The 72,089-nt window shown below is 38.9% G+C and overlaps 2 protein-coding genes and 4 long non-coding RNA genes across 10 annotated transcripts; 4 read left to right on the top strand and 2 right to left on the bottom strand.

The window, feature by feature from the left end:
* The first annotated feature begins 17,335 nt into the window (after positions 1 to 17,335).
* LOC126631256 (uncharacterized) lies at positions 17,336 to 20,036 on the top strand. Of its 3 annotated transcripts, XR_007626337.1 has the most exons (5): positions 17,336 to 17,446; positions 17,601 to 17,719; positions 18,563 to 18,704; positions 19,078 to 19,139; positions 19,773 to 20,036. It is a non-coding gene; the product is annotated as an uncharacterized LOC126631256 (long non-coding RNA). The 3 variants fall into 3 exon arrangements; XR_007626335.1 differs by having other exon boundaries at positions 17,601 to 18,704; XR_007626338.1 differs by lacking the exon at positions 19,078 to 19,139 and having other exon boundaries at positions 17,601 to 18,704.
* A 739-nt stretch (positions 20,037 to 20,775) lies between these two features.
* On the bottom strand, positions 20,776 to 56,913 carry LOC126631250 (cysteine-rich receptor-like protein kinase 29). Of its 3 annotated transcripts, none has more exons than XM_050301426.1 (7): positions 56,041 to 56,913; positions 55,620 to 55,742; positions 55,358 to 55,479; positions 22,090 to 22,300; positions 21,711 to 21,948; positions 21,403 to 21,553; positions 20,776 to 21,280 (listed from the first exon to the last, which is right to left on the bottom strand). In XM_050301426.1, the coding sequence occupies exons 1-7, from the start codon at positions 56,867 to 56,869 to the stop codon at positions 20,954 to 20,956; spliced, it is 2,001 nt and encodes a 666-aa protein (XP_050157383.1). In that variant the 5' UTR covers positions 56,870 to 56,913; the 3' UTR covers positions 20,776 to 20,953. The 3 variants fall into 3 exon arrangements, with proteins under 3 accessions (XP_050157383.1, XP_050157384.1, XP_050157381.1); XM_050301427.1 differs by having other exon boundaries at positions 55,358 to 55,473; XM_050301424.1 differs by lacking the exons at positions 55,358 to 55,479; positions 55,620 to 55,742; positions 56,041 to 56,913 and adding exons at positions 22,382 to 22,503; positions 22,681 to 22,803; positions 23,103 to 23,975.
* On the top strand, positions 37,429 to 38,791 carry LOC126631258 (uncharacterized). Its single transcript, XR_007626340.1, has 3 exons — positions 37,429 to 37,552; positions 37,640 to 37,738; positions 38,725 to 38,791. It is a non-coding gene; the product is annotated as an uncharacterized LOC126631258 (long non-coding RNA).
* LOC126631257 (uncharacterized) lies at positions 44,460 to 46,474 on the top strand. Its single transcript, XR_007626339.1, has 3 exons — positions 44,460 to 44,698; positions 44,786 to 44,884; positions 46,260 to 46,474. It is a non-coding gene; the product is annotated as an uncharacterized LOC126631257 (long non-coding RNA).
* LOC126631255 (uncharacterized) lies at positions 53,288 to 54,694 on the top strand. Its single transcript, XR_007626334.1, has 3 exons — positions 53,288 to 53,590; positions 53,743 to 53,855; positions 54,008 to 54,694. It is a non-coding gene; the product is annotated as an uncharacterized LOC126631255 (long non-coding RNA).
* Positions 56,914 to 68,212: 11,299 nt separating the features above from the next.
* LOC126631374 (cysteine-rich receptor-like protein kinase 29) lies at positions 68,213 to 68,786 on the bottom strand. The gene is made up of 2 exons (XM_050301521.1): positions 68,643 to 68,786; positions 68,213 to 68,524 (listed from the first exon to the last, which is right to left on the bottom strand). Exons 1-2 carry the CDS (start codon positions 68,784 to 68,786, stop codon positions 68,213 to 68,215), a joined length of 456 nt encoding a protein of 151 aa, XP_050157478.1.
* Positions 68,787 to 72,089: the final 3,303 nt, after the last annotated feature.

Raw genomic sequence — 72,089 nt, 5'->3', positions numbered from 1 at the left:
TTTTGCAGATTCTGCAATTTCTGCAGATTCTAGGCAATCCCAAGACAGATCCAAAAATACCACAAAAACTGCAGAACAAGTTTATGAGCCTCCAATGCCTTATCCTGAAAGGTTAAAGCCTAAAGCTAAAGATCAACAGTTAACATATTTTATGAAAACTTTGTCAAAAGTTCAGATTAATCTACCGTTAATTGATGCAATAAAGAACATTCCATCTTATGCCAAAGTTTTAAAGGATGTTTGCACAAAGAAAAAGAAGATTGCAGATTCTAAAAAAGTGATTCTAACAGAACAGTGCAGTGCGGTCTTATTGCATAAATTGCCTCCAAAGAAAAAAGATCCAGGGAGTTTTACTATCTTTTGTACTATTGGCAATTCTGATTTTAAAAGTGCTTTAATTGATTTAGGTGCTAGTGTAAACTTAATGCCTTATTCTGTTTTTAAACGTTTAGGTGAAGGAGAGCTGAAGCCAACCTCCAACATTATTCAATTGACTGACCATTCAATTACCTATCCTAGAGGGATCATTGAAGATTTTATTGTGAAGGTTGACAATTTGTATTTACCAGCTGATTTTATGGTGTTGGACATGAATAAGGATTTGACAACACCATCATTTTGGGCCGCCCATTTCTGGCAACAGCCCAAACTCTTATTGACGTTGAAGCCGGAACATTAACATTCCAGGTTAAAGATCAAACTGCTGTTTTCAAGTTGTTTGAAGCAAGCATACATTCAGGTGACAAGCAAGAATGCATGCGTGTTGATGCATTGGATGGTTTACCAAGTGCTGAGTTTATGAACAGATCATCAACTGACCATCTGTCCATAAAGCCCCCGAATTTGACTCGTGATTGTACAAGTCCTAAACCATAGCAGCAAAGGGTGCTACATGATGACCAGCCAATTAACACTATGAAAAAACATGAAAATTTGTCAGGTAGCCCAAATTTTAAGAAAATACAGCCTAATAAAAAAATGTGGTTATTAAGTTCCTATTTCAAATCAACTCCAGGGAAACAAGAGTATCGATGGAAATGCCCTTTTCTAGTTACTAAAGTTTTTCAAAATGGTAACGTGGACATCAAAGCTGAGGATACAGGTTTCACATTTAAGGTTACCAGACATCCATTTAAACCATGCATAGCAAAATTTGGTGTAGGCAAGTCATCAACTCTAAAGGCACCAGTGATCTAGCCACCGGATTTCTGCAACGTCTAGCTACATACTTAAAATAAAGCGCTTGTTGGGAGACAACCCAATTTTTCTAAACTCTTTCCTTATTTTATTTTTCGTTTGATTTCTTTTCTAGATGCATTTCCATACCTAAGTTTTATTAAAAAATAAAAAATAAAAATAAACGTGAAAAATCCAAATTTTTTTTTCTTTATTCACGTAGTTGATTTTAGCTCTGTTTTTAATATACGCATATTGGTTAATTGCAGGTTGCACTCATGTGGAAAATAAAGCGCGTCCTATGCTGGAATCCTGCACCAAGCAGCAAGTCTACGTTCACATCAACCACATATACACTATATTGGAAATTTAAAGAAGTCAACATAAAAAGTCATTCACAGATGCAAGTTTGGGGGAGATTGTTGCAAATCCAGCACAGAGACATAATTTTGAGCAGTTAATTTTCTGCAGCTCAGTTTTGCGATGCATGGAAGAGAAGCACAGTTAAATCATAGATCCATACACCACAGAACTGAGTACAGCTATTATTATTACCAGATCTACAACAATTCAACTTGTCGTCCTGCACAGTTCATAACAGAAAGACTAATGACATTATGGCTTTTTGATCCAGGTTATGTATCATTTAAAACACACAACATTGTGAAATTCATTTTAGGTCTGCAGGTCTTATTCATTTTGTTATTTGTTCATCAGATCTCGGGTCCTTTTCATTTTAGGGTCCATATTTTTCGTGGTCATTTAGTCTTCGTTAAGTCTAACGCATTTCCAATCCCTTTTCATCATATACATGTTAGTCCATATGTTGTTAGCTCGATGCATGCTTAAACCTGCATATACATATGGTTTTTGTTAACATTTTTCACAGATCCATGGACGAAATTAATCATGCCATTTAAATCAGAGCAGGGCTGAGTTTATACCTTCATAATCAATAGATCACGACCTTTAAGATGTGTCATGCTTTTCTGTCCAATGGATTTTTAGTCTGAGAATTCTTTCTCTCGGATCTTTCACGGATCTGAGTTTTCTGCACACATACCATACCATTATAATTACATGCACAAGTAATGAAGATATTTTCTCAGAACATGGGGTTCATTAACCTACGGAGTACAAGATTTTTACCTTTTGCAGGAACCGGATCTGCAGTGTTGAAGCTGTTGTTCCTTTTCATTGTCGTTGCAGAGCTTTCAGGTCATGGACGTTTGCACATTCATAATATACACAGACCTGAGACCAACATGCATCAGTCACAGAACCATGATGTTCAACCAGTTACTCAGAGACTATAAAAATTTAAAAAAAAATAAAAAAATAAAAAAGGGACGAGGGTGTGTTACCTGCTGATGGCTGGTTTTTGGACAATCGACCATAGATCTACCAGTATTTGGGGTGCAAGGTTGGTGCTGCTGTGCGAGAGAGGAGAGGCTCGGGTTCTCACAAATGAGAGAAATGAGAGAAAAACGAGATAAAAGGAGGCTGACTTTCTAAGAGACAGAAGGTTCTTGCGTTTTTTAGAGTAATGAAGAAGAGAGCGGACATGCATTGGGGTCTGAGAGGAAAATGAGAGAGGGCTGAAAAAAAAAAACTGGAATGGTTGTATGAATAGGGATGAAAGCACAGAGTTTCTTGTTGGTTTGAAGAGAGATGAGAGAGAGCCTTTCAAACCGAATCCTATGGAGCTCCCCTTCCTGATGCATGACACGTGGGTGCATCCTCAGCTTTTATGCTCCCTAGGACACGGTTTGAAGAGAGGGGAGAGAGCCGTTTGGGTTCTGTGTTCGATGCATGCCATATACTGAAGACTGTGATGCCTGACGCCATTTTCAAAATGGCATGCCAGCTGCATGCCTTTCTTTAAAGGGAATCCAATGTTTATATCAAAAGGGCATTGCGTGCAGCAAGTGGCCCGTGTAGATTTAAAAAAAAAACAATTTATTGGCTGCCCTCCATCATGGCTTATTGTTCAAAGCACGCCACTTTTCAAATTGCATGCCACAATGGAGTCCACTTCTCTCAGGTTTTTTCTTTTCTAAATTTTTTTTTTTAATGTCCTTTATTATGTTCCTTGTCATGCCGTTTTTTGTCCTCTTTTTGTTAATTATTCATAGGTTTAGTTAGTGTCCATTGTAATATTTAATTTTCTTTGTAAGGTTGTTGCTACATTTTCTTTTATTTTTTTCACACCTTGAGGACAAAGTGTGAAATAAGTTTGGGGGTGGGAAAGTAAATTTTTGTTTTTTTTTATTATTGTGTCAGTTTAAAAATTTTCATTCTTGTTAAGTTAATATCCATAGATTATTTTAAACGTTAGAACAAATGGACATGGTGAAGGTTAATCCCACATTAGAGTCTTTGCTATTTATCGTTACTTAGACACTAATTCATGAATTATACTTTGAACTTTGCACATCACACCAACATGGTTTGTGGGGAGTGAGATTGAAACACTTGCTTTTAGTCTAAGTTTATATTTAATTTTTGTTTTAAGTAAAGTCAGTTATTATTATGAATAAAGTAATAATTGTCTCACCCGAGGTTTTGCCTAGTAACCGGGCCAGTCCTGCCTAATCAGCAGTGATTCTCGCGTCAAACGGTAGAGTTTTGGCATGGGGCAGGGTGGTTAGTTGGTTTTGTAGCCTTTTCAGCTCGGGTTAATAAGTCCTTAGGGGTGTTCTACACCTAGTGCCCTAAAGCCCTAGTGGTTTGGGAGTCATTGACCTAAAGCTCGCTACATGGGTTGGATTGAAAGTTTAAGTGAACCGACATTGCACGACCACTACTGTTACTGAAAAAATAAAAAAATAAAAATTGAAAAGAAAAAGAAAAATAGTTATACTTAAAGTTAGTATGTGTGAAATAAAGAAGGACGAGAGGTAAGAGTTTTTGTCGAGTCTTCTTAACTATGTGGTTCACTTTACACCAAAGGAAGTTTGTGAATTCTTTTCTAATTGATTCTAAATGGTTTAGACTCTATGGTGGGATTAGTTGGAACTTTTGAAAAGATGTTCTAGTTTTTAAAATTTGCTATGGATTGCAATTTGAAGGTGGAAGTTTTGTCTTGGTTGAGTTTTAGTTAGTTGTCTAGTTTGTTAAGTTTTTATTTTTGTTTGAGTCTTGTTTTGCTTGAGGACAAGCAAAAAGCTAAGTTTGGAGGTATTTGATGAGTAGATTTTATATTATATATTTTACCCTAATCTTAGTATATTTTGGTTAATATATTGGAAGAATTTTGATACTTTGAATTGTATTTTCAATATAGGACTTTCGACTTCCTCTGGAGCAAAACAGGACCAAATAGACGAATTTTGGAGTAATTCCAGTTGGAGGACGTTCATGAGTCACTTAGGTTGATCATATCAAAATTTGGGATTTTCCACCAAGCGGTTATTTTCTGGCGATGGAATAAAGAAGCAATGCGCAGTGTTGGAAAATGACGTTTTTGGGCTTAAATGACGTTTTTGGAGCCCAAGATGACATCGGATGGGTTCGTGGCCCTCTGGAGAAGTGTTCAGAATATTCCAAACATTAAATCCAGCTATATTGGGCCAGTTTTGGAGCAGCTTATGGGTCCAAAACGTGGGTGTTCAGATTTTAGGCGAATTTCACCATTTAATTTAGGGTTATGTTTCCTATTTTATTTAATTATTATTATTAGTTTCCTAGTGGGAAGAAATGACCTGTTTTTAGGGTTTGTGAGGGGGTTTAGCAAAGATATTGTTTGGCCGTCTACAGTTTTAGACTACGCTTTCTTTTATACAATTTTGGAGACAGAGAGAATTGTTAGGGTTTTGGAGACTTTTTACTTGAAGGTGCTTTCAATCCTTTCTTGAATATATTTTCTATGATTTCAATTATGAGTATGCGGAACTAATTTCTTTTGCTAGGGTGAAGCCTTGAGTCTTAGCATGAATATGTGATTTTTATTTAATTGCTTATGATTGATTGTATGCATACTTTGAATTGTTAATCACCGGGATAAAAACTACCTAATTGTCTTAATGCCTCATCACCATTAGGGGTGGGTTGGAAAAACCGAAAACCGAAAAAAATCGGACCGAAAACCGAACCGAGGCCGAAAAAACCGAACCGAAAAAAAAAACCGAACCGAATCTGTTGAACCGAACCGAACCGAATCTGGTTGGTTCGGTTTCGGTTTCTGGGGTTCGGAAACCGAACCGAACCGAACCGAACCGAACATCTTCAAAACGACGTCGTTTTATAATATTTTATTAATTAATAACCCTAAGTCTAAAACGGCACCGTTTTATTCCTAAACTAAAACTGGTTCCCGAAAGTAAACTAACCCTAGCCGCTCTCCTCCTCTCTCGGTCTCTCTCTTGTTTTTCCCAATCCCCTGCCCAGATCGCAGATTGCAGTCGCACTTCCACTTCGCACGTAGCCTTGCAGCAGTCTCCTCCATCTGTCTCTCTCTCTCACAGCAGCAGCCCTCTCTTTGTCTCTCTCATTCCCCCTTGCAAGTTGCAGCAGCCTCACCTCTTATTAGAGATTCGCAGCAGCATCCTCTCTGTCTGTCTTAGAGATTCACAACAGCATCCTCTCAATCACAGCAAAAGGTATGGCAGCCTTCATTGTTTCGACTATGCTCATTGTGCTCTGGAAACTTCAATTGTAAAATATATGCACACACTTCTCTTCTTCTGCATGAAAAAACTTATTGTCTGGTTGTATCACTTATGAATCTATGTTCCTTTTTATATAGAAACTTTAGTTTACACAAACCTTTAAGATTCCCAGGGACTTAAAAATACAGGGAATCTACTAACCTATTGAAATGTCAATATTTGTCGAAAACCCTTTTTCACCTCATATTCGATATGAGTGAGTTTTTGTGATTTACTTAGGAACTACTAATTGAACAAATAATACAGCTTAAAGATACCTTGTTAGTGCCCTCGAATTAAGTATTAAGGTATCTTTGCATTGCTTTTGGGTCACTGCTGATCAAGTGGAGTTCCTTTTCTTTATAGATGTCTAGGGAAAGTGGTTTTAGATAGTTCGATGAACCCTACTGTTGAATCCGTGTACGCAAATTCCCCCATCTCTACATGAATTATTAGATCAAAAAAACGAAAGTATAGTTATGCACTTGAAATCACAGCAAGTGGTTTTAGAGATTTGATTTGTATTTTAGTGAATATATTGATTGAGTTGTAATAACAGATTGGGTATTTTTATGCTTCATAAAGTAATTGAATTGAGTTTCCACGATTGATTGTGCTTGAGATTGGGTATTTTTATGCTTCGGAATGTCACTGGGGCACATAGTTGAAGCATTTTGACTGAGTTTGCTGTTATGTGACTGAGTTTTTATTATATATATAATGGCTGCAGGTTCAGGTTGTGTATGTGTTGTGTGATTCAGTTTTTATTATATATATATAATAAATATAATGGCTGCAGGTTGTATGTATATAATGGCTGCAAGTTGTGTATGTGTGTGTTTGAAACAATATCCTTAATGAAGCGAGTTTGGCTGCAGGTTGTATATATATATATTGTGAAGGGAATTTGGCTGCAGGTTATATATATATTTGCAGGTTATATATATATATATATATTGTGAAGGGAATTTGGCTGCAGGTTTTATATATATATATATATATATATATATATATATATATATATATATATATATATATATATATATATTGTGAAGGGAGTTTGATTCTTGCCTTCCATATTTTATCGTGATTTTGTATCATTGGCCTTTCATATTTTAATTAACATTTACTTTTGTATAAGTTTGTAGTACTAACTACTATCCTCTTATTATTTTGTTTGAATTAGATGAAGTCAAAGGTGTCAAAGGTCTCAAGAGCCTCAAGCTCAAGTTCAAACTCAATGAGATCAAAATCAACTAGCCATCATGATCAAACGAACTCATCTTCGAGTATACCATCGGAAGTAAGTATTAAGTAGTCATATCTTTCTATTACCTTAGCCCTTATGTTTAATAATTATTTCATTAATTGTAATGATAAGAGTGAGTAACCAACCATAGCAAAAACCTACCATACCCATCTTATTTGAATAATTAATTGTATGATTCTCTTATTTTAGATGGACATTGTTGGTGAATCAACTCCGCCTCAAAACGCCGTGGTGGCACCTCGACAAACCCCTACTTCTCTTGGTGGATCCGGAAATCCCTCCGATGCAACTCCAAAAGAAGGTGACGCAAGTGACCAAGTAAGTAAAGAAGAAGCTCTTTTGGAATCATTAAAAAGTCATGAAAGGTCTTCAGTTTGGGAGCACTTTGATAGAAAAATTGAGGGTGGTAGAGTTAAGGGGTTGTGCAAGTATTGTGCCCAATCATATATGGCCGATCCGGATAAAAATGGTACAACTAATTTAAGAAACCATTTAGCAAGATGTAGAAGCTACGGTCCTAATAAGGAAATATTTGCTGCAAATAGGCAAAAGATCTTAACCTTTGCTAGCACGAAAGATAAGTTGGAAGCTATAGGTTTTTCTCAAGAGGAAGTAACTAAGGCTTGTGTTGAGATGATAATTATCGATGAGTTGCCTTTTACTTTTGTTGAGGGAGAAGGTTTTCGCCGTTTTTGCATGCAAGCATGTCCTATGTGGAGAGTGCCTAGTTGTAAGACAATTGCTAAGGATGTACTTAGCTTGTTTTATTCCGAAAAGGATAAATTGAAGAGTCAATTGAAGACATTTAGGGTGTGTCTAACAACGGATACATGGACATCTATTCAACAAACCAATTACATGGTTCTCACCGCCCATTTTATTGATGATGATTGGATATTACATAAAAAGATTTTGAACTTTTGTGTCATTCCAAATCATAAAGGAGAGTCCATTGCTCAACTTTTGGAAGAATGTTTAGTGGAGTGGGGTATAGAGAAGGTGTTAACTATTACAGTTGACAATGCTTCCGCAAATGATTCCGGTTTAAGGGACTTGGTGCACCGAATAAGGGGGTGGGGGATTCCTAATGCACTCTTGCATGATGGAAAATATTTGCATATGAGGTGTGTTGCTCATATCCTCAATTTGGTTGTGAATGATGGCATAAAATTGTTGAATACGGCTATACAAAGCATTCGTAATGCGGTTAGGTATGTAAGATCTTCCCCTCAAAGGTTGGAAAGCTTTAAAAGGTGTGTTGAGAAAGTGAGAATAGATAGCAAAGGGCTTGTAATTTTGGATGTCCCTACTAGATGGAATTCCACATTTTTAATGTTGGAATCGGCTTTAAAGTTCAAGATGGCTTTTGATAGATTAAAAGTAGATGATGGTCATTACCTTCCATACTTTGTTAAAGACAATCATGATAGTACGAGGGAGGGGCCACCTTCGATGGATGATTGGAGTGAGGCGGGGATATTTGCAATCTTTTTGAGACCTTTTTATGAAGTCACTTTAAAAGTATGTTGTTCTAATACTCCAACCGTTCATACTACTTTTGGTGATTTGTTTAAGATCAAAAGTCTCTTGCATGAAAAGAAAAATGATGAACTTTTATCTATGATCTCCATGTTGATGCAAGAAAAATATGACAAGTATTGGGGTTCAATTGAGGACATGAATCAATATCTTTTTATTGCACTTGTGCTTGATCCTCGCCACAAATTAGAGAAAGTTGTTGATTATTTTGAGATACAATTTGGTGAGGACGAAGAAAAAGTTGAAAGTGCCACAAATGCGGTGAAAGACTTATTGATTGATCTTTACAAGATTCATGAAGATATGTCTTTTAGTACACAACAAAATATAAGTAGTAGTGGTAGTTCTCAAACAACAAGTGGAGACTCTTCATCAAGCATGACCGAAATAGAAAGAAAATTGAAAGAAAAAAGTGAAATGAGAAAAGCAAAGAGAGCTCGGGTTGTGTATAATGATGTCGACAAGTATCTTTCCGATCCTAATGAAGGAGAAGAAGAGGAGAACTTTGATATATTGAATTGGTGGAGGGTGAATGGGGTTTCTAAGTACCCTATTTTGGCACGTGTTGCAAGAGATATCTTAGCTATTCCCGTATCAACCATTGCTTCGGAATCTTCCTTTAGCACAAGTGGACGGATAATTGATCCATATCGTAGTTCTTTAAGTCCAAAAATGGTGGAGGCCTTGATATGTACTCAAAATTGGCTTAGGTCCATTCATGTTGCATTACATCATGAGCCAACCATTGAGGAGATGGAGTTTTGTGAAGAAGTTGAGAAAGGTAATTTTATTTATTGCATTTGATTTTGTTAGATTATTTTGAATAACATTTTAATTAGTATCATTTGTTTTATTATTTGTATGTAGAAATGGCAAGTGGAAGTTCAAAAAAAGGTGCTATGTTACCCCCTAGGCCGCCCAACCGTTAGTAAGCAAATTGTCATTCAAACTCGAAATGGTTGAGCGTTGATCTTGAGAACTTGAAGAATTATGTGCAAGGATGGAACTTTAGATGTTTATTGAATTTATAATCGTAGTTGTAATGTTTATTTAGGTGTGGAAGACTTCTTGAACTTTGAAATGTTTATTTTAGGTGTGGAAAACTTGAACTTTGATGTGTATTTTAAGTTTGGACTTTGATTTGAACTTTGATGTTTATTTAACTTGGACTTTGGAAGGCTTGATTATAATTGATTTTTGAATGGAATGTTTATTTTCATTATCTTTGTTAGTTTGTTTGATGATTCTATTAGAAATTTGGAATGCTTATGTTGAAATGAGACTTTGATTTTATTTATACTCCTTTGAAAGATGTATTACAAAATGGCTCCAAGTTGTTTTCTTAGAAACTTTTTTTTTTTTGTTGCTGAAAAAAAAAAAAAAAAAAAAAAAACCGAACCCGGCCGAAACCGAACCGAAAAAAACCGAACCGAATGCAAACCGACAGAAAACCGAACCGAACCGAACCGAACAGTAATTTCGGTTCGGTTTCCGATTTTGGCAAAAAACCGAACCGAACGGAACCGAACCCACCCCTAATCACCATTAGGATCTTTAGAAAAGTAATTTGATGCAATTTTGGTCGGAAGGTTCCCTGAAATTGACGTTGGCTTATTGTGATTAATAATTGTAATTTCACTTGGGATGAATATCACGTCTTAAGGATTGCATGGTTTTTCAAAGGATTTTCATAAAGCATAATGAGTCTTTCATGTTCAGATTTGATCCGAACGTCCGGACGGGTTGCATGTTAGATATACGTTCTATGTTGGAGGTTCCAAGTAGAATATGAATTAGGAAAATCTAACCTTCAAAGTGGCATGTGTAGATCATAAGTAATTGGTAAAAATTCATAGGATTGCTATGTGATGGTGGAACCCTAGTGCTTTCTTAATTTTATTCTCCCAAAACTGTTTTCTTTTCTCTCTAGCTCTAATATTGCAGATTGTTTATTTTAATTCATTAATTTCGTTTTTATTTTAATTAGGTTATAAAATCAATCACCTAAACTTCTACTTTACAATAATTAAATGAAATCTGATTAGTTTCGAATTATTTAATAGTCCCTGTGGAGACGACCTTGCGAGTTCCGTTTATGCTACAATAACCTTGTGATTCTTGCAAGTAAAATAGGAAATTTAATCCCATTCACATGAGTAGTAAAAATCCTATCAATCGCTTTCCGAAATTTATAATGTCCTTGTACTTAGGTCTTCAAAAAACAAATTTTTTCATGAATTAAACATCCCATTAGCCATAGAATATGTTCTTCTCATGTTGTTGATTAAACATCCCATTAGCCATAGAATATGTTCTTCTCATGTTGTTGAAGTGTTCAATCAGTTTCCTTCACAATGTTGGGAGAAGGAAAGGTCATTGCTTCAAACACTCCTCAATGCTTAGATTAATTTATGACTTATTTTTAACTACGCTTTCTAGATATCAATTTTCATTTTACTTTGCCCAATGTAATTTAAAAGCCATTAATTAGTTTGCTCTCTGAAACTCAAAATTCATTCTATTTTGTCACTTGAAACTCAATTTTGATCTCATTTGCCCCCTGAAACTCAAAAGTTATCATTTTACTTTATCAACTCAAAATTCGCTTCACATTTGTCTTAATTCTATTAATTCCATTAAGTGGCTTTGATTTGGTCTACTAGATTAATCATTTCTTTTTTATTTCTTTTTTCCATCTCTACAACTCAAGAACAGCAACCCAAAAAAATATACTTCATAGTTTCTTCTTGTATATTTTATGATTATTGAATGTTAACGCATATAGTGACGAAGCCATGAATGTCACATCCCGCCCCGGGTCCACCACATCCTAGGCCCGTTCCACCACCATAGCACGATATTGTCCTCTTTAGGCCCTGATCACGCCCTCACGATTTTGTTTCTGGGAACTCACGAGCAACTTCCTAGTGGGTCACCCAGCATGGGAGTGCTCTGGCCACCTTCTCGCTTAACTTCGGAGTTCCGACGGAACCCGAAACCAATGAGCTCCCAAAAGGCCTCGTGCTAGGTAGGGATGTGAATATACATTTAAGGATCACTCCCCTGGGCGATGTGGGATGTTACAATCCACCCCCTTAGGGGCCCGATGTCCTTGTCGGCACACCACGGCCAGGGTTAGGCTCTGATACCATTTCTCACATACGACTCATCAGCTTCCAAGGGCATTCTAGCCTTTTCACACCTTCGATAAAAAAAATATTTCCGAACGAGTCGTGACAATCTCCCCACCTTATAAAATTTCATCCTCGAAATTATACATAACAAATACATCCACTAATAATCATAAAACAAGCGTGGATACATCTCTCTAATCTGATCCTCTGTCTCCCAAGTAGATTCTTCTACTGAATGATTTCTCCATAATACCTTCACCAGGCGTATGGTCTTGTTCTTTAATTCCTTATCCTTCCAATCTAATAAAGTCACTGGTTCCTCATCATAAGTCAAATCCGGATTAATTTCCAAAGGTTGAGGAGGAATCACATGTGAAGGATCTGAAACATAATGTCAAAGCATTGAAACATGAAATACATCGTGCACCTTGGACAACTCTGGAGGCAACTCAAGCCTATAAGCAACCTTACCGACTCGTTCAGTGATCATATATGGTCCAATGTATCTAGGACTCAATTTTCCTTTCTTTCCAAATCATACAACACCTTTCCAAGGTGATAGCTTCAGAAATACCCAATCACCTACATTATACTTCCGATCAGTGACATGCTTGTCTGCTAAGCTCTTTTGTCGATCCTGGGCCGCTTTCAGGTTAGACTTAATTACCTGAACATTTTGAGTAGTCACATCCACAATCTCAGGGCCCACTAAAACTCTTTCGCCAACCTTTGACCAACATAGAGGCATACAACAAGATTTCTCATAAAGTGCCTCAAATGGTGCCATACCAATGCTCGAATGATAACTATTGTTGTAGGCAAACTCCATCAAATCCAAACAATCATGCCAACTATCTCCAAACTGCAACACTAAAGATCTCAACATATCCTCTAATGTATGAATAGTTCTCTCAGATTGTCCATCTGTTTGAGGGTGATATGCCATACTATAAAGCAATCTTGTACCAAGAGCTTTCTGGAATGCTATCCAGAACTTGGAAGTAAATCTGGGATCCTGATCCGAGATAATATTAACTGGCACACCATGATACTTCACAATCTGTGATATAAATAACTTAGCTAATCGGCTTAACGAATATCTCTCCCTCACTGGAATAAAATGCGTTGACTTCGTAAGCTGATCAACTACCACTTAAATGTCGTCTATGTGTGAGGAAGCTTGTACACAAAATCCATAGTAATATTTTCCCATTTCCACTATGGAACGGGAAGTGGTGGCATCAACCCAAATGACTTCTTTCTTTCAGCTTTAACTTGTTGGAAAATGACACACCTACTCACATATTCGGCAATTTCCCTTTTCATACCTGGCCAATAATAAAATGGCCTAATGTTATGATACATCTTAGTACCTCATGGATGCATCGCATATGCCGAAATATGTGCTTCATCCAAAATTTCTTTCTTTAATTCTGCATTATTCGGCACATACATCCTACTTTCCTGCATAAGCATGCCATCAGTTTCTCGAATCTCAAAATCTTTCTTTTTGCCTTGGTTTCTTGCTTGAATTATTTCCTGAGTCTCCTCATCAATCATCTGAGCCTCAAGCACACGATCAATTAAAAATGGCCTAGCCTAGAAATTAGCAAGCAAGGCTTCTCCTCGATTTTCCACTCCTAGCTCCACTCCAGTGGGCCTCAAATCTGCTAGAAGAGGAACATGACAATCATAAATGGCATTAAGTCTGGTTGGAGTCTTTCTACTCAGTGCATCCACCACTGCATTTGTACGACCAGGATAATACTCAATCATGCAATCATAGTCACTAAGTAACTCAATCCACCTCCGCTGTCGAAGATTAAGATCTCTCTGAGTAAACAGATATTAGAGACTCTTATGATCTGTGAAGATCTTACATTTCTCACCATAAAGATAATGTCTCCAAATCTTCAAAGCAAAGATGATAGTTGCTAACTCCAGATCATATGTAGGGTAATTCTTCTCATGAGGTTTCAACTGTCTCGAAGCATAAGCAATTACCCTACCATGTTGCATCAATACACAACCTAAACCGTTCAGAGAAACATCACTATAAACCTCATAATTAACGCCATCATCTGGAAATGCTAGAACATGAGCATGAGTGAGATAGTACTTCAACTGCTGAAAACTTTTTTCACATTTACTATTCCACTCAAACTTAACACCCTTTCGAGTCAATCTTGTCAGTGGCAAAGCAGTCGCTGAAAAATCCTTAACGAACCGTCTATAATAGCCTGCTAAGCCAAGAAAACTCTGTACCTCGTTGACGATTCGAGGTTGCTCCCAATTCTCCACAACTGCCACTTTTTGAGAATCCACTTTGATGCTTGGAGGTGTAGGATAGGGTTGTGTCACTTGAGCAAATGTATGAAAAATAACAGAATATGTAGCACCACAATCAATCAACACTTTAGCAAAATGACCAAGAATATTTAACGTACCCATGATTAAATCTGGATTATTCCGGGCATCTTGCAGTGACATGTTGTAGATACGCCCCTGGTTCTGCTGTCGTCCACCGCGACCTCTGTTGGCGTGAATACCACGTCCCTGCCTCTGCTGCCCTGACTGCCTCGAAGATCCTGCACTACTAGCGGGGCTGTCCCCCTTGGTACCACTAAGATCTTTCAGCTGAATGAGGCTGATAAGACATAGATCCTCCCTGGTACTAAGGATACCCACTCTGATACTGAGGATCCTGAGAGTATTGTTGTTGTCTTGGGGTGTAGGGAGTGGCATCACCCTGGTAATGGTAGGCACCTCCTCGTCCAGTCTGAGTATAACCACCAAATCCTGAAGCGTGCTGAGTAGGTGCAGATGGTGGGAAGGAAGACTGCTGGGGTCTCTGCTGACTCTGAGGGCATTGAGCAGCCCTATGCCCCATCTGTCTACAAGTAAACCATCCATTACTGCCTATCCTACACTCCCCAAAATGCCGATTATTACACCTACGGCATAAGGGAGCACCAGATCCACCTGAACCACTAAAATCTCTCTGTCTTTAAAGCCTCGAACCTCCAATGAATCTACCACCTCTCCTCTGCATATTAGTACTAAATCATCCGTTAGAAGAGCTGGAACTGCCACCACTCCTCTTAAAGTTCTGTGTCTTGCGGGGTCTTTAAAATGCTTGTCCCCTTTTCCTTTGTCATCTCGTTTCTGGCCCCTATTCTTTCCTTCCTCATCTCCACTTTCACTAGGCATGTTCTCTGAGACCTCAATCCTCAGTAGAATCTCATAGAACTCCTGGTAGAAGGCACATTGAGTTGATGTCGCTATCGAACGTCATTTCTTCTTAGTACCCAAACTGTAACGGCAAAGCATCTTTATTAGATTAGCAGCAACCTCCGGATCATATCTCGACAGATCAGTAAACATCCTGTAATACTGATTAGCAGACATTTTTCCTTGCCTCAGGTGAGTAAACTCCTGTTTCTTAAGATCGATATATGCATGAGGAATGAACTTTTTCCGAAACCACTCCTCAAACACTTCCCAAAAGCTAGGTGGTCGTCTCGACCCACCTATCAGGAGGAAGGTTCCCCAGACTCTGCATCACCTAAAAGGTCTTCTCCACATGATTCAACCATTTTTTCGCCCCTTCATGACCTTCATTACCCATGAAGTGAGTCAACTTCAGATTATGGACTGTCTCAAGAGGTGTCTTCTGGGAAGTACGTAATGCTGTCTGAATGGCAGAAACTATAGCTTCTCTTAATTGAGCAATATCAGGGAAACTAGATTCAACTGGTTGACGGGGTTCTCTACGAGGCGGCATAGTTCTGACATAAGACAGCATAAGGATTAGAACATTCAAGAATTATACAGGACTGCTAAACCTAGGCTCTGATACCAAACTGTCACATCCCGGCCCGGGTCCACCACATCCCGGGCCCGTTCCACCACTGTAGCACGATATTGTCCGCTTTGGGCCCTGATCACGCCCTCACGGTTTTGTTTCTGGGAATTCACGAGCAACTTCCCAGTGGGTCACCTATCATGGGAGTGCTCTGGCCATATTCTCGCTTAACTTCAAAGTTCCGATGGAACCTGAAGCCAGTGAGCTCCCAAAAAGCCTCGTGCTAGGTAAGGATGTGAATATACATTTAAGGATCACTCCCCTGGGCGATGTGGGATGTTACAATCCACTCTCCTTAGGGGCCTGACGTCATTGTCAGCACACCACGGCTAGGGTTAGGCTCTAATACCATTTGTCACATACGACTCATCAACGCCCAAGGGCATTCTAGTCTTTTCACACCTTCGATAAAAAAAAGATTTCGGAACGGGTCGTGACAATTATTTGTCACATCCCGGCCTAGGGCGAACCACTTCTCGAGCCCACTCCACCACCGTAGCATGATATTGTCTGCTTTGAGCCCCCACTACACCCTCACGGTTTTGTTTTTGGGAACTCACGAGCAGCTTCCCAATGGGTCACCCATCCTAGGAGTGCTCTAGCCTCCTTCTCGCTTAACTTCGGAGTTCCTACGGAACCCGAAGCCAGTGAGCTCCCAAAAGACCTCGTGCTAGGTAAGGATGAGAATATACATTTAAGGATCACTCCCCTGGGCGATATGAGATGTTACAATCCACCCCCCTTAGGGGCCTGATGTCCTCGTCGGCACACTTCCGGCCAGGGATTGGCTATGATACCAATTTGTCACATCCCGGCCCGGGGCGGACCACTTCCCGAGCCCGCTCCACCATCGTAGCACCATATTGTCCGCTTTGGTCCTCGACTATGCCCTCACGGTTTTGTTTTTGGGAACTCATGAGCAACTTCCCAGTGGGTCACCCATCCTAGGAGTGCTCTAGCCTCCTTCTCGCTTAACTTCGGAGTTCCTACAGAACCCGAAGTCAGTGAGCTCCCAAAAGACCTCGTGCTAGGTAAGGATGAAAATATACATTTAAGGATCACTCCCCTAGGCGATGCGGGATGTTACAATGAATTGGTGGAGGAAGGGCAAAATCTAAAAGGGAAAAATGTCCCCAAAAAATTTAGACTACCAATCTTTTTAAATAATAGATAATATTAATGTCGTCCATAGTTTATCGATATAACTCCATAGTTTGTCGATATAAACAAGTTATAATTGTGCCGGCTAGGTTTCAAGTAATGAAACGTTGCATAATAGCTTCACTATCAATAAAAGCAATTGTTGCCCGAAATGTTTGAAAAAATAAAATCCAATTAAACAAAATTTCACCCTTTTTTATATTTATAATTATCAATAAAACAAAGTTCTTATATACCACTTCTTATAGTATCAATTAACAAAAATTATACGGAAATATAATTTCAATGATGGTTATTACGAGAAGACTTTTTTTTTTTTTTTTTTATATGGAATAAGGTACTTTGTAGAAAAATTAGATAGTATGTACGTACTAAAAAGCAAATTACCCATATGCTAAAAGCCAGCAGAAAAATACTGTTCATCTTGTGAGAGTGCACTGCTTATTAACAGTAAAATGGCGGATTTGCCCCCTCATTAATTAATGTTATTTCATGTCTGCCCTTGCCTCTTTTCACGTAGTCACCGCGTCGTCATCTTCTTCGAAATTTTAGGAACTTAATTCGTTTCTGTGTTGCATGTTTAAGATTCGTCTTCGTAATGGTCATTTGAGGCTGAAAGAACTGGACTTGTTGTGTGTAGACTCGAATTTGGGTAAGAAATGTGAAACTCTAATCCTAATTTACCACTGTTTTTAGAGCGGTAATTGGACTATTTATCTATCGCTTTTTTTTTTTTTTTTTTTCAATTTTGTGTTGATTCGAAGGAATTTTGGTTTTCAATTTTGTTTATGTATCTGCAATTTCAGGGAGATCAGTTTATACCCACTAGGAGTTTGACGGATCTTGATCAAGCCCCCAATTTATTGACGAAGAGAAACCCAAAATTCGAAGAAAAATTTAAACCCAGAAAAGCTTGGGTTTGCTGGTGAGTTTTACGGCAGAATTGGGCGGGTAATTTTGTGATTAGCAATTGATTTTATGAATTGATTGATGGGTTTGATTTCTGGATTATCTTTTCTTTGTTGAATTTTCGCAGATTTTAATTTTTAAAATCTGGTTTTTGTTTATTGATTGCAGAGGTTGTATTTGTATGTTACATAGCTAGACTATGTTCAATGAGTTTGATTTCCACTAGGTACTAAATGCTGTTGCTGCTGCAATAACATTATCTAATTTCAAATTCTGTGTACTAAATGCTAGCTTTCAGGATTTAGTATTTTCTTACATTTGGGGATTGCAATTGCGGTTGTGGCTATTGGACATGGGGATGTATATATATCAGTGCACTGATTGGTAGAGACCTACAAATCAAGCCACCATTTTTTCATTCTTCTTAGGCACATTTATTCCGTCAAGAAACCAGAAATGAGAATGGCAGTTGCATGTCTTGGTAGCAGGGCATAGAATATTGCCGCCATTTTTCGGAACAAGGAGAACGGGAACTGCCGTTCGGCTTCTAGAGATGCCCCACCAATTTTGTTTGAATTATTTTGGGTATTTTACAGGAACAAATGTTTGTTGTTGGTTGTATTTAGTTTAAATTACAAGCAAACTAGGAAGTAGGAAGATCAAACAAACAACTGTGTAGGTTTGAATATTAAAAACTGTTGGTGATTTGCTGTTATGATTATGGATGTTTTGTCAAACTGTTGGGAGATTTCCTCCTGTCAATAATCATTGTGAATGCATTCTTTATGGAGTCCAGTCAACCTGTCTGATGATTGTCCACAACCAATTCCCAGTTGAGAAAATGATTTTTCTGCTCTAGGTATATATTTTCATGTTAAGATAAAAACTACCCCCAGGCGTCATGTTTTATTCGAACCTTTGGTCGATGAATGGTCAACACTTAAGAGCACTTCCATCGGAGCAGTTGACAATGCTTATTGGTGAGCAATGGAAAAGCACAGGTATCCTTACAGACTCATTTATTTCACTTTTTTAATTTTCAGTTAATTTTTTTGTCTCTAAGTTTATTGATGCTGCAATATTGTTGTAGATGATACCTCTCTTTCGAACAAGATTGTTTGTGGTTTACAAACTTTTAGAATAGGTCTGCTGTATTTAGATAGTTCTAGTACAAAGAGTGGATGCATACCTCCAAAGGAGGTTCTTTACTTTCCGAGAGAAAAGACATGACCGTCTAATTTGGTCTTTTCTCCCACACTTTCCAAATACCATCAAAATCTTACAATTTGCCATTTTCTAATAAGCTTCATAATTTTCGTGAGACTGAATATTTCGTGAATTTGATCATTGGAATTGGTTTTGAAAACCGTTCAGTAAATTCAGAGCAAGCTATGAGGGAGAAAAGACCAAAGTAGAATGAGGATATTCTTTTAGTGGTGAGTCATGACCAAAACTTGCACCGACTCTTGGGGCAATTCGTAAATTTTTCTCACAATACATTTATATTTCATTCAGCCATTTTTATTCAGGCTTGTCATTCTTTATCTTAAGTAGGTCTATGTATCAAAAAGCAAGAAAAAGATCAAGTAATGAGATACACCTGGCTAATTGAATGAAAAGCACTTTGATTTGATTTTCAATTGAACAACCTAAAATTGTTTGTTTGAGTTCGAATTTAGGAGGATTCAATTTCATAATACTATCGCTTTTATTGTCCAATTATGCATGAGCTAGGATTTAACACTGCCTAATTAGGAGCTACTTAGCTTTTATGCCTAATAGAAGGTTGGAGATTAAAGAAAGGAATATGTTTCTCCAATAGCGAACTATGTCCTATAAACATTGCATAATATGGATTTAAGCCCCATGCTAAGTTGGTTAAAAGTAATTCAATTTTGATAAATGATTAAGTGTATATGTGTGATTGTATTATGTGTTTGATGAATGATTCAGGAGTTGGAAATGGTTTCTTGCTTATGTTTTTCTTAGGTCTGTACTAAATTGGATGTTGGTTTGGTTATTTTTTGGCATTTCCACATGTTTTTAATTTCTTTTCTTTTGATTTTCAGTTCAACGTTGTCGTACAAAAAGAAGAAGACGCCATTAATGGAGTTACGGATTTGGATACTTTAGTGGAACAAAACTTTATTTTTTGAACTTTGTACATATGTAAACATAAAACACTCCCTGGGTTAAGACCATAACTTTTGAAAAGCAATACCTGAGGATGACGTACAAACATCCTCAATTTTTGTCATGTAATATATGAATCTAAGTAGCATCCTATGGCTGAGGTATACTAACATTCCCAATCTTGTTAACTTCGATTCCTCACACATGATTTTAAAGAACATCCGAAAACATGAATATAATATTATGTATATAAATATTCCTCTTTGGCGCATATATTTCAGTACTTTGTGCATCTTCAACAATGTGTCAAACTTTGTGCATCTTTGGCGCATACGTTACACTAAAAAGCATATAGTATTTCATCTTTTGAAATATAAAACTAAAAAAAATATTGTGATATTCATCTATTAGAAAATCTAATATTCAAATCGGCTAAACAGAAGATAATGTTTTATTTTTGTGTACTTCCAAATAGGAAACATAGTCATTTCAATAAAAAGAGTAAACTGTCGATCTACCTCCTAAACTTTCATTTAGCTTTTGATTTCTCTCCAGAACTTTTTTATTGGAAAATTAAGAACTCAAACTAATTTTTTTAGCTAATTTGCCCTACTGTTAGTTTTTCATATATTCCATCCATATTTCTATTAAGTGAGATCATGTGCACAATATGTGAGGGTAGTTAAGTTATTTCACTCTTAAAAATGATTAAAAAAATAAAAATAAATAAAAAAATAAAACTTTCCCTCTATTTTTTCCCGCTAATTCCTATCCTCAATTTTATTTTTTCCCCTCATTCCTATGCATGAGAAATGACATATCGTGTTATTGTCTTCATAAGTAGCTAAGTTAGTCTTTTTCTTGAAGCATGTACTACCATATTTATTTTCTGTAAAAAATTAATAATTTGACAAATGTTCATAGTGTTATTGTCTCCAAAGTAGTGCATTAATATAAGAAACATGTTCATAATACTCATAAAAAATGCTCAAAATAATTACATAATTTTCATAATGTCATAATAATCCCAATACAATTCCACAAAGTGTTACCAAACAACAACAAACATTTCATTGCATCATCCGTCAACTAGTGAGGTTGTGACTTGGAATCGAAGCTATCCATGAAGCAGATATTTGACAGAGTTGCTTTTAGACAGATCTAACCTTGTCACACCAGATTTATCCTCCCATGCCAAAGACGTGTCAGATGAGGATTCAATGCCACCATCCATAAAAAATGCTGGTTGTGAGGGTACTGGAAGATCAACAGAGTTGCTAGTAAGCATGAGAATAGCTGCAGCCATGGTTGGCCTATCAGCTATATTTTGTTGCACACATAATAATCCTATGTGGACGCATCTCATTATTTCTGGTATTGAGCCACTCTTCAACATGGGATCTATTACATTTGAAGCTGTGTCCTCCTTCCAACTTTTCCATGCCTGCATAAGTTTGCGAATAGCTAGAAATTACAAAGTGGGATATATATAGGACCTTTCTTTCGTTTGTTTAATCTTAATAAATTGCAGGGAAAATGTATAGCCCAGCTTTGTGTGTAACTTACATAGCTTAGAAGGTCCTCCACGTTCCCACCGTGACGGAAAGAACTATTTTTCTGTCCAGTAATTATCTCCAAAACTAACACACCGAAGCTATATACATCAGACTTAACAGAAAAATGTCCACGCATCACATACTCAGGTGCCATGTAACCACTGCATATCAACGAAAGCAAGGTTAGTTTTTGTTAATATATTTGAAACTTGTAATAGTTATGCCCAAATTATCTTGTTGTGTGTTCTTAATTTACTTGTATTGTTAAATGACATGAACTTTGAGATTATAAGCCGTACAAGATCTGCTAGTACTTACTAAGTCCCTACAATTCGACTGGTATCACCTTGTGTTTGATCAAGATCAAACAGTCTTGCCATGCCAAAATCTGCAATTTTGGGTTGCATTTCTGCATCTAACAAAACGTTACTTGCTTTCATATCACGATGAATTATTCTAAGACGAGAATCTTCATGAAGGTAAAGGAGTCCTCGCCCAATTCCTAATATGATCTTGCAGCGACTGTCCCAGTCCAAATGTGCACGCTTGATCGGATCTGCACATTCAAGCAAGAAGACTGTATAATAATGACAGTTATTGACGTTTGTTGCAGTGTACTCTTTTTGGGAAGCATTTACATAGAAGAATTTACAATACATTCCAAACTAAAACCAGAGATCCAAGTTCTCAACCCTACCAAATATGAAATGATCGAGGCTTGCATTAGGGACAAACTCATAGATAAGAAGCCTTTCGTTTCCTTCCAAGCAGAAACCAATGAGCCTAACTAAATTGCGATGTTGAAGTTTGGCTACTAACGTGACCTCATTTTTAAATTCTACATCTCCTTGTGCAGAATCTCTAGAAAGCCTTTTAACCGCTATATCTTCTTGGTTCAAAAGCCTACCCTGCATTCAACCACCATCTGAATGTTAACTTGTTTCTCACAATAATAATTTAACTGACATTTTAATGATACGATTCATTACCCTGTAAACAGTACCAAATCCACCTCGTCCAAGCTTATTGGCTTCAGAAAAGTTATTTGTAGCCGTTCTTATGGAGCCAAGGTCGAACTGCAAGGCTTCTGTATCAAGAATTTCATCTGCTTCTTTGCATGAGAGAGATGCAATATGAAACCAAAAACTAAATAAGGCCATTGCATGCATATTTAATTAAAAGGATACATATATGTTAATGTTTGAGTTCAAGTTCTTATATCAATAGTAGGTGTTCCATGAGGCCATTCTGTTTGATGGGAAGTAAAAACTAACTGATCTAAACTTACCTCCAAGTTTTGCCTTTATCTTCTTCACTCTCAGATAAATGCAGATCGATATAATTAGTACCAGGGAAACAACTGTTGTGACAACCGTAATGATCACTGTCCGAGAAGTATTACTCTTCTTTCCTGCAGAAATCAGAAATATAGCTTCTCTGATCATATCGGATTATATATGGGCCTTAATTTTCAGTTATCTAAATATTTTCTATCCCTAGGTATAACGAATGATAATTTATTAAACTTTGAGAACCAAGTTACAAATTAATTTGTTTCTAGTTGGTGCTACAATCCGAAGGAAAGAATCAGACATATTACTCAGAATAAGGTGGGATAGAAAAATGATGACAAGATGTCCAATTTGCAACTCAAATAATTAAACCACATTTTTTTTTTCAAAGAGTAATGGGACTTGACATATGTAATACCTCCTGGAATCGTAGTATTGGCAGGTGGTGGTGCTAATGGTGGGGATGCTGGTGGTGTCTCATTTGTATCTCCAACAAAGGGGTTAGATTCATACCTTAAGCTACAGCTTGGGGTCACAGCTCGCACGCCAATTGATCCATTACAACATGATCCAAGACCTCCCGAAGCATACTCTATGCAATCAATACAACGTTGCTCGGGCAAATCTGGTGTGCACTGAGCAAGACCATATATTGTTATATTAGCACTTGGAATGGTCGCGTTTCCTGATGCAAACTTGCGAAGATCACCACCCATTGCTGCTTTGCCTCCTAGTCCATTAAATAAGCGAGAGACCTCTTGATTGAACGCATCTAAGCCCGTGGATACAAGCTCTGTATTGTAAGCGTCGAATCCCGGATTAGTTTCCATTATGCCATATATGGAGCGGTTTGAGTAGCGTAACATACAATCGGGTAACCATCCAATTGCCTCCTTCTGATTAGGACAAGTGCTTGTGAGACCGTTTGCAGCGTCAGAAAGGCAGTTACCGCAAGCTTCCGCTTTAATATCTCCTCGACAGAGCCCGATTGCATAAACTCTGTTGCTGTTTTCGCCAAGGGAGGAATTGTAAAAGCCGTAGCCGTTGTTGAAATCGAATAAGTTGGAGAGGATGCCTTTGAGGTTTGTTTGATAGGCGCTGCCAGTGGTGTAGTTACCTTTGTCGTAAAAACAGTGGGCTGATGGAATTTCATTTCCAAGCTGGGCTTGAGTGAAATTAACGTTGATGATGAGTACCAAGATTTGTGTACAAAGGAACAATAATCTGATTAATCTTGAGGAAACCATGGCAAAAGTTAAAAGAATAATGTGATCGTCAACTGTAGGCTTATTAAAAGCCAATGGGAGGAACATTCTCACCAGTTCCTGACTACTTTAATTATTTGAAATTTTGACTGGAATGGGTCTGGTATGACTTCTGACTAAGACAACATGAAATTTTGTGGACACTTGAGGTTTCGCCGACGCGGTTGAAAAACCTTCCAATTGCCTCCTCTGATTAGGACAACCTTCCCTGATGGGTGCTGCCAGTGGTGTAGTTACCTTTGTCGTTAGTACAGTGGGATATTGGATCACCACGAGGTCCAAGCAGGGCTTGAGTGAAATTAACTTTGATGATGAGTAACAAAATTTGTGTACAAAAGAAGAATGATGTGATCGTTAACTGCATGCAGGCTAACTAATGTCAACGGGAGGAAAATTCTCACCAGTTTCTGACTATTTAAATTAATTGAAATATTAACTGGAATGCATCTGCTGTAACTTCTAACTGAGGTATCGCCTCCGCGCTTGAAATTATCCAAGTTCTTACGCGTTGAAAGTGCTAATCAGGTAGATCTAGTGTAGGTGTAGTCAGCAGGATTAAAATGCAGTAAAGAATGACAATTATAAAAAACAAAAAGCACTTTATTTTATGTGGCAAAACGACATACACAATAAAAAAGTCCATTCACTGACTGATTCCACTTAGGAAGAACTTTTACACATGACATAAACTTAATTTATCATCGTACTCAATGTGACAACGAGTCTGTAGAAATATTCAAAATACTTTTCCTGACTTTTTAATGAAAAAATTTAAAAAAAAAAACACCCGCAGCAGGCGACTAGTTCACATCCATGATCACAAACACAAAGAGCACTACATGCCGCCATGTATTTTCATTTTGTGATTATTTTCATTTTAATAAAATACTACACATCCCACATTTGTACCACCTCTTGTATAGAGATGAGACTTACATGTGTTAGTGATCCTACTTATATTAAAGAGGTAGTACAAATGTGGGATGAAAATATGACAACTGTAGCATTACCTTTTCTTTTTATCTTTTGATAATCTAAAGTACTCTTAAGGTAACAAATAATTCTTTAACACCAGTCCAGTGTCTGCATGTAGGCGCGTTGCTACATATTGCTAAATGATTGACAGCAAAGGAGATGTACAGTCTAATACACTGAGCTAAGTAAAATAAAGCATCAATTGCACTAATGTATGGAACTTTAAGCTCCAAAACTAATTCTTCATCGTGTATTTTGTGAATATCGTGTTTAACAAACTCGGAAATCAAAAACAAATAACCAAGATAAATTAACATCAAGAATTAACATGGTTCGGCTATATGTGCCTATGTCCACTGGGTAGGAATAACAATCTTTCACTATATCAATCATGACTGCAATGGAATCTTGCCAAGCCTGTAGAATTATGCTTGACGAAAAACCTGAAAGAACAAGAATAGAAATTTGTCCTTCTCTCACTTTGACTCCTTGAGTGGTGTACAATTTATTGTTTTTGCTCCAATTCAAAACTAGTACAATAGTCCATTTACATAGACATAATAAAGGTCTTCTTTAATAAGGATTACTAATCATAATTAGAATCTAGTTATGAATCCTTCTCTAGTTGAGATACTAACTCCAATTGGAAAAAAATAACTTAAATGGATAAATAATTTAAATTGCGTAAACAACTCCAATTGGGAAAACAACTCTGATTGCGTAAACAACTTCAATTGAGAAAACAACTCTTGGGTACTCAATTGGGAAAACCACTCCAATTGGGAAACGACTCTAAATGGTAAAACCACTAAATAAGTCTATAATTCCTAATAGACTTAAGACAACTCATCATGGTTTGAAAAATCCCAACAATCTCCCTCTCTGGATCATGAGGGAGGTATACCAAAATAAGATTGCTCCTCTTAATCAAACTCCCATTGATCAAACTTCTCATAATCAGGCTCCCCTTGATTGAACTACTCATGACCAGACTCCCCTTGATCAAACTACTCTTTATTAGGGTCCTCTTGATTAAACTACTCATAATCAGACTCCTAATGATCGAACATCTCTTGACCAAGTTCCTCTTGATCAGACTTCTCTTGACTAGGCTCCCCTTTATCAGAACTACACATCTTCATTAGCGAAGGCAATTATAGACTTCTTCGCCAAAAAATCTCACTAATCTTTATTTGGTCCAATCAACATCATACATACGTGCTGGCTTGTTCTAAACACCTTTAATAAAGCATATCCTCTATTCTTGATTTCCATGTAACCAGTTGGAGTGGGTGAGTTCCATCATAGTGCTAATCGCATTGTGGGGTCATGATTTTCAAGGGCTAGAAAGACTGATCGAAATGCTGTTACCTCAAAAGTCTGGTAATGGACTTAGTAGCTCTTAGCAGAGCTGTATCAGGCGGAGCAACAGTGCCACCATCACCTTGCTCCGGGGCAATAGGTGAAGTCCGAGCAACTCCGCTGGAATGACCATACTTGTTCCACAAGACAAGAGATCTGATCCGGATAAAGACTCAATCAGATTCTTCATAAGTTTTGGAGTTCCTACAATTTAGGAATTGGTGTGTGCCAGAAGTAATCATACTCTTAAAAGTATACAATCTCTACTCCTAGGTATCCTTACTCTTAGGTATCCTCTAGGATTCTTCTGGTTTAGTACAAGGATTATATCCTAAAAAACATATATCTCTTTGTCGGTCCATATAGGGTTCATCTTTGTTAATGCAATGTTAACCCTATCAATGGGGACAATCCATTATCTGATGCATTCGTTTAAGAATAAATAACCTCTACCTAATGACTTCGCCACTCCTGGAGCGAGTAATGAACTATAAAGAGTAGCAGCTGCACCTGGGAACAACGAGGAGTAGATCAACAAACCCCTCACCTTCCATGGACTAGATTTGGAGAGCTTAATGAAGATTCACACCTCTGTCAACAAGTTGTAGAAGAACCAAATAGCGGCTCAAGCTGAAAGCCACTACAATTTCATGGATATAAAAAAACAAATGAAAAACTTAGAGAATTAAGGTGGAACTACCCCCCCCCCCCCAAAAAAAACTCAATTTTCTATTTTCAGTTACGGGAACATAAGTACCATAACCTCTTAAGGAGAACCAATAATGTCACCCGCTGTCCAAAACATCACTAATCCAAACAATGGTGCCTTGCGTGATAGACAAATTGCCAATGTGTCTTCTGCGAGCAGGCTCTGAGCCCTGTAAGATTATTTTCCCTTGAAAGCGATAGGGGCACCTAGAGCGGAGCCCTGTGGCCTGAGATTAACAAGCCCAAATCCTCTGAAGAGTAAGAGACGACATCCCTTAGATAGGGAAAACCCAAAGGGCTTGGTCAGAGATGACCCATCATCGCATCCATAACAGGCCAATAGTCTGGCTCAGGAGCCCACTTTCAATGGCGATCGAAGCTATGTCTCTACCAGAAAAGTTCTCCCAGTTACGATTCAAGTCATTTCGCTACGGTTCCGACCTAGACTACGATATTATGCACTATCAGAATGCCATAGCATTGTATAACAACGATGGTTAGATGTGCAAGATGTTTTTGTCCACCTTGAAAGGACCAACGATAAGGTGGTACTCAGAGTTACTAGTTAGGTCCATTGATTGCTTTGAAATCTGGCTAACATCTTCACCAACACTTACTCTGTGTACCTTAATGTGCGCAAATGCCACGAAGCTATGTTCATGATGGCTCATTCCTACCAGCTCTAGTCTCCATTGCCACCCGCTGCTCTACCTAACCATTGTTACTGCCTACTATCCATCTCTAGCTCTAGTCTCCATCGATATTTAACTTTTATTTTCCCAGAATTCTAAGGAATCCATGGATCCAAGCAGCCCTGCCAAATTACCAAGCTGAAACTACTCATTTTGTTTTTATTCTTCTAAATGTCGACACTCACACCAAATTGAGTCGTAGCAACCAACGGAGATCACTCGTTATGCGGTACTGTTCATTCTCCAAAAGAAGGCAACGACCAAAATTAGAGGCGAAGACGCGTAGAAAACACTAAGGAAGGTGTATTCAATTGCGAAGTTAAGAGATTTTAATGGATTTATAAATTCATGGATTTTTATGGAGTTTAACTGATTTGTAGAGATTCCATGTAAAATTATGATTCAATTCCCTCGAAATCTCATGGGGAGAGGTCAGATTTGTGGATGCTTAAAATACACTACAAAATCTCTCCAATTCCCTCTAATTCCTCAACTTTTCCAAATTCTTTAAATTCAAATTCTAATTGAATACACCTGGAATGTTATAAACTCCTTTAAAATTCTAATTGAATACACCCGGATTTCTAAGGATTTTAATAAATTATCTTAAAATCCTGATTGAATACACATTGAATTTCAGAGAATCACTTAAAATCTAGATTGAATACCTTTGGATTCATTAAAAGAATTAAAATCCCTCAAAATCCCAATTGAATACACCCCCTAAATCCGACGTAAATCGTGTCCATAACCTTGAACTCCGTAGCCTTAATCAGCTTTTGCACGGTCTTTGGGTCGGGTCCCAAACAATCTGCAGATCCAAAAACCAAATTCGGATCATTTTTCTTCTTTGCATTCGGCTTACGATCGTCGTTGGCAACGACTCCAAGCTTTTGGTTTCTCTTCTCTGAGTTCAAAGCCTCGATTTCTCTTTTATGAGTTCAAAGCCTATGAAGAATCTGAAGTTTTTTTTTCTTCAGATGGGGGTTAAGGAGAGAGACAGGTCAGATAGATTGAAGGCAGATCAAAGAAGGGGAGGAAAAAAATATTAGACAGAAAAAACAAAGCTCTTAGCTTGATAATCTCAATGACTGATATAAAGGAGAAGATTAAGATTATAAATAAAAATTAAAAAAAAAACTATTCACATTCAACAACATACCCTTTTAGTCATTTAACATAATCACAGCAGTTTTATATAAAAGTTTACAAACACTGGACACTGCTTTTTTGTTAAGAGCACTTTTAGAAAAAAATTAGCAAACACTCAACTGCTTTATATACAGTTGTTTATTCTCAAAGCACAGTAGAATATTTAAAAAAAAAAAAAAAACAGAGTAATACCAAACTAGCTATGAGTTCATGACGGGACTTCTGAGGCATATGTATTCCGATCCACTTTACTCTGATCTTGGAAAATCATGTTCCCATATTTACAATGGAATATATACACAATTATATTTTGAAATACTTGAGGTTGTTTATGGAGCATGAGAACTTTAGTGTTGTATTATTTTGAGTGATAAATATAAAGACGTTAGGGCAGAAAGGCCATTAAGGATCACTTGATGAGTTACATTTGATGAAGCATATAATGAACATATAAAAGGATGAATGAAATCATCAAATATCCTTTTTCTGCAATGATGATATTGGCGATTATTATTAAGAGAGAAAAGAGTGACGAACCATACATTTCAATCTTAGTGTGTTACAGTATCATATGCGTTCATGCTTTATGTCTAATTTTTTAATTACTTAATGAATATATTATGTGTTGTAAAATTGACAGTGTGTGCAATGGAATAAATACACAAGATACAAAATTTACAAGGTTCCTTTACAGTCATTGTAATTGGAGTACGTCCTCGGAGCAGCAGTGATGCTTACATTTATAATCTGAAGTAATAAGATTACAAAGATAACTCTCTCTATTCTCTCCTCTCATTTTCTTCTCTCTGCCATGAGCCTTGTGGCTTCTTTCTTCTTCCTCTCTTCTTCCTTCTTTCTTTTCTCTTTTCAGCCATGAGGTTTTATGTCTTTTGTGTGTGAATTTATATGGAAGGATGAGGTAGCAAGTGGATTAGTGGACAAACATGTAGAGTTGTAGTGGGTTGGCCATCCACACATTGAATGGCTTGTAAGATTACAACATTTCCCCTTGGATGGCCATAAGATAGGACGTCGTTGTTGGCTACCATTCTAATCATTTTCACTTGCCTTATCTATCTCCCGTAGAAGTGGTATGTCTTCTAGTTTTCCCTAGGCAGATGTGGCATCTTCTCTGGAAAGCTTTAAAATCTGAATCTATTTTTGGGTGCTCCTCTTGATGAATTTCTCCCCTGATTTCAAATTCCTTAGCCTGATGTTTTCCCCCAAAATGACGTATCATTTTCACTTGCCTTACTTGTTGTTGACTTTCCACAGCTTGATCTTGAACTGGGTTGGAGGGCATTCTAGTTTCCTCCAAAGGTCTGAATTTACTTCATTTATCTGGAGCTAAATTTGATTCAAAGGTGGTGGAAACTTGATATTGAATCGGACTTGTGATTTCTCCAAGGGCCGTCGAGGCTTGATCTTGAATGAAATTGGACCACGAGGAGCTTCACGTGGCAAGTGATATTTGACTTTGTCGGGGATGAATCGGCACGTGTTTGTTGCGGTTATTGATTCTTTACGAGCTTCAATGTATCATTTTCACTTGCCTTATATGTTCCCTTTGCAATATTTGTCCCCTGATGCAGGAGTGAAATGCAACCCTTGCATTTGAATGGTCTTTCAGAACATCACTTCTCAGTGACCTCATCATGCTCGACTGCTTCAGTGTAATAGCCAACATCATATCAATAGTTGAAGATGAGTACTCGAGAGCAATGCAAGGTAAGTAACCAAGCAAAGGTTCTGGGCAATCAATTCCAAATCGGGAGCTTGATTCCAAGTGGTGACTGATTGCTCTCTTTCTATTTGTCTTGCATATAAGAACAAGGACAAAGGAAATGCCAGGGAGAAAGCATGATATGAGATACCCTTCTTTTCGACCCTTATGATATGAGATACTCTTGCTCTAGTGTGACTTGTTTTGAAGAGGTATTCTTGGAGAAAAAGAAAACTGGGTATTTCGAGATGCTTTGTTAAAGATGCATTCTCAGAGAGGAGGAAGAGTTTAGGCATTTTTGTAAGTCTGTCTTGCCATGGAGGACAAAGGTCGACATATATAGAGTTCTATCAATAGCAAATGGTGGTGCTGTGCATTTACTCTTGTCATCAACTATGGTGTAATTAGAATAGTAAGATTCATGCATTTTCAACTTTGTTAGAGATTTTTGATAAAGTTGCACGTGATATCCAAAAAAGCTGCGATTGTGTGTGGAAGGTACCGACAAACTTTCATCTAGGAAATTCGACTTTTGAAATTCGGAGAGCGGTGTCTCTTCGATTTTTTGAACAAGTGGCCATATTGCTTCTTCTTTTATAGAGGCGTCAATTGTGTTTAAAACGTATGCTTGGAAAAACTGTTGCCTGTAGAATTTTCTATTTCTTGCACTTTTGAGATTTTATCTGACCTCATTTTTCTTTCATCATTTTTGAAAATGGCTTGCCTATCTAACCTTTGTTTAGATTTGAGTCTCGGGAGGGATACAGAAGAGCAGCGTCAGGATAATATATGGCGCCCATCCTTCTTATCTTTTAATGGCCCTCTTACAGTTGGAGACTCTGTGATAAAGAATAACATAACCGCTATAGTAGTGGCTAGAAATCTTCTCACTCCAAAGGATAACAGAATCCTTTTAGAATGATCTGATGAGTTGGCCGTTTAGAGCACTTCTACCGGAGGTGAAATGTGCCAGTACCCAGTCAAAAAACCAGGCTGGGGGTCAGTGCATCCACTCCAGCCCGTGGAATAGACTGGCACCCAGCCCAAGCCAGTCCACAAGCCAACCTAAAATCGACAGAGGAAGGAGACGGCTTATCTGACGCCATGCTAACGTCATGGTTACCGTCTCTCTTATCTGGAACCCCATCAGACGCCTGGAACCCCATCCCGATCCCTGGAACCCATCCTGATCCCTGGAACCCTATCAACCCCTTTCCCTTGATAAATCCATATATTCAACACCATGTCCCCCTTCCAAAACGTGATCTTCCTGCAACTCGGATTGTCGTGCTGGCACAAAGCCTTTAGGGGTGGAATTGCTCTTAAGACTCATTGGCTCTTAATGTTCAGTGTGCTAGCTCCGTTTCTAATATGAGCCAATGCCTACTTACTCGAACTCACCAAGTTGAATCATTGACGGCTGAGGTGGCAAGTCTTAAACAAGAGATTAGATAGCTCAAGCACGAGAATAGAGTGTTATACGTGCTTGGCAAATAATTACTCGACGAGCATGAAAAGAAAGCTCGACCAACTACTGGAATCCGAAAGTCGGACTCAAAGTGACAATGAGAGGTTTGTGGCTTTATTCCAAAGGCACCTATTGTCTTCGCCATCTGAAGTTTTACCAAGTATTGAGATTCCAAATAATCAACCTTCGGTGCCTCCCCCATCTAGGGTACTTCCAAGTACTGAGGCTTCACGTGAGCAACCTTTGTGAAGGCTCCCTCCTGTTTGTTTATTTTAACTCATGTGTATATACATGTCTGTAATTTCTCAGAGATATTAATAGATAAGCTTTATTTCATTCAATGTATTATTTAAATACAATAAAGCATATACTTCACTAAGATGTAGTACTTCTGGACCAAACATCCATTAATCTTTTCCTCACGAGGATGAATAATTTTTCTTAGTGTCTAAATATTAATTAACCACTTGAGTGTTCAACTCATGATCTTCAATCCATATGGTTCCTTAATACCATAAACATCATGGATAAGATTCGTGTTGGCTTATTGTTCGATCTGCAGTTCGAGACAATATTCCTTTCAACAGCTTATAATCTTTCTAGACTCTTCAGGAGTTCCATTCTAATATTATTAACTCTTGCAAGAGATTTAGTATGCTGCAACAACATCATAATGATAGTACTTACTAAGGCAATTTATACCAACCATTGGTATTGAGTACATAATGTTTTTCCCTTTCAGGCATTTCTTCAAGCAGTTTGAATCCTTCAGGGATTTTCAACACTTCATGACACATTCTCTTTTGGAATTTATACAAAGCAACTTGCTTACATATACTTGAGGGATTTACTTGTGGAGATACGCTTCAGGCATCTCATAAAGTTTCATGTAATATATAATTTTCCATTTAAATGGACAAGCTACATAATGAGAAATCATGTTTCTAAGAGTGTATTACAATTTCAGATTTCAACTAAGAACCTTGTGTCATATCATTTGAGTGTAGTTCACTGTATTACAAATGCCCTATGTAACCTTCTAGGTTCAACATCAGTTGGCGATTTGTACAATAGGTCCATTTTTCATGTTCTTGGTAAATTGATATGGAGTTGCCTTTCTCCCTTTTGGCCAATAATTTTTCCTTTTGTCGACAAACAAAAGAACGCAGCTTAATATCAACATAGCTCATTGATGAATTTAGTAGCTACTTGTAAAAACCAAAATTACCATTGGTTATCATTAATCCGAGATCCCATATTCTCATGCACATGCGCATGCATAAAATCTTTTCATTTCTTTGGATATCCAATGCCTCTTCAAGGGCATTATACTATCTCTTTCAGGATAGTCATAGTTTAGAGAATGCCGATCATAACCTCTTCTTGAGTGTTATAGAGCATGGATTTTAATCTCCACTTCGAGAGTTGAGTCATTGGAACCTATACGTCTATCATGCTTCATGCATTAGACATCAACATTCCCATGTCCGTGGATTGTCCTTTCTAGGACGTGTATCCATATGGCAACTGTCATGCTTTCGGCATGCAACAGTTATGCTTCGGGAATGCAATAGTTCAATAGTGTCATATTCTTCTTCTTTTGAATGACCGAACCTTTTGAGTTTTAAGGTCTGCCATGCTTCAGCCGTGCAAATAAGTATATGTGATTTTATCACTTTTGTTGCATGATTAAATGCATCTAGCATTTGATTGACACATCGTTGCATCATTTAATTATTCTCACTTCATTTTCACATTGATTGCTTCCTGAATCAAAATAAGACAAAATGGGTAAATCCCACGATAATTTTCATTGTTCTTCTGGAATGGTATTTTCTACCCTTAATGGCGGGAAAACTATCTTATCAAAATGATAGTCCACAAACTGCACGGTAAACATATCCCCAGTCAAGGGTTCCAAATGTTGAATGATAGACGGTGAATCAAATTCAACATAAATTCCCAGTTTGCCTTCAGGTCTCATTTTAGTACGTTATGGTAGTGTAATAGGCACATAGATAACATAACAAAGAAACTCATAAATGTGTGATGTTTGGCTGGTGCTCAAACATGAGTTATACTGAGAAATATTGATGGTTGGCAACTGGTCTCAACTGAACTAATAATGCATCATGTAACATGGTATGTCCCCATCTTGCAATTTCTTTTTCATGAGCAAAGCGCGGGTAATCAATTTCATCCGTTTAATAAATGCTTCTACTAAACCATTTATGGGTATGGACATGAGGAACATGGCGTTCAACATCAATGCCCAGTGACATGAATCATCAAAACTTTGAGATGTAAACTCTACAGCAAATATGCATTATATCATCATTTGCATACATCAAGGAACTTATGGTCCTTATTTAATAGTTGTGGCACTTCCGCTCTTCAAACTTAAGGTACTCATCAAGGAACTTTATGTCCGATCTTGATGATCTAGGGACTTCATGCCTGATCTTTTTGCATGATAGAACTTCGGGTCTAATCATTTTATGTGATGAGGATCAAGAAACTTCAAGTTTTGATCTGATCAAGGAACTTTGGGTATAGTATGTACTCATCGTAACAAAAAGAAGTACAATAAATAAATTAAAGCAATAGGCAGTAATTCTAGCCATGGTAAATAAATTGCTTTTAAGTAAATAAAACTTGTGACAAGGGCTTTGATTCAACATCATTCACATAAATATCAAAGCTTTAAAGCAAATGGTAATAATTCTACCCACTATAAATAAATAGAACTTGTGATAGGGCTTTAAACCAACATCATGCACATAAATATGCCAAAACATAAAATGCAATCATTAAATCCCCATCTTTTGCTTCTTTTTTTTTTCTTGGTCTGCCACTCTCTTTTGTTTCATCCCTTTTATTTTTATTATTGTTTCACAGTTCGAAGTCATTTTAGTTCCCAAGAAATAATAGTAACGCTAAGTTCCAATTGGTGTTCCTCCTCCGGTAAGTTTCGAAAAAGTCGAAATGATTCCCATAAGTTTTGGAGTCAAGAGTGTCTAAATGGAGTTTTGGTACTCATAAGGTGCCTGTCTAATTTTCTACGGAAATTGGAAACTGGTTTGGTATTTCAGGCATCTGCGATGATAGCAACATTGGAATTTTTTGAAAATTTGGTATGTTGTAGGTACTGGGTGGACGAACAACTTTAAGAAGAAAGCATTTCAATTCGAGGTCTACAAGTTAGAGTTCCAAGGCTGTTTACAAGGCAGTCAGATTCTCTACGAATTTTGAGTCTGTACTCTTTTGCTTCTGCAAATGATGATATACAGTCATACAACAACATATATATATTTGTTCAAGGAAAATTAGTAGTACAAAGATTTTAAGATGAAATGAAAAGATTTTCTTATCTGTGAGATTCCAGGCAACAGAGATGAACATGATTTATGGCGTTGTGCTTTCCACTAACACGAGAGCGTCTTGTGTTGATAACATGTTGTAAAATTGATGGTTTGTGCAGTGGAATAAATAAACAAGACACAAAATTTATGAGGTTGCTCTACAGTTAGTTCAACTGGAGTACGTCCTCGAAGCAGCAGTGACGCTTTCATTTAATCTGAAGTAATAAGATTACAAAGATAACTCTCTCTAGGAGTGGGTTCAAAAAACCGAAAACCGAAAACCAAACCGAACCAAAGCCGAAAAAAATCGAACCGAACTAAAGTTTTTATAATTAATTATAAATTAATATCTTTATTATTAAACGGTGTCATTCTTTCAGTCTGAAACCCTACCCCCTTACCCTTCGCCACCTTCGGGCCTTCCCTTCCCTCTGTACTCTAGTCAGAAACCCTTCCCTTCCCTTAGCCTTCCCAAATCCCAAGTTCCCAGTTCCCATTCGCAGCCTCCGCAGGTCCTCACACATGCTACCTGTCTTCGTATTCTTCCTTGCGACCTGCGACGGTGCTACTTTTCTCACTCTCAGTCAGTGTCGCCATCTCACTCTCAATCTCTCACCCCCGTGACTCGTGACGGCGTGACCCGCGACCTCCTCTGGCTCTGAGTCCTCTCGTCGTTTCTAGTCTCGAGTCTCTCTACCCACGACTGCCTTTGCAAGGTTAGTCAGTCAGTCTCTCATGTTCTACAGATTTCCTTTGATAGTAATGCTCACTATTGTTGTCAATTAGAATGCTTACTATTGTTGTTAATTAGAAGAATATGATGGGTGAGGAAGGGGTTGTCAATTAGAAAAAATAGGTTGTGCATCTGAAGTCTGAACATTCATACCCTTGTGGTGAAAATTGGGTTCGACTTTGATACTTTGTGTTCCCATACGAATATGAACCATCTTCTTCTTCAGCCATCAGTTCGATAACTGATTCAATAAATTTCTTTTTCACCGATATGTTACAGCACTGTTGTTTGATGGAAGCTGAATTATCAAAGCAATGGTGATAAAATCGATAGACGAAAATTCACAAATTGTGATGCAGGCCCTGCAGATTATGGTGTCTATGTCAATTCATAACTCGATTTTAAAAATTGTGTGTATTTGGAATGATTAATTGTAACTAGTCATTTCTGAGAGTGTTTTATAGAATAGTGATTTTGTATATGCTGGTTTTGGAAAGGATGGAAGGTACTAAAAATGGTGATGTTTGCACAGAACCATACCGACCGAGTTTCGGAAAGCTTAGTCAACCTTTATCTCCATTGGAGTTAGCTGACAAAAACCATGCCCTTATCTGCATTAATAAGATATGCATTTACAGTAGTAAATATATAGTTTCTTCTTCGTTATTATAATTTTGTTTCATACTAAAATAAAGGCTAGCTTTTGTATACATATAGATAACCCAAGCTGCAGCAAAGATCAGTTGTTTTGTAGACAATCTAAGTTCTCACGTTCTGACATGTTATCCCTTCACTGACCCATTGGATGTTATGTTATGTTCTTTAGAGCTATATATTATGTAATTGGTGTATGGGAAAGCTTTATGAATGGCTTGTAAGATTACAACATTATGATTACAACATTATGATTATTATCTTCGTTTTATACAAATTATATTTTATTATTATCTAAAATAAATTAAACTACAAACTTGGTCTAAGTGTAACACCCGCCCCCACTTATAAAATTATATGTGTGTAATATTCCCTAAATATTATAAATCTATCAATTTTACCCTTTTTGGACTACCCTATCAGGATCTAAACTTTGGATCCTTCTTTCTTTTCAAACTGCCACGTGGCAGCTCCCTAGCAATTTCCCTGTCTTCTCTCTCTGTCCCCCCCCCCGTGACTCCTTCTTTCTTCTTCTTCTTTTTCTGTTTTCTTTTCTTTCTTCTGTCTGTCTCTCTGTCCCTCCCGACTCTATCTCTTTCTCTCGTCTCTCTCTCATAGCTCCCTCATCTCTCTTCTCTGCAGCAACCCGCAAGCACGCACCCGTCTCCCCCGCGCGAAGAAGACCCATCTCCTTCTTCTCTCTCCCTCTGTCCCGTGCTGCGAGCCCAGAAACCGGAGAGGAACTCCGGCGAAACCTTTATTTTTCCCGGTTGGGTAAGCTCCAAACCTTCACTTTTTCGTCCTAAGATCTGGTGAATGAGTTTTAATGGAGGTTATTTTGTGATTTTTCGAGGTTTTTAGGACGAATCGAAGCCGGGTGTAAGCACACCCAACTCCGGCGATCCCGAGGGTGTCGGGGCTTTTTCCGGCCATCTCCGGTCGTTCCACGACGAAAGGAAGGTATAAAAACACTCCCTTCGTCTTGCTCTTCGTTTTGGTACCTAGATCGGACTTTAGGGTGGTGTGTGGTAGTTGGCCGGAGCTGTGAAGCTCCGGTGGTGGTGCTCCGGTGAGGCCAGGCCTCCCAGGCCGGTTTCGAATAGCAAGCGGGCCTTAGGCCCGTGTGGTGAGGCCAGCCCAATCCAACCCATTTCCTTTTAATTGTTTAAATTAATTTCTGTTATAAAATTAAGGCCCTTGGGCCGGTTATGTTTAGGGCATTAGGCCCGTGTGTGTAGCCCAAGCAGATTAGGCCTTGGGCCAATCTGAGTTGGGTTTTCAACCCAAAACCCTTTAAGGCCTTTCGGCCCAACCCAAATTCAAAGCCCAGTGGACTTTGACCTCTGACCAGTTGACTGTTGACTGTTGACTTGGTCAACGGTCAACGTTGACTCGGTCAACGGTCAGAGTTGACTTTGACGTTGACTTTGACCGGTCAACGGTCAACGTTGACTTTTTGAGTTGACTTTTCGGGGTTTCGTTCAGGACCTCTCCTAGGCTAATTTCGACGTCCTGGACCCGTTTTTGAAGTCCGTTTTCCCAAATTCAATCGTTTGAATAGAGTTTGACCAAAGGTACTCCTTTATGTGAATAGGTGCAATTATTAACGGTGATTCTGTTATACCTTCTTGGTATAGCTTTGCACCGTCGGTGTACGGTGAGTGGACCCCTTCAAAATCATGTTTTAACAATAGAAATGCATACATGAAAAGCATGATTTAATACTTATGTTTTACGAAGTACTTTATGAGATATATGCTTACTGAGGCTAGATTGAATTATTACTATTTTTCCTATGACCCATGTTCTTATAGAATATCCGATGGATGACGATATGATATTAGAACATGTTTAGAACACCTCTTTGTAGTATAGATGATGGATGACTTTATACTACGAAGTTGTTTTTCAATATGTTTATGCTCAATGGTTTTGTACTTACCTAGTGGTCCTTTCCGCTACGGGACGTAGGGATAGATTCCGGTCCGTCCCGGGCGACGGTTTGGTGTTGGCATAGGGCCTGGAGTGTGTTTCCTCTGGCTATTTAGCACAGAGACGGGGAGCTGGCATGGGGCCTGTAGTGTATTTTCCTCTGATTGTCTGTTCAGAGACGGGGAGCCGGCATGGGGCCTGCAGGTTATCGGACAATTCACTAGTGTTTATTACTTATACAAGTTATGAATTTGAGATACTGCACATCATGCTAGGTTTCGGAAAACCTATGTTTATCATTATATATGTGTTTTCATAAAACTTGGGGGTTAGTATGTTGATAACTGTTTTATTATATTTATATCAAATTGGTCCACTCATGTTTGTTTTGCGCCCCCTTCAGGACCTACGAACGAGGATTACGATATAAGCTACGAGGCCTTTCCCTACCAGTGATCCAGTGTTATACTTCTTCTGCTTCGACATCTTTTGTAATACAGCACATCTCTATCTTAAATTCTGTTTGTACTCTGTAATAGACGTATGCTCTGACATTATGCGTGGATCCTAATGTTATTAATTAGAAGTTGATTTGGTAGTATTATTGTGGCTAGTCTTGCTGCCTGTTTTAGCTTATTTATGAGTTTTTACTTAAATTAATGGCTTTCGTCACCCTTTGGGTGTCGGCCAGCACGTGATCATCTCGATGTCACGAGGACATCGGGATCGGGGCGTGTCAGATTGGTATCAGGGCATGATTCATTCAGAGCATACTTAGGATTCTTTTCCACCATTTGGTAATTATAATTCCCCTTATATCCTTAATTTTCTGTTGTTCTAAATCTTTCTTATTTCTTATCAGAATTATGGATCCCGCTGGGGGGCATGTACCTCGTCGAGCTCGTTCTGGTATAGGGGGAGGACTTGAGCAATTGGCTAATGTTTTGCGAACTGCCCTTACTGGTAGATCATCGAATCGCACCTATATTGAGATTGCTACCAGTCATGGTATTCCAGAGCTTAAGGTAGTGGGAGCCTGTCCGGAGGCTGAGGAATGGTTAGAGCAGGTGGAAGATACTCTGGAGGGTATGAGATGTCCACCAGGTGAGTGGGCGGAGACTGCTGGGTTTTTTCTTAAGGGTCCTGCAAAGATTTGGTGGAAAGGAGTGAAGCATTCTCGTCCACGAGGCACTTCGATGTCTTGGGTGGCATTCCGGAAAGCTTTCAGTGCACATTTTCTGAGTCCCAGTTATCAATTGAGGATGAGACAACAATTTCTGGAGTTTCGTCAAGGCGATCTGAGTATCACAGAGATGGATAATACTTTTCGACGCCTGTCGAGACACCATCCGGTGACTTATGATAACCCGAGTGAGAAGATGGTTCAGTTGCTGGTTTGTTTGAACCCTGATTATCGTGAACGAGTGGCAGCCATAAGGCACAGAAGTTATGAGGAAATGATTGAGACTTGTTTGAGGATTGAACAATCTAGGTGGGAGACTCAGCACCAGGAGGAGCAGGCGCAGTATCAGGAACCACCCAGATATCAGGAACAACCTCGGAACCAGAACCAGAGAGGTCGTGGTTTTAGATCTCGGAGTGTGAGGGAATCTGGTAGCTCTTCTAACTTTGTTGGCCCTAGACACTCTCATTCCTTCAAACGTCAGGGTCAAGGTTCAGGTTCTTCCAGCGAGGGTTCGGGTAATGAATCAGGGAGGCGATCTTTCAGTCATTTCCGATCGCAGGTTACGTGCCACAGGTGTGGAGGCATGGGACATATTGCCAGATTTTGCCCTTCAGGACAGCCTGCTGAGAGTTATGCATCGGTGCCGAGTTATGGTGGATGGAGTAATCCGAGTTCTAGCTATGGAGGTAATTACACTCAGAGCTATGGTGGAAGTGGAAGTGGAAGTCAGAATACCCAATTTTCCACTCAGAGACAGCCGCAACAGTTTGGTACAGCTTCGAGTAGCCGCTCTCAGGGGAATCGAGCAGGCCGTAATAATCAAGGTTTCAGAGCTCGTGGTAACCGTAACAGTGGTGCAGGACGTCAGTTTCATGGACGTATCAATGCCATGACACAGCAGGAGGCTGATCAGGATCCTCAAGTCATTACCGGTATGTTACTTATTTGTGGTAATTGGGCGAGAGTTCTAATTGATCCGGGTGCTACTTTTTCTTTTGTGTCTTCATCTTTTGCACCGAATTTAAATGCACCACCTACACCTCTTGGTTATGATATGCTTGTGCAAATGCCGCAAGGGGATCTGTTTTGTGCTCAGTGGGAGTATAAAAGTTGCCCAGTGGTAGTGGAAGGGGAAATGATGGAGGCTAATCTGGTCCCTTTTCATTTGGCGGAGTTCGATGTGATTTTGGGGATGGATTGGCTATCCAGGCACCGGGCCTATGTCGCATGTTGGGAGAAATCTGTGACGTTCAATCGACCTGGACGACCGTCAATCACATTTCAGGGTGAGCGACGAATCCTTCCTAGTAGTATTATTTCCGCTATTCAGGCTACTAGATTGTTGAGTAGGGGATGTGTGGGATTCTTAGCCCATGTAGTAACGAGGGATAAATCTTCGTTACGTCCTAAGGATGTGCCAGTGGTGAAGCATTACACCGATGTTTTTCCGGAGGATTTACCAGGGTTACCGCCTGCGAGGGAAATTGAATTTACCATCGATTTACTTCCAGGAACAGACCCTATCTCTTTAGCACCTTATCGAATGGCACCGGCGGAGTTGAGGGAATTGAAGGTTCAACTTCAGGAGTTGGTGGATAAAGGTTACATCCAACCCAGTATGTCTCCCTGGGGTGCTCCTGTTTTATTTGTTAAAAAGAAGGATGGATCGATGAGACTTTGCATCGACTATCGGCAGTTAAACCGGGTGACGGTGAAGAATCGATATCCTTTGCCTCGGATCGACGATCTGTTCGACCAGCTGAAGGGTGCTCAGATATTCTCTAAGATCGATCTTCGCTCAGGTTATCATCAACTGTTAATTCGGGAGGGAGATGTACCGAAGACTGCTTTCCGCACTAGGTATGGACACTTTGAATTTCGTGTCATGCCTTTCGGATTGACGAATGCACCTGCAGCATTCATGGATTTGATGAACAGAGTTTTCAGACCGTATCTGGATCGGTTTGTGATTGTGTTCATTGATGATATTCTGATCTTTTCCAAGAGTGTCAGCGAGCACAAGAAGCATTTGAGGTTGGTGTTGGAAAGGTTGAGCAGTGAGCAGTTGTATGCTAAGTTTAGCAAGTGTCAGTTCTGGCTAACCCAAATTAGCTTTCTCGGTCATGTAGTATCTGCTGAGGGGATTAGTGTGGATCCTCAGAAGGTGTCAGCAATAACTACGTGGGAGCAACCGAGGAATGTTACTGAAGTGAGGAGTTTTCTAGGTCTGGCTGGCTATTACCGAAGATTTGTTAAAGGTTTCTCAGCCATTGCCTTACCTCTGAATAAGTTGACTCGAAAGGAAGTGGAGTTTAAGTGGGATGAAGATTGTGAGCGGAGTTTTCAGGAACTGAAACGATGTCTTACTCAAGCTCCCGTTCTTACTCTTCCAGACGATAGCGGTGAGTTTGATATCTACACGGATGCATCACTATCAGGTTTGGGTTGTGTACTGATGCAGCATGATAAAGTCATTGCTTATGCTTCCAGACAGCTCAAAATTCACGAGAGAAACTATCCCACTCATGATTTGGAACTTGGTGCAGTAGTGTTTGCTTTGAAGATCTGGAGACATTACTTGTACGGTGAGAAGTGTCGCATCTTTACTGATCATAAGAGCCTCAAGTATATCTTTACTCAGAGAGATTTGAATTTGAGGCAGAGAAGATGGATGGAACTTATCACTGATTATAACTGCACGATCGAGTATCATCCCGGACATGCCAATGTAGTGGCAGATGCACTTAGTCGGAAATATCATGGACAGCTTGCATCTCTCCAAGCTATTCATGTTCCACTACTATTTTCTCTTCGAGAAACAGGCTTGTCGGTGAGACCGGGTGAGCAAGGAGCGTGGTTGGCAAATTTCCAAGTTAGACCTGTTTTGGTGGATATGGTCATAGAAGCTCAGGAGCTTGATCAGGAGAGTGCCAACATTAAGGTCTCGGTGGAAAAAGGAAAAGAGAAGCATTTTATCATCCGAAGTGATGGAGCCTTGAAGTGGGAAAACAGATTGTATGTTCCTCATGATAACGAAGCAGTGAAAAGAGCAATTCTGGATGAAGCACATTTGTCAGCTTATGCCATGCATCCGGGAAGTACTAAACTGTATCGCACTATCCGTCCGTTCTATTATTGGTTGGGAATGAAGCGGGATGTGGCGGATTATGTGAGTAGATGCATCATTTGTCAACAGGTGAAGGCAGAGAGGCAAAGACCTGGAGGATTGATGCAGAATCTTCCGATACCAGCATGGAAATGGGAAGACATCACCATGGATTTTGTGTATGGTCTGCCGAGGACGCGGTCGAGATTGGACGGCATATGGGTAATTGTTGATCGACTGACTAAGATCGCTCATTTCTTACCTGTTCGACAAACCTATTCAATGGAGAAATTATCGAAGTTGTTCATCGATAATATTGTTAGACTTCATGGTGTACCTGTCTCTATTGTTTCAGACAGAGATCCCAGATTTACTTCCAGATTTTGGAAAGCTTTTAATACTGCCATGGGTACTCAGTTGCTGTTTAGTACTGCTTATCATCCACAGACTAACGGTCAGTCCGAGAGGACAATACAAACATTGGAGGACATGTTGAGAGTGTCTGTTCTTCAGTGGAAGGGTAGTTGGGATAACTATCTGCCGTTGGTTGAATTTGCGTACAACAACAGCTACCATTCGAGTATTGGTGTGGCACCTTATGAAGCCTTGTATGGGAGAGTGTGTCGAACGCCGTTGTGTTGGGCAGAGGTCGGCGAGCGAGTATTGTTGGGACCGGAGATTGTAGACACTACCAATGAGAACATCCAGCTGATAAAGAGAAATCTCAAGGCAGCTCAAGACCGACAGAAAAGCATAGCGGACAAACATTCAAAAGATCGGGAGTACAAGGTTGGTGACTTTGTATTCTTGAAGTTGTCTCCCTGGAAGGGTGTGGTTCGTTTTGGTAAACGAGGAAAGTTGAGTCCTCGATATGTTGGTCCTTATCAGATTACGGAGAGAATTGGTGCAGTTGCCTATAGATTGGAGTTGCCACCGGAGTTATCTCAGATTCACAATGTTTTCCATATTTCTATGCTTCGGAAATATGTATCAGACCCCTCTCATGTTATTCAGTTAGAGCCGCTGGAAGTAAGTCCGGATGTTAGTTATGTAGAAGAACCAGTGGCTATTCTTGACCAGCAGAATAAAGTGTTGAGGAACAAGGTCATTCCGTTGGTGAAAGTGCTGTGGAGGAACCATGCTACTGAAGAAGCGACGTGGGAAACGGAAGACCTGATGAGGAGTCAGTATCCGTATTTATTTGCTTGAAGTTGTAATTTCGGGGATGAAATTTTTATAAGGGGGGTAGATTGTAACACCCGCCCCCACTTATAAAATTATATGTGTGTAATATTCCCTAAATATTATAAATCTATCAATTTTACCCTTTTTGGACTACCCTATCAGGATCTAAACTTTGGATCCTTCTTTCTTTTCAAACTGCCACGTGGCAGCTCCCTAGCAATTTCCCTGTCTTCTCTCTCTGTCCCCCCCCGTGACTCCTTCTTTCTTCTTCTTCTTTTTCTGTTTTCTTTTCTTTCTTCTGTCTGTCTCTCTGTCCCTCCCGACTCTATCTCTTTCTCTCGTCTCTCTCTCATAGCTCCCTCATCTCTCTTCTCTGCAGCAACCCGCACGCACGCACCCGTCTCCCCCGCGCGAAGAAGACCCATCTCCTTCTTCTCTCTCCCTCTGTCCCGTGCTGCGAGCCCAGAAACCGGAGAGGAACTCCGGCGAAACCTTTATTTTTCCCGGTTGGGTAAGCTCCAAACCTTCACTTTTTCGTCCTAAGATCTGGTGAATGAGTTTTAATGGAGGTTATTTTGTGATTTTTCGAGGTTTTTAGGACGAATCGAAGCCGGGTGTAAGCACACCCAACTCCGGCGATCCCGAGGGTGTCGGGGCTTTTTCCGGCCATCTCCGGTCGTTCCACGACGAAAGGAAGGTATAAAAACACTCCATTCGTCTTGCTCTTCGTTTTGGTACCTAGATCAGACTTTAGGGTGGTGTGTGGTAGTTGGCCGGAGCTGTGAAGCTCCGGTGGTGGTGCTCCGGTGAGGCCAGGCCTCCCAGGCCGGTTTCGAATAGCAAGCGGGCCTTAGGCCCGTGTGGTGAGGCCAGCCCAATCCAACCCATTTCCTTTTAATTGTTTAAATTAATTTCTGTTATAAAATTAAGGCCCTTGGGCCGGTTATGTTTAGGGCATTAGGCCCGTGTGTGTAGCCCAAGCAGATTAGGCCTTGGGCCAATCTGAGTTGGGTTTTCAACCCAAAACCCTTTAAGGCCTTTCGGCCCAACCCAAATTCAAAGCCCAGTGGACTTTGACCTCTGACCAGTTGACTGTTGACTGTTGACTTGGTCAACGGTCAACGTTGACTCGGTCAACGGTCAGAGTTGACTTTGACGTTGACTTTGACCGGTCAACGGTCAACGTTGACTTTTTGAGTTGACTTTTCGGGGTTTCGTTCAGGACCTCTCCTAGGCTAATTTCGACGTCCTGGACCCGTTTTTGAAGTCCGTTTTCCCAAATTCAATCGTTTGAATAGAGTTTGACCAAAGGTACTCCTTTATGTGAATAGGTGCAATTATTAACGGTGATTCTGTTATACCTTCTTGGTATAGCTTTGCACCGTCGGTGTACGGTGAGTGGACCCCTTCAAAATCATGTTTTAACAATAGAAATGCATACATGAAAAGCATGATTTAATACTTATGTTTTACGAAGTACTTTATGAGATATATGCTTACTGAGGCTAGATTGAATTATTACTATTTTTCCTATGACCCATGTTCTTATAGAATATCCGATGGATGACGATATGATATTAGAACATGTTTAGAACACCTCTTTGTAGTATAGATGATGGATGACTTTATACTACGAAGTTGTTTTTCAATATGTTTATGCTCAATGGTTTTGTACTTACCTAGTGGTCCTTTCCGCTACGGGACGTAGGGATAGATTCCGGTCCGTCCCGGGCGACGGTTTGGTGTTGGCATAGGGCCTGGAGTGTGTTTCCTCTGGCTATTTAGCACAGAGACGGGGAGCTGGCATGGGGCCTGTAGTGTATTTTCCTCTGATTGTCTGTTCAGAGACGGGGAGCCGGCATGGGGCCTGCAGGTTATCGGACAATTCACTAGTGTTTATTACTTATACAAGTTATGAATTTGAGATACTGCACATCATGCTAGGTTTCGGAAAACCTATGTTTATCATTATATATGTGTTTTCATAAAACTTGGGGGTTAGTATGTTGATAACTGTTTTATTATATTTATATCAAATTGGTCCACTCATGTTTGTTTTGCGCCCCCTTCAGGACCTACGAACGAGGATTACGATATAAGCTACGAGGCCTTTCCCTACCAGTGATCCAGTGTTATACTTCTTCTGCTTCGACATCTTTTGTAATATAGCACATCTCTATCTTAAATTCTGTTTGTACTCTGTAATAGACGTATGCTCTGACATTATGCGTGGATCCTAATGTTATTAATTAGAAGTTGATTTGGTAGTATTATTGTGGCTAGTCTTGCTGCCTGTTTTAGCTTATTTATGAGTTTTTACTTAAATTAATGGCTTTCGTCACCCTTTGGGTGTCGGCCAGCACGTGATCATCTCGATGTCACGAGGACATCGGGATCGGGGCGTGTCACTAAGATTCAAGGGGGAGTGGTTGAGGAGAGTGAGGACAGGGCAAAACTTCCAATGGTTGGGTTCTGCCATTGACCAGAGGAACATATCCACGGAGCTGCGACAATATGGAAGTTTTTCTTATTTAGTACGACAATATATTTTACACTAAAGAGATGTGTAGTTTGGCTAAACCATATAATGAGCAACCTAATTTGGTATCAAATTCACCATCCAGGAAATTCGAACGTAAGATCTCTTACTTACAAGTGAAGATGAATACTACCAAACCTATCAAACCGTAGTACTGAGTGGCGGGGCAATATGGAAGTTAAAGGAAAGGGAAGAGACAAATAAATGGAAGAACAAGACTAAGAGCCATTGACCAAAGATCGTATCCACACGGCTGCGACAATATGGAAATTAAATGAAATTTATGGAAAGAGATCCTCCCCGGATTTTTCCCTCCAAAACCCAGGGATCAAGTGATCCGGACCTTTAAAATTTGATCCAACGGCTAAAAACAGAGAAGTTAGTAAAAAACTTTTAGAAGCTATAATAATTTTTGGCCGTTGGATAAAATTTTAAAAGCCCAGATCACTTGATCCCTAAACTTTGGAGGGGCAGATCTGGAGAGGATCGTTTTCCGAAATTTATAATGTCCTTGTACTTAGGTCTTCAAAAAACAATATTTTTCATGAATTAAACATCCCATTAGCCATAGAATATGTTCTTCTCATGTTGTTGAAGTGTTGAATCAGTTTCCTTCACAATGTTGGGAGAAGGAAAGGTCATTGCTTCAAACACTCCTCAATGCTTAGATTAATTTATGACTTATTTTTAACTACGCTTTCTAGATATCAATTTTAATTGTACTTTGCCCAATGTAATTTAAAAGCCATTAATTAGTTTGCTCTCTGAAACTCAAAATTCATTCTACTTTGTCATTTGAAACTCAATTTTGATCTCATTTGCCCCTTGAAACTCAAAAGTTATCATTTTACTTTATACAACTCAAAATTTGCTTCACATTTGTCTTAATTCTATTAATTCCATTAAGTGGCTTTGATTTGGTCTACCAAATTAATCATTTCTTTTTTATTTACTTTTTCCATCTCTACAACTCAAGCACAGCAACCCAAAAAATCTACTTCATAGTTTCTTCTTGTATATTTTATGATTATTGAATGTTAACGCATATAGTGACGAAGCCATGAATTGGTGGAGGAGGGGCGAAATTTAAAAGGGTAAAATGTCCCAAAAAAAGTTAGACTACCAATCTTTTTAAATAATGGATAATATTAATGTCGTTCATTGTTTATCGATATAAACAAGTTATAATTGTGCCGGCTAGGTTCATGTAATGAAAACGTTGCATAATAGCTTCACTATCAATAAAATCAATTGTTGCTGAAATGTTCGAAAAAATAAAATCCAACTAAACAAAATTTCACCCTTTTTTATAATATCAGTTAAAGAAATTTTTTTATAATTATCAATAAAACAAAGTTCTCATATACCACTTCTTATAGTATCAATTAACAAAAATTATACGGAAATATATTTTCAATGATGGTTATTTCGAGAAGATTTATTTATTTTTATATGGAATAAGGTACTTTGTTGAAAAATTAGATAGTATGTACGTACTAAAAAGTGTTGTAAAATTGACGGTGTGTGAGGTGGAATAAATAAACAAAACACAAAATTTACGAGGTTCCTCTACAGTCAGTGTGACTGGAGTACGTCATCAGGGCAGTAGTGATGCTTTCATTTATAATCTGAAATAATAAGATTACAAAGATAACTCTCTCTATTCTCTCCTTTCTTTTTCCTTTCATTACCATGAGCCTTCTGGCTTCTCTCTTCCGTTCTTTTCTTCTCATTTATCTCTTCGTATCTCCTTTGATTTATAGGCAAAGCAGGAGCACCAAAAGCAAGTAGTGGCAACTCCTAGTGGAAGGACATGTAAAGTGGGATGAGTGGGATATAGTGGGTTGGCCATCCACAGATTGAATGGCTCATAATATTATAACATTCCCCCTTGGATGGCCATAAGTCTTCGATTGACTCGTTAAAACCTTGATCTGTTTTTGGATGCTCCCCCTGATGAGTAGTAACACATCTGTTGTACTTGTTGACTTTCCACAGGCTATTTCTTGAACTGGGTTGGAGGGCTTTTTGCTAGACTTGCATCAAAGGTCTGAATTTACTTATTTTATCTGGAGCGGAATTTGATTCAAGGGTGGTGGACACTTGATCTTGAATCAGACTTGTGATTTCTTCAAGGACCTTTAAGACTTGATCTTGAATGAAATTGGACCATGAGGAGCTTTACATGGCAAGTGATCTTCGGCTTTGTCGGGGATGAATCAGCACGTGTTTGTTGCGCTTGTCTACACATGTTTCAATGTATCATTTTTCACTTGCCTTATATGTTCCCCTTGCATAAGTGGTATTTTCCCTGGTTTTCCCCCATGCATGTGTGGCATCTTCTCTTGTAGTATTTGTCCCTTGATGCAAGAATGGAATGCAACCTTTGCATTTGGATGGTTCATCACTTCTTGGTGACTGGAGACCCAGCTCCATCAACAGTTGAAGATGGCTACTCGAGATCAATACTAGGTAAGCAATCAGGAAGGTTTCCAGGCAATCGATTCCTTACCGAAAGGTTGATTGCAGGTTCTGACTGATTGTTTTCTTTATCCTTGTCTTGCAGGTAATAACAAGGACAAAAGAAAGGACATGGAGATTGCATGATATGAGATACTCTTGCTCTCGTCCCTGATGATATGAGGTACTCTTGCTCTGGTATGACTTGTTTTGAAGAGGTATTCTCGGAGAGAAAGAAAACTGAGTATGTTGAGAGGTTTGGTTGCAGATGCATTTTCAGAGAGGAGGAAGAGTTTAGATACTTTTGCAGGTTTGCCTTGTTATGGAAGATAGAGGTTGACATATATAGGAATTTCTCAATAGCAGGTAGTGGTGTGAATGTGACTTTGTCATTCATGCTTGTCGGCAATAGTGTTGTAGTTGGCATAGTAAGATTTACGCGTTTTCAACTTTTCCCTCACAGGGATGAATGATTTTTATTAGTGTCTAAATATTAATAACCACTTGAGTGTTCAACTCATGATCTTTAATCCATAAGATTCTTTAATATCATAAACATCATGGATAAGATTCGTGTTGGCATATTGTTCGATCTGCAGTTCTAGACAATATTTCTCTCAACACTTTATAATCTTTCTAGACTTTTCAGGAGTCCCAATTTAATGTCATCGACTCTTCAGAAGTTCTAATTTAATGTTATTGACTCTTGCAAGAGATTTTAGTATGTTGCAACAATATCATAATGATAGTACTCACTAAGGTAATTTAGACCATGCATTGGTATTCAGTACATAATTCATGTTTTACCCTTCCAGGGCTTACTTCAAGAAATTTGAATCCTTTGAGGGATTTTCTACACTTCATGACACATTTTCCTTTGAAATATATACAGAGCAATTTGCTCCCATGTATACTTGAGGGATTTACTTATGAAGATATGATGTGGGCGACTCACAACCCTTCGTATATAATTCTCCATTCATATGAACTCGTTTACAAGAGTATAATTTTAGGTTTCCATTAGTAACCTTGTGTCATATCATGTGAGTTTATTTCACTGTATTACAAATGCTCATATGTAACCTTCTAGGTTCAACATCTTTTGGCTATTGGTATTGTATTCAAGTATATAGGTCTATTTTTCCATGTTCTTACAAAATTGTAATGGAATTGCCTTTCTCCATCTTTGGCCAATAATTTTTCCTTTCACGAAAAAAAAAGAATGGGACTCAATATCAATATAGCTCATTTGATGAATTTAGTAGCTACTTGTAAAAACCAAAATTATCATTAGCTATCATCAATCCGTGATCTCATATTCTCATGTGCATGCACATGCATAAAAACTTTTCATTTCTTTGGATATCCATTGCATCTTCAAGGACATTATACTATCTCTCACATGATAGTCATAATTTAGAGAATGTGGATCATAACCTCATCTGGAGCGTTATAGAGCTTGGATTTTAATCTCCACTTTTGGGGGTTGAGTCATTTGGAACCTATACATCTATCATGCTTCATGCATGAAACATCAACATTCTCATATCCATGCGGCGACTGTCATACTTCTGACATGCAACAGTTATACTTCGGGAATGCAATAATTCAGTAGTGCCATATTCTTCTTCTTTCGAATGACTGAACATTTTGAGTCTGAGAGTTTGCCACGCTTTAGGCGTGCAACAGATAACTCATTTACTGCCTCATTATTTTGTCCAACAGGGACACCAATTCTTGTAGGCAAATTTGTAGCAAGTATATGTGATGTTATCACTTTCATTGCATCATTAAATGCATATGGCATTTGACTTACATATCGTTGCATCATTTAATCATTCTCACTTCGTTTTTATATTGATTGCTTCATGAATCAAAATAAGACCAATTCTCTTCGTTCTTCTGGAACGGTCTTTTCTCATCATTCTTCTGGAATGATATTTTCTCATCGTTGTTCCAGAATGATGTTATTTTCTCCCCCTAATGGCGGGAAAACTGTCTTATCAAAATCATAGTCCGCAAATCATGCGGTAAATATATCCCCAGTCAAGGGTTCCAAATATTGAATGATAGATGGTGAATCAAATCCAACATAAATTCCCAGTTTGTATCGATGCCTTATTTTAGTACGTTATGACAGTGCAATAGGCACATAGATAATATAACAAAAAACTCGTAAATGTGTAATGTTTGGCTGATGCTTAAACATGAGTTGTACTGAGAAATATTGATGGTTGACAACTGGTCTCAACCGAACTTAATAATGAATTATGTAAAATGGTATGTCCCCATCTTGCAATTTCTTTTTCATGAGCAGGGCGCAGGTAATCAATTTCATCCGCTTAATAAATGCTTCTACTAAATCATTTTGAGTATGAACATGAGGAACATGGTGTTCAACATCAATGCCCAATGACATGCAATAATCATTAATACTTTGAGATGTAAATTCTTCAGTAAATATGCATTATATCATCATTTACATAAATCAAGGAACTTCTGATTCTTATTTAATAGCCTATGAATTGGGATTCTCATGACCTTTATTACAATTAAGTTATCGTACTTCGGCTCTTTAAACTTAAGGTACTCATCAAGGAACTTCATGTCCAATCTTGAGGATCTAGGGACTCCATTCTTGATCTTTTTGCATGATGGAACTTTGGGTCTAATCATTTTATGTGATGAGGATCAAGAAACTTCAGGTTCTAATCTAATCAAGAAACTTTGGGTCCAATATGTACTCATCGTAACAAAAAGAAGTACAATAAATAAATTAAAGTAATAGGCGGTAATTCCAGCCATGGTAAATAAATTGCTTTTAAGTAAATAAAGCTTGTGATAAGGGTTTTAATTCAGCACCATTCACATAAATATTAAAGCTTTAAAGCAAACGGTAATAATTCTATCTACTGTAAATAAACAGAACTTGTGATAAGACTTTAAACCAACACCATGCACATAAATATGCCAAAACAGAAAATGCAATGATTAAGTTCTCATCTTTTGCTTTTTCTTTTTCTTGGTCTACCACTTCTTTTGTTTGATTCCTTTTATTTTTATTTTTATTTCACAGTTCTGAAGTCATTTTGGTTACTCAGGAAATAATAGTAACAATAAGTTTCAATTGGTGTTCCTCCTCCTTGAGTTTCGAAAGAGTCGAAACAGTTCCCATAAGTTTTGGAGTTAAGAGTGTCTGCAACTTATGAGAAGATCAAACCGTTAGATTTAGCTCAAATTTTAGTATGATATGGATAGGAGGATACCGAACAACTTTCGTGAATAAACAATTTGATCTGAGTACCGACATAGAGTTTTGGTACTCATAAGGTGCCTGTCCAATTTTTTGCTGAAATTGAAAACTGGTTTAGTATTTCAGGCATCTGCGATGATAACAGGGTTGGAATTTTTTGAAAATTTGATATGTTGTAGGTACTGGGTGGACGAAGAACTTTGAAGAAGAAAGTATTTCAATCTGGTGTTTGCAAGTTGGAGTTTCGAGGCTGTTTACATGGCTGTCAGATTCTCTATGAATTTTGAGTATGTACTCTTTTACTTCTGCAAAGGATGATATACAGTCATACAACAACATATATATATTTGCTTCAGGAAAATCAGTAGTACAAAGATTTTAAGATGAAATGAAAAGATTTTCTTATCTGTGAGATTCCAGGCGACATATGTGAACATGGTTTGTGGCGTTGTGCTTTTCACTGACACGAGAGCTTCTTTTGCTGATAACGTGTTGTAAAATTGACGGTGTATGCAGTGGAATAAATAAACAAGACACAAAATTTACGAGGTTCCTCTATGATCAGTGTGACTGGAGTACATCCTCGGGACAGTAGTGATGCTTTCATTTATAATTTGAAATAATAAGATTACAAAGATAACTCTATCTCTTCTCTCCTCTCTTTTTCATTTCTCTGCCATGAGCCTTCTGGCTTCTCTCTTCCGTTATTTTCTTCTCATTTATTCTCTTCATATCTTCTTTGATTTATATGCAAAGTAGGAACACTAAAAGCAAGCAGTGTCAACTCCTAGTGAAAGGACATGTAGAGTGGGATGAGTGAGATGTAATGGGTTGGTCATCCACATATTGAATGATTCATAATATTATAACAAAAAGCAAATTATCCATATACTAAAAGCCAGCAGAAAAGTACTGTTTATCGTGTGAGAGAGTGCACTGCTTATTAACAGTAAAATGGCGGATTTGCTCCCCAATTAATTACTGTTATTTCATGTCTGCCCTTGTCTCTTTCCACGTAGTCACCGCGTCGTCATCTTCTACGAAATTTTAGGAACTTAATTCGTTTCTGTGTTGCATGTTTAAGATTCGTCTTCGTAATGGTCATTTGAGGCTGAAAGAACTGGAGTTGTTGTGGGTAGGCTCGAATTTGGGTAAGAACTGTGAAACTCTAATCCTAATTTACCACTGTTTTTAGAGCGGTAATTGGACTATTTATTTATCGCTTTTTTTTTTTTTTTTTCAATTTTGTGTTGATTCGAAGGAATTTTGGTTTTCAATTTTGTTTATGTATCTGCAATTTCAGGGAGATCGGTCTATACCCAGTAGGAGTTTGACGGATCTTGATCAAGCCCGCAGTTTATTGACGAAGAGAAACCCAAAATTCGAAGAAAAATTTAAACCCAGAAAAGCTTGCTGGTGAGTTTTACGGCAGAATTGGGCGGGTAATTTTGTGATTAGCAATTGATTTTATGAATTGATTGATGGGTTTGATTTCTGGATTCTCTTTTCTTTGTTGAATTTTCGCACATTTAAATTTTTAAAATCTGGTTTTTGTTTATTGATTGCAGAGGTTGTATTTGTATGTTACATAGCTAGACTATGTTCAATGAGTTTGACTTCCACTAGGTACTAAATGCTGTTGCTGCTGCTGCAATATTATCTAATTTCAAATTATGTGTACTAAATGCTAGCTTTCAGGATTTTGTATTTTCTTACATTTGGGGATTGCAATTGCGGTTGTGGCTATTGGACATGGAGATGTATATATATATATCAGTGCACTGATTGGTAGAGACCTACAAATCAAGCCACCATTTTTTCGTTCTTCTTAGGCATATTTATTCCGTCAAGAAACCAGAAATGAGAATGGCAGTTGCATGTCTTAGTAGCAGGGCATAGAATATTGCCGCCATTTTTCGGAACAAAGAGAACGGGAACTGCCGTTCGGCTTCTTGAGATGCCCCACCAATTTTGTTTGAATTATTTTGGGTATTTTACAGGAACAAATGTTTGTTGTTGGTTGTATTTAGTTTAAATTACAAGCAAACTAGGAAGTAGGAAGATCAAACAAAGAACTGTGTAGGTTTGAATATTAAAAACTGTTGGTGATTTGCTGTTATGATTATGGATGTTTTGTCAAACTGTTGGGAGATTTCCTATCTTGTTGTGTGTTCTTAATTTACTTGTATTGTTAAATGACATGAACTTTGAGATTATAAGCCGTACAAGATCTGCTAGTACTTACTAAGTCCCTACAACTCGACTGGTATCACCTTGTGTTTGATCAAGATCAAACAGTCTTGCCATGCCAAAATCTGCAATTTTGGGTTGCATTTCTGCATTTAACAAAACGTTACTTGCTTTCATATCACGATGAATTATTCTAAGACGAGAATCTTCATGAAGGTAAAGGAGTCCTTGCCCAATTCCTAATATGATCTTGTAGCGACTGTCCCAGTCCAAATGTGCACGCTTGATCGGATCTGCACATTCAAGCAAGAAGATTGTATAATAATGACAGTTATTGACGTTTGTTGCAGTGTACACTTTTTGGGAAGCATTTACATAGAAGAATTTACAATGCATTCCAAACTAAAACCAGAGATCCAAGTTCTCAACCCTACCAAATATGAAATGATCGAGGCTTGCATTAGGGACAAACTCATAGATAAGAAGCCTTTCGTTTCCTTCCAAGCAGAAACCAAGGAGCCTAACTAAATTGCGATGTTGAAGCTTGGCTACTAACGTGACCTCATTTTTAAATTCTACATCTCCTTGTGCAGAATCTCTAGAAAGCCTTTTAACCGCTATATCTTCTTGGTTCAAAAGTCTACCCTGCATTCAACCACCATCTAGAATGTTAACTTATTTCTCACAATAATAATTTAACTGACATCTTTAATGATACGATTCATTACCCTGTAAACAGTACCAAATCCACCTCGTCCAAGCTTATTGGCTTCAGAAAAGTTATTTGTAGCCGTTCTTATGGAGCCAAGGTCGAACTGCAAGGCTTCTGTATCAAGAATTTCATCTGCTTCTTTGCACGAGAGAGATGCAACATGAAACCAAAAACTAAATAAGGCCATTGCATGCATATTTAATTAAAAGGATACATATAGGTGTTCCATGAGGCCATTCTGTTTGATGGGAAGTAAAAACTAACTGATCTAAACTTACCTCCAAGTTTTGCCTTTATCTTCTTCACTCTCAGATAAATGCAGATCGATATAATTAGTACGAGGGAAACAACTGTTGTGACAACCGTAATGATCACTGTCCGAGAAGTATTACTCTTCTTTCCTGCAAAATCCAGAAATATAGCTTCTCTGATCATATCGGATTATATATGGGCCTTAATTTTCAGTTATCTAAATATTTTCTATCCCTAGGTATAACGAAGGATAATTTATTAAACTTTGAGAACCAAGTTACAAATTAATTTGTTTCTAGTTGGTGCTACAATCCGAAGGAAATAATCAGACATATTACTCAGAATAAGGTGGGATAGAAAAATGATGCCAAGATGTCCAATTTGCAACTCAAATAATTAAACCACGTTTTTTTTTCAAAGAGTAATGGGACTTGACATATGTAATACCTCCTGGAATCGTAGTATTGGCAGGTGGTGGTGCTAATGGTGGGGATGCTGGTGGTGTCTCATTTGTATCTCCAACAAAGGGGTTAGATTCATACCTTAAGCTACAGCTTGGGGTCACAGCTCGCACGCCAATTGATCCATTACAACATGATCCAAGACCTCCCGAAGCATACTCTATGCAATCAATACAACGTTGCTCGGGCAAATCTGGGGTGCACTGAGCAAGACCATATATTGTTATATTAGCACTTGGAATGGTCGCGTTTCCTGATGCAAACTTGCGAAGATCACCACCCATTGCTGCTTTGCCTCCTAGTCCATTAAATAAGCGAGAGACCTCTTGATTGAACGCATCTAAGCCCGTGGATACAAGCTCTTTATTGTAAGCGTCGAATCCCGGATTAGTTTCCATTATGCCATATATGGAGCGGTTTGAGTAGCGTAACATACAATCGGGTAACCATCCAATTGCCTCCTTCTGATTAGGACAAGTGCTTGTGAGACCGTTTGCAGCGTCAGAAAGGCAGTGACCGCAAGCTTCTGCTTTAATATCTCCTCGACAGAGCCCGATTGCATAAACTCTGTTGCTGTTTTCGCCAAGGGAGGAATTGTAAAAGCCGTAGCCGTTGTTGGCACCGAATAAGTTGGAGAGGATGCGATTGAGGTTTGTTTGATAGGCGCTGCCAGTGGTGTAGTTACCTTTGTCGTAAAAACAGTGGGCTGATGGAATTTCATTTCCAAGCTGGGCTTCAGTGAAATTAACGTTGATGATGAGTACCAAGATGTGTGTACAAAGGAACAATAATCTGATTAATCTTGAGGAAACCATGGCAAAAGTTAAAAGAATAATGTGATCGTCAACTGTAGGCTTATTAAAAGCCAATGGGAGGAACATTCTCACCAGTTCCTGACTATTTTAATTATTTGAAATTTTGACTGGAATGAGTCTGGTATGACTTCTGACTAAGACAACATGAAATATTGTGGACACGTGAGGTTTAGCCGCCGCGGTTGATAAACCTTCCAATCCAAGTTCTTTTGTGTTGGAATTGTAGGTGCTGTCGGATTAAAACGCAGTCTCGGCCCTTTTGCGTATTAGTGAAGAATTATCTATTCTAAATGGCTTATTATATTAGCACCCCACAAATTGTTGAATAAACCTCACATACTTAATATACCCCACATTTACTTTTTCAATTAAAAATTATCTTAATACACCCCACTTCCTTTCCCATAATATCCTCACACCCCATATTCTTAATATACATCTTATATTTTCTACACACAACCCACATTTCTCAAATCTTATAACACTCATTTTTATTTTGCCGAATGATTTCAAACTATCTGAACGTTAGTTTGCTGAATGATTTCAAAAAATGTTTAGGTTCATTTGAACGTTTTTCAATAACAATAATAATGATTTCAAAGCTTTCGAAACACCGATTTCGTGTTCCATTCATCAAAAATTATTGTTCTCAATCAACATGTTTGTAGTTTCATTGCTTAGGGTTTTATTCAACAATGGAGAATGGGAGGGGTTTTGATAGTTGAAATAGATAAATAATACGTTAAAAGTGATTTGGGGTGTATTTATAAAATTTTGATTATTTTTAAACCTAATAAGGTCAAAATTGTCATTACATAGTAGAATAAATTAGTCATTAATATTAGATTTTAATGTGGGGTGTATTCAACATTTTATGGGATGCTAATATAAAAAACCTTCTAAATTTGACGGGACATTAGCTACAGTCAAATAATTGACACTCGATTTTGCTTTATTTACATCACTGCCATCACGGGTTGGAGGGTAATTATCAAAACTTAGGAGGGCAATTTTGTTCGTATGATTTGAGGCGGATTGGCTGGCTTAGCACAAACGAGAGGAGAAAGGGAGATGGAGAGAGACTGTGTTGTCATTCGGTGAGGGTTTCAGGGATGGGAGGCCATGCCTCTCAGATAGAGATAGAGATAGAGATATGGGATGGGTATGTGGCTAAGACAATAAAAATCCGGGGTGTGTTATCCACACACCCCTTTTTACTTCTCACACACCCTTTATTAATTTATGTCCGTTGATCTTCTTCAATTCATCTGATCCGACGGCCGAAAACTAAAAAGGTGTGAGAGAAGTAAAAAGGGGTGTGTGGATATCACATCCCTAAAAATCCATGCTTTCATCTGTTTGTTTCATTAAATATAGTTTTTGTCCTTTTCAAACCCCCCTTGTCAATTGTGTAGGAATGGTTTTATTTTGCTTGGCATGCTTCCGTTGTTTCAGAACGCAGTCCACTCAATTGGTAAGCCATTTGTTTCGATCTTTTTTCTCTATGATTTGTCCTTGAGAAATTACATTATTCTCTCAGATGGTAAGACTAGAACTGGTACTCCTTGCATCCCAAAGTACCAACTCGGCATTTTTAAGTTTTCAGTATTATTTTCTTAGGGAGTATATTGTTGGGAAGTTGTACTTATGGGGAATGAGAGTTTGTAGTTCTTAGAGAGCTTATGTGTGGGATGAAGGAAGAAATTAGGAACAGATTGACCAATTCTGTAAGGATGGTTTAAGGGCTTAAACTGAGATATGGGGAGCGGATATTGGAAATTAGTTATGAGTAGGTAGGTAGGTAGGGGATTAATTTGAGAAATGAGTAGGTAAGTAGGGGATTAATTTGATTGCATTATAATTTGAAATTTGGGATTGTTAATGTGTGTGTGTGTGTTTTTGTTTTTTTTGTTTTTTTGTTATTGTGTTAAAATGTCAGAGAAAATGTCATGGCCTAGATTGGCGGTGAGCAAGGTGGTGGAGTTTGGCAATAAGAACAACGTCACCTGCACCGTCGGGAACTACGCCGACTCCGTCGTCCAGCTCATCGGCCAAGCCACTAAATGGTTCCAGGACCGAATGGTAATTTCATGATTTCCATCATCTTTCACATTTTCCACCTTTTTTTCTCATTCGCATTTGTTTACGGGGAGATCAGAGCTTTAGAAGTGTGAAGAAGAGTATACAGAGATTGGAGGAAGCAGTTGTGTCCTACAGGGGACCCGAAAGACTTGAGATACTGATAAGGTGGGTCTTGCTACTTAAAAGGAGGAGAGGCTGAAGCTTTCTCAGGGTTCTGGTGACGATTCATACGGTTCCGGCGACGGCCAACCTCGAGGTTGGTCTCAAGCAACTCTTCATAACCTCAGGTACATTCTACACTTAATATATGTGAAAATATGCCTCGAATTTGTGATTTTCAGTTCAAACCCTAATTGCTACGTTTTTCGACGATTTATAGAGAGTCGGCGAGCTTAGTTCAGGCCAGATCTGTCAAATTAGGCAGTAATTGGCCACTCGCTCTGTTACGATTGTGATTATCTTGATCGTAATTAGTAGTAATCAAGTTGTTTTAGTCGTATGGCCAGCTAGCATTTGGTGTTAGTGGAAACATATATGTAATCAATTTGGTGGGGTTGTCCTCAAACAGTTAATTGGAAAAATCAATATAATATTACAAAAAACATTTGTCTCTCTCTTTTCTTCCCATCATCCTCCATTGCTATTTGGTAACTTGCAGGTTGAGAAAGGGGTTGCTGAGCTTTGGTGCTATCATATTCCTAACCCTAGCATGTGCAACTGACGATGACAATTTCCGTTATCTTGAGCCTCCGTGTTTTCCACGTAGAGACTCTTTCGACGGAGGCAGTTTCACTCTTCGCCCTCAGTGGCCGCATCGTCTGTATTTTCCCCGTTTCACCGACGACAACGATCTCTCAGCTTGGATCTACAAGGCTGAGCAGTACTTTGCTTACTATCACACCCTCGATCACCAAAAGGTCCTAATCGCCTTTTTTTCACTTTGAGAATGAGCCGCTGCAATGGTTCAGATGGCGTGATCGCATCCGTTCCACTCTAACTTGGGCCGAGTTCACCACTGCATTGTGCTAGGAATTTGGTCCTTCGGATTTTGAGGATTACACTGAATTCTCTTTTCACTAATCATACTACTGATGTTGGCCCGATTATGTTGAAGAGTTATTTTATTGATGGATTAAAGCGTGAATTGAAGTATGATGTTAAATTGCTGAAACCTATTTCGGTGCATGATGCCATTGCTCTAGCAGTGCAAATTGATGCTAAACTCATGGATCTTAAAATTGTGTCCCATAAACATGTTCCTTCGGCCAGACCAAACCCTCTCCCTAATCCCAACACGGGACGGAATTGAGTCCCTGCCTTGCCTTATAAGAAATTAACATCTGAGGAGGTTCAGTGAAAAAGAGAACGGGGTGAGTGTTGGTTTTGTGATGACAAGTGGGATAAGGGACACAAATGTGCTCATAAGCAGCTTCTCATGTTGGATATAGTTTCTGATGATGAGTTTGGAGATGAAGAACCAACTGCTCTTCCTGTGGAGTTACAAAGCATGCCATTGAGTGAGTGTGCCTTCTATGGCATTATTGCCAAGCCCTCGGTTTAAACTATAAAGGTGGAAGGTTTGGTTAATAATCATACTGCTAGAATTGGGAACCCCAGAACACCAAATTCAAGAAAATTTCCATGACGACTCCGGTCATAACCAAAACCCATAAAGCGATTTAGGGATTGCATCAGAAAGAAACAAACCCATACTGGTCGTGGGTCTGAAAACTGGCCTCGCGGCATGGATTTTGGGGGTTTGAGTGTGAATGTTGGTTTTAGAAGAATTATGATTGTCGGTATTTTATCTATATGCGTTTCATTTTCAATGTTTGTTTCTGCAATTTTTTTTTTTTTGCAAGGAACAGGAGAAGCAAGAAAGAACGAGGAACGACCACTTACTCTAGGCTTGGGAAGGAAAGAGGAATGACTACTTACTCCAGGCTTGGAAAGGAGCATGACCTTTTAATGTCAACCATTTTTAGGGAACTGTTATGAGCATTCAAAAAATCTCATTCTACACTCCTCACAAGTGTATTTTTCTTTCTAATTATAGAAAGTTTGGAGTGTCAAATGAGATTTTTGGAGTGATAATAGTAATTCCCCCTTTTTATTTTATGTTTAGTTTCTTTATTTTAATATGGTAAAATGATTTTTTTTTGTCAAAAATATATTAAAAGTTAATGGTGTTAAGTTTTGGGTTAATTGAATGAACACATGTCAACTAAATAAGGAGACATAAACGAGACACCAAAACTTGGACAGCAGACCCGCAGCCACTAACCCCACCGCTTGACATGCCTCATTCCCGGTATCCTCCAAACACTAGGATGGGCACATGCAGGCCGAAACCCGGGGGTGACGAAAACCATTTTAATATGCATATGTCAAGAAGATGTAAAACATGCATGCAATTTATGCCAAAAAGATCAAACATAAATAAAAATACGTAACCTTAATTATTAAAATATGAGAATACATGAACATGTTCAGAGCATACTACTAATCAAGAATACAACATAAATAATATTACAAAAGGGTATGATACAAAGAAAGAGGTCCTACACAGAGAGGAGGACTCAAAGCTACCAGTACAGGAATGCCTCAATACCGAGATCGTACGCCTCGTTTCTAAGTCTTTAAGGGGGCGCAAAACAAAGAGTGAGTGGACTAAAGTTTATAATAATGATAAGTAAATCGCTTTTATTCAAAATGTACTAACCCCCAGTTTTAGAAAACTCATATAGCATAATATGTAGTAGGTTTTCCTGAAAATCCTAGCATGCCATAAAACCTCTGTAAAACATATATCATAATGTACTTATTAGTGGTATCATAGACGATCAAAGGCAAATCCATCACTCGAAGGTGAAGCTGTACGACATTGGGTTACGCTAGTGAAGAAATGTGGTCCATCACTCGAAAGTGAAGCTGTACGACTTTGGGTTATGCCAGAGAAGAAATAAAAGTTGTATGACATTGGGTTACGCCGGTGAAGAAATATGGTCCATCACTCGAAGGTGAAGCTGTACGACTCTGGGTTGCGCTAGAGAAGAAAAAAAACATATCACACTGACAGTAGTCTTGACTAGTGAAGCTGGGAGTATAATCAAAAAGTACCTCAATACGCGTAAACGGGGGGTCATATGACCATAAATAGGTACGTACTCGTGTTGTGTGTATGCGTTGTATGATTACCCACTAAGCAAGCACATAAAATATAATCCAAATATTTCATATCATAAATCCATAGGACCGTTCTAGCTTAAAAGATCATCATAAACCATATTCATAAGCATATTAATAAATATTTCAAAGGATGTAAATTCGATAATTCATGAGCGTTTCTTAAAACATGAAATCATAATATTTCATGAAATGTAAAGTCATGAAATCATGTTTTTCATGTATGCATTTCTAGCATGAAAATCATGCATTTAGGAAGGGGTCCACTCACAAATACTTCACCACCGAAGAGCCGTTCAAGTTAGGAAGCATTGGGTCGCCACTAACAAATGCATCTAAGCACATAAAATGACCAATTGGTAAAACCTTACTAAAATGATTGAATTTGGGAAAACGGAGAATGTATTTGGAATTAGAGCGTTGAAATATCCTAAAAAAGGTCTTGGGCAAATTTCATAAAAAAGTCAGCGATCAACCAAAAAGTCACCTGAGTCGCCGAGCCGGTCTACTACTTCAAAACTTCGGAATTTCACTAAAAAGATGCCAAAAATAGACTCGGGGGATCTACTCGGTTTGCCGGAAACCCATTTGTTTATGCAGATTTTGGCCGGATTTCTAAGGATTTTTCAAAGCTCCATAACTTCTTCAATACTCAACGAAATTGAGTGATTCAAAAATGAAAATCATACCTCGGAACAAGACGAACAAATTGGTACCCTTCTTGACGCCTAATTCACTGTGGTTTGGTCAAAAAATGGTCTAAAGGTTGTGGAGGTCACCGTAAACTGGGGGAAAACCCTTCGATATATTTTTTATGTCAAAATGTCACCAATCTCTCAGGAATATCAGAAACAACATGAAACAGTGATCTATGACGTTCTAAGTTAGTTATGAGATTTAGCTTCATTGGAAACGACGAGAGCTCATCATGGGTTTGTTGGGGAAGAAGATGAACACTGTCAGGGTTTCAAGGCCTTGGCTTGGGTTTGAGACGAGGAATATCAGAAACAACATGAAACAGTGATCATGCCTTTGCCACTGTGAGGGTTTCAAGGCCTTGGCTTGGGTTTGAGACGAGGAGGATCAAATGGTGGTGGTGGTGGTTTGGTGGTAAGGCTTGACGGTGTGGGCAAGTGGTGGTGGCGTCTCGGTGCCTCTGTGCTTCACAGAGATAAGGGTGAGAGAATTTGAGAGCGTTAGAGAGAGATAGTGAAAATAAAGAGTGAAGTGAGGGAGAAAGATGAATTATGGGGAAAAGGGGACAAGGGGACATGGGGACAAAAGTGTAGGCCTCATTGGCTCACAATACAAGACCATAAAAGACGAAACAAGAAAATATCTCGCGAAACGTGAAATTACTGAATTACCCTCGACGTATTGAAATTTGTAAAATCTTCGTTATAGCTCTGAATTCAATTTTGCTTGCGTTAACGCGTTCGTAACGATGAGTAATATAGGGCCTCGTTTGTTTGACCTTCTTAAGTTTCACTGGACTAGACTGGCTTACTAGTCCAGTGTTTGGTGCAAGCGAGACAAAGTTTAATGGGACTAAGTCGGACTCGTGCCGACTAAGTCCTTCACTGCATGGTCTTAGCGAGGCCCCTCAAAACGTTTGGGATTGCTAACCTCGTCTCCGAGCTTGCGTTGTGTGCAACAGTGTCGTCTACAAGCATGCCTCTTTGCAACCCCATTTGCCTCCATGCCCAGATCTTAAACCCAGATTTGAAACCCAAGCTACCCATGCCCATATTCAAAACAAAAAACCAAAACGAAAACAACAATCCTAATAAAAATTCTTCTCTCTTCCCAGAAAATTCCGAGGCGTGAGAAATAAAGGCAGCAAAGTCCATGGCGATGGGCACCGAGAGGACGAACCGACGAAGCCTCTGCACAATTTCAGCTTGCCGTGGGATGTGAAGTGGGTGATGTTGATTGTCGGTGGCGAATGGGATGAGCTTGCCGTGGGATTTGAAGTGGGTGTAGTTGATTGTGAGAGGAAGTGAAGAGTGAGAAAGAGAGATTGACAAAAGAAAGGGGAATCCAGAAGTTTGAGAAATGTGGTTGGTTTGTGAGCTGGTTCTCTTCTTCCAATGGTAGAAGATAGTTTTTTATAGAATGACATAATAATATTTGTTTTTTAAAGGCAAAAGTAAATTAAAAATGTCAATTGGCTAATGTTAATTTTCAATAGTTTCCAAAAAAAAAAAAATCCACTATCCTAAGCTTAGTCTAGTCTAAGTCAGTCCAGCTTAATCCCTGCAGTTAGTCCAGTTCGAGACAGTCCGGCGCAACAAACGCACCCTAAGAGTACGCTAAAAGAATGAGTCATACATCTCATGACACAATAGTCAAAATATCTCGCCTCTAAGGGCATTTTGATCACTTCACTATTTTCGAAGCAAAATATTGTAAAATTGGGGACGGGTCCTAACACCGTTCATCCCTCTCTCTCTCTCTCTCTCTCTCTCTCTCTCTCTCTCTCTCTCTCTCATTTCAAGAGATGTCCAAAAAAATTGTCAAATACAAGATTCTAAAAGACGCTAGCCGCAAGTCAAGCGATAGGTTGAGGCCTAGCACCTAGGCAGCTAGGCGGGGCCTAGGCAGACTAGGTGGATTTCAGTAAATATATTGTATTTCATGTAAATATGTGTTTGTTTATACTTAAAATATATATAATTTCATCATAAACTATAAAATAAAATGACATATGTATTATGAAATATTGGAACATAATGAAAACAGGGGCAACAAACATATAATGTATGTTCATTTAAGTATTCAACAAATCTCTTACAATTTAGTGAAAAAAATAAAATGCAAAATGAAAGCTATCTATTTCTGTCTAAGTGAGTTGCGAACTAGGCAGGTGCCTAGCCAGGTTTGGACGGGCTAGGCGGGGTGCCTAGGCGGTCTAGGTGGGCGACTCAATAAGTCTAGGTCCCATTTCTTAATTTTTAAACGCCTAGGCAGTATCGGGGCGGTGGCCAGCTGCCTAGAGGGCGCTAGGCGGGGATTTTTAAAACAGTGGTCAAATATAAATTTGAAGGCTTATGTGGCAATGCCAAATTTCCTTTTGCTTCAACCCATATGTTTTTCTCACTCTTTAAATATTATAGTTTTTTTTCTTTAATCTTGTAGAGACGTATTAGGTGAGATTAGCTCTTCATCAACAGTTGTGCGCGAGATACCAGCCCTTTTCCGAAGGAGAAAGGACTGTTGCACCAAGAAACCCTCGGCCCATCCCCCCTCCACTGGATTTTATTAAAAATATTAAGAAAAAATTGGAAAAGTAAAACAAGTGGGGGGGGACTAGGCCAATACCCCGCTAAAAGCAATTAACAAAAACGCTATGATCTAGTAAGAAGTCTTTAGCTTTCCTCTTTCACTCCATGCAACGAAAAGAAAACATCAGGGACCAACCTAGCAAAACCTAAAATTAGGTCTTGAAGAAAAGTTGTGAATATAAGCAGAAGTTTCACAAGGAGGACAAGAATCCCAATATAAACTCCCATAATGATCCCATTGAAATTAGCCAAATTATCAGCAACTGCATTACCCTCTCGAAAGATATGAGTGACACAAACGTGCATGCAGAAGAGCCGAGCAAGGCAATTTAACCAACGAATGCGCACATGCCAAGGAATCTTGTGAGAAGCAGAAAAAAAGAAAAAGGACTACTAATGAAGAATCACATTTAGTCCACGTTCCAACCTTGATAGTATAATCAGTCTTGGATTACATAAATCTAAACTACTCAAACTTAAAAACAATTCCTGCAATCTGAGCTTTATTCTTCATTCACTCTCAGCAGCAATGGTTTTTGCAACAATGCTTACTCATCAACACTCCCTTCTAATCTTGTTGTAGGCTTGACTCCAAGAATTATCTGAGTATACAGAACATATCCTTTGACAAACTCTATGTGAAAATATCAGCCAATTGCTCCTCAGATTTGCAATTGATCAAATTAATTATGTTTGACTATAATGCATCTCTAATATAGTGGTACCTCTTGCCAATGTGCTTTGATCTGTGATACAACATTGGATTCCTTCCATCATCCTTCTTCAACTTGTCATTCGGGACAAATGGAGTGCTCACATATTTGCAACCTATTAAAAAAAATTTCTTCAATAGATGTATATGCCAAGCTTCTAGTTTTGGTTGGAGAACTAGTATCGGACTGATATGAAGATGTCAATGCGTCCTATGATGACGATATTTTGCTCTGCACTTGTCTTGGTGCATTGATCGGATTAAGGATGGGAAAGTGCCGTCTTGTGTTTGGAATGGCCTAGCCTTTATGTTGTTTTTGTATGTTCTTTTTGCCCCCATTCAGAGTTAAGGGTTTTGATATACGCAACATGACACTAAGGGAAGATTCCTTCCTTATTTTGAATTTCTTATCAGTTTCCAGTGAGTTTGAAACGAAGGTTATTTGGGGACTTGATTGCCTGCATGTGGATCATAAACACCTTTGGAATCCTTTCGTCAGACCCTACGTATCGGACCTGAGCATTTCTGATCAAACTATCTTGGCTGACTTGGCTAAAGCATTTCCGCATATCAGAGCTCGGTTGGAATAAAATTCCTCTTTGGGATTGCCTAGTCTGGATGCCCCCTTCACTGCAAAAAACCAAGAAGCCTAACTAAATTTCGGTGTTGAAGTCTGGCCACTAAGGAGACCTCATTTTTGAACTCTAAATCCCCTTATGAAGAATACCTAGAGAGCCTTTTCACAGCCACATCTTCTTCATTTAAAAGCCTACCCTGCATTTGAGGAGTTCGAAAGTTAACTAATTAAATGTTTATTTAGGCATATATAGAAAATTTATATCGTGCGTGATATGATGACGTTTCAATACCAACATATTAATCTCTGCATTTTAGCTCTCGCGTGGGAAAATGTGTGGAGTCACTAACTCAAGTGTTGCAGGCATCGGGTTCAACATCTCCTTTACAGACCCCGATTGCATTAAATTTGTCTTCGTTCTGTTGGGGATAAGAAGGAGATGTAAAACCCCAATCCTTCCCGTTAGCTGGGAGAGGGAAGAGAAGGCGATCGAAGTTTGTGTGGTAGGTACTATTAGTGGTGTAGTTACCATTGTAGTTGGAGCAACATTTGAATTGAAAATGTGCTGGCTGAGGAAGGACTTGAATGATGTTGTTTATTACGATTAAGAGAGAAAAGGGAGACGGACCATACATTTCAAGCTTAGTAATTTTTTAATTACTTAATGAACATACTATGATTATTAACTTCTTTTAATGCAATTTATATTTCATCATTTTCTAAAATAAATTAAACTAAAAACTTGGTCTAAGATTCAAAGGGGAGTGGTTGAGGAGAGTGAGGACAGGTCAAGAACTTCCAAGATTTGGGTTCTGCCAGACCAAATGACATATCCACGCGGTTGCAATAAAACGGAAATTAAAGGACAGGGAAGAGACAAATAAAATGGAAGAATAAGACTAAAAGATAATAAAATGGAATATTATAAAACATAGAAGAAAATGAAATTTATAATGTCCTTGTACTTAGAGCTTCAAAAAGTGATATTGTCATGATTTTAATATCCCATTAGCTACAGAGTATATTCTTCTCATGCCGTTGAAGTGCTAAATCGGTTTCCATCACAATGTTAGAGAATGATTCGACTGTTCGAGAAAACAGAATTTAGGACACGTCTCTGCATCTCAAATCCCCCTTTTCATTACTTAGTTTAATGTAGACTATTGATCGAATAACAAAAAAGAAAGGCCAATGGATCCCAATAACTTGAGATTAATCGAAACATGTATAGCTAAACAATGAATCGCATAAAAAAGAATGGGCCAAAAGTGTTACAAAACAACATAAATATTTCATTGCATCATCGATCAACTCGTAAGGCAACAACTTGGAATCGAAGCTATCAATGTGGCAGTTTTTGTACATAGTTGCTTTTAGACCGATCTAACCTTTTCGCACCAGAATTATCCTCTCATCGAAGATGCTCCATTACACTGGAAACATCTCACAGTGGAGTGCACATCAACAAGCTCTACCGAGGAGATAGTTCGGTAATTGAAACCTCATTTACTGATTGTTGTTGAAACCTCATTTACTGATTGTTGGATAGAGCTACTTCGAGATTGATTCAACCCTTGGACCGCAGTCACATCTGATCCAACAATAAAAAATGCTGGTTGTGAAGGTACTGGAAGGTCAAGAGAGTAGCTAGTAAGCATGTGAATAACAGCAGCCATGGTTGGCCTATCAGCTATATTTTGTTGCACACATAATAATCCTATGTGGATGCATCTCATTGTTTCTGGTATTGAACCACTCTTCAACATGGGATCTATTAAATTTGAAGCCGTGTCCTCCTTCCAACTTTTCCATGCCTGCATAATTTTGCGAATAGTTAGAAATTAACAAAGTCAGATAGGACCTTTCTTTCGTTAGTTTAATCTTAATAAATTGCAGGGATATGTACATAGCCCAACTTTTTGTGTTACTTACATAGCTTAGAAGGTCCTCCACGTTCCCACTATGACGGAAAGAACTATTTTTCTGTCCAGTAATTATCTCCAAAATTAACACACCGAAGCTATACACATTAGACTTAACAGAAAAGTGCCCACGCATTACATACTCAGGAGCCATGTAACTACTGCATATCAACGAAAGCAAGGTTAGCTTTTGTTATAATATTTGAAACTTGTAATGGTTATGCCCAAACTATCTTGTTGTGTGTTGTTAATTTACTTGTATTGTTACAACAACAACAACAAAGCCTTTTCCCACTAAGTGGGGTCGGCTATATGAATCCTAGAACGCCATTGCGCTCATTTGTGTCATGTCCTCCGTTAGATCCAAGTACTCAAGTCTTTTCTTAGGGTCTCTTCCAAAGTTTTCCTAGGTCTTCCTCTACTCCTTCGGCCCCGAACTTCTGTCCCGTAGTCACATTTTCGAACCGGAGCGTCAGTAGGCCTTCTTTGCACATGTCCAAACCACCGGAACCGATTTTCTCTCATATTTCCTTCAATTTTGGCTACTCCTACTTTACCTCGGATATCCTAATTCCCAATCTTATCCTTTCTCGTGTGCCCATACATCCCACGAAGCATCCTCATCTCCGCTACACCCATTTTGTGTACGTTGATGCTTCACCGCCCAACATTTTGTGCCATACAACATCGCTGGCCTTATTGCCGTCCTATAAAATTTTCCCTTGAGCTTCAGTGGCCTACGACGGTCACACAACACGCCGGATGCACTCTTACACTTCATCCATCCAGCTTGTATTCTATGGTTGAGATCTCCATCTAATTCTCCGTTCTCTTGCAAGATAGATCCTAGGTAGCGAAAACGGTCACTTTTTGTGATCTTCGCTAGATTGCTCCGGTCATTAGTGTGGATAAGTATATAAATGGATAGAGATAGGAAAGCAAACACAAGATGTACGTGGTTCACCCAGATTGGCTACGTCCACGGAATAGAGGAGTTCTCATTAATTGTGAAGGGTTTACACAAGTACATAGGTTAGTACAAATGACATTAGGAAATATTGTGGGAGAATGATCTCGTAGCCACGAAACTTCTAAGTACCAGAGTGTGGTATCGTCTTGACTTGCCTTATCTGTCTCATAGGTAGATGTGGCATCTTCTCTGGAAGTACTCTTCCTCCATCCAGGGGTGGTATCTGTAACTGGTGGAGATGTACAAGGTAATGTATCAATTTCACTTGAAGCTTACTTGTAGTTTCATTCTTGGTCAAGCGAGATACAAACCATGTAGTAGGAGTCCCCCAAGTCGCCGAGCTGGGGGATCTGCTGAAAGAGGTGACAGACAAGGTAAGCAATCAGAGCTCCGGCTGATTGTTCACATTCTCCCTATCTTGCAGGCAGCATGAAGGATAAAGAGAAGAAAAATGAGGAGAGATGATATGGGATACTTTTGCTTTTGAAGAAGTAACTTTCCACAGGCTTATTCTTGAACTGGGCTGGAGGGTTTTCTGGTTTCCTCCAGAGTATAAGGCCGACTGAAGAATTTGAGGGTCAAAACAAGTCCATCAAATCTAGAGTACGTTCGACCCTGCTGATATGGGATACTTTTGCTTTTGATAGAGTAGTGGATGTATCGGCACGTGTGCTGTTACGCTTGTCTCCACATGCTTCCTTGTATCCTTCTCACTTGCCCTATCTGTTCCTCAGGCAGATGCGGTATCTTCCCTGGAAGCATAAGATGTTGAAGATGAGTACTCGAGAGCAATGCCAGGTAAGTAATCAGGTAAGGGGTTCCAGGCAGTCAGTTCCTGGCTGGAAGCTTGATTCCAAGTGCTGACTGATTGCTCTCTTTCTCCTTGTCTTGCAGGTAAGAACAAGGCCAAAGGAAAAGACAGGGAAAAAGCATGATATGGGATACTCTTGCTTTTAACCCTGATGATATGAGATATTCTTGCTCTAGTATAGCTTGTTTACAGAGGTATTATCGGGGGGAAAGAAAGCTGAATATTTCGAAAGGCTTTGTTGGGAGTGCCCTCTCAGATAAGAGAAAGGGTTGAGCATTTTTGCAGGTCTGCCTGTCCGTTAGGGATGGAAGTCGACATATATAGGAGTCTCCCTAACATCAAGTAATAATGCTATTCCTTTACCCTCCTTGGTTATAGCACGGTAGTGGGAGCTGCCAGCTTCACATGTTTTAACTCTGTCAGAGCACTTTGAAAAAGTGGTTTGTGGTATCTGGAAAGCTGATGTTGCGTGTGAAGATTACAGACCTGTCGGGGGTCTGCCTCTCGAGATTCGGAGAACAATGCCTCTTCGATTTTTGAGAAAGCAATCCTGCTGGGGGTCTGGCTCTCGAGATTCGGAGAGCGGTGTCTCTTCGTTTTTTGAGAAAGTAATCATGTTGGGAGTCTGGCTCTCGAGATTCGGAGGGCCGTGCCTCTTCGATTTTGGAGCAAGCAATCTTGTTGGGAGTGTTTTCTCGAATGTGAGTAAAGGTTGGGCATGTTTGCTAGTCTACCTTGCCACGAAGCACAGAGGTTGACACACAGGGACTTTCCAATTATCCAGCAGTGGTACTGTTCCTTTACCCTCTCTTCGATTTTGAGAAAATAATCATGCTGGGAGTCTGGCTCTCGAGATTCGGAGGGCGGTGCCTCTTCGATTTTGGAGCAAGCAATCTTGTTGGGAGTGTTTTCTCGAATGTGAGTAAAGGTTGGGCATGTTTGCTAGTCTACCTTGCCACGAAGCACAAAGGTTGACACACAGGGACTTTCCAATTATCCAGCAGTGGTACTGTTCCTTTACCCTCTCTTCGATTTTTGAGAAAGTAATCATGTTGGGAGTCTGGCTCTCGAGATTCGGAGGGCGGTGCCTCTTCGATTTTGGAGCAAGCAATCTTGTTAGGAGTGTTTTCTCGAATGTGAGTAAAGGTTGGGCATGTTTGCTAGTCTACCTTGCCACGAAGCACAGAGGTTGACACACCGGGACTTTCCAATTATCCAGCAGTGGTACTGTTCCTTTACCCTTGTGGGTAATAATATGGTAGCTAGACCTTCAAAATTTATGTGTCTAAACTTTGTTAGTGTTGTTTCTTTGCAATTCTTTTACCCTTCTTGGTCAGAGCGATGTAGTGGGAGCTGCAAGCTTCACGTGTCTCAACTTTGTCAGAGAACTTTGGCAAAGTTATCTGTGGTACCCATGAGCTACTGTTGTGTGTGGGAAGTGGGTGATTGAACAGTACGATTCATGTGCTTTCTACTTCGCCAGAAATCTTCGACAGAATGCCCATAATTTCCGCAAAGCTGAGTGTGTGTGTGACAGGTGCTGACAAGGCTGGAAAAGTAGGTGCCTCTTCGATTTCTGAAATCGGCCCTCGTGGTCTCTGAGCAGCCCAGCTTTTGAGAAAGCAAGCCTCTTCGATTTCTGAGATCAGCCTTTGTGGTCTTTGAGCAGCCCAGCT

Source organism: Malus sylvestris, chromosome 8 (genome assembly GCF_916048215.2).
Source record: "Malus sylvestris chromosome 8, drMalSylv7.2, whole genome shotgun sequence".
Lineage (NCBI taxonomy): Eukaryota > Viridiplantae > Streptophyta > Magnoliopsida > Rosales > Rosaceae > Malus > Malus sylvestris.
Note: the sequence above shows the minus strand (reverse complement) of the source record. Positions and strands in the feature narration are given on the sequence as shown.

Coding starts and splice junctions, on each gene's coding strand:
- LOC126631250 (XM_050301426.1), bottom strand. CDS start 56,869: ATGGTTTCCTCAAGATTAATCAGATTATTGTTCCTTTGTACACACATC. Junction 55,480..55,619: donor GATAAAGGCAAAACTTGGAG/GTAAGTTTAGAT, acceptor TCTCGTGCAAAG/AAGCAGATGAAATTCTTGAT. Junction 22,301..55,357: donor GATTTGGTACTGTTTACAGG/GTAATGAATCGT, acceptor GGTTGAATGCAG/GGTAGGCTTTTGAACCAAGA.
- LOC126631374 (XM_050301521.1), bottom strand. CDS start 68,786: ATGGCTCCTGAGTATGTAATGCGTGGGCACTTTTCTGTTAAGTCTAAT. Junction 68,525..68,642: donor TGGAGGACCTTCTAAGCTAT/GTAAGTAACACA, acceptor AAAATTATGCAG/GCATGGAAAAGTTGGAAGGA.